The sequence below is a fragment of the Artemia sp. Qi Xiang Cuo genome, chromosome 20 (genome assembly GCF_049724085.1).
Source record: "Artemia sp. Qi Xiang Cuo chromosome 20, ASM4972408v1, whole genome shotgun sequence".
NCBI classification, from domain to species: Eukaryota; Metazoa; Arthropoda; class Branchiopoda; order Anostraca; family Artemiidae; genus Artemia; species Artemia sp. Qi Xiang Cuo.
The window spans coordinates 39,398,220-39,470,308 of record NC_142813.1 but is presented as its reverse complement, the minus strand read 5'-3'; the positions used below and the strand labels follow the sequence as shown (position 1 = coordinate 39,470,308).

At 35.0% G+C, this 72,089-nt stretch overlaps 1 protein-coding gene across 1 annotated transcript; it reads left to right on the top strand.

The window, feature by feature from the left end:
* Positions 1–24,542: 24,542 nt before the first annotated feature.
* Positions 24,543–63,854, top strand: LOC148940181 (bifunctional coenzyme A synthase-like). The gene is made up of 6 exons (XM_089105894.1): positions 24,543–25,269; positions 29,001–29,149; positions 35,055–35,252; positions 47,998–48,252; positions 53,006–53,188; positions 63,588–63,854. Exons 1-6 carry the CDS (start codon positions 24,990–24,992, stop codon positions 63,786–63,788), a joined length of 1,266 nt encoding a protein of 421 aa, XP_088962020.1. The 5' UTR covers positions 24,543–24,989; the 3' UTR covers positions 63,789–63,854.
* The last annotated feature ends 8,235 nt before the right edge of the window (positions 63,855–72,089 follow it).

The window sequence follows — 72,089 nt, the reverse complement described above, 5'->3', positions numbered from 1 at the left end:
CAACATTAAAATTTAAAACGAACAAAAATTATCGCTTACATGAGGGGGGTTGCTCCTGTCTCAATACCTCGTTCTCTACGCTAAATTTTGACTTTTCCATAATATTTTAAAAGGGTTTATTATTCTAATTAAATGAACCTTGTGTTTTTTGATTAGTTTTGGAGCACTAAAACAAGAAGCCAAAATACATCGTAAACAGCATGTTTCTGTGAAGAGAGGCATCCCCCCTCCCTCATGTACGTAATGATTTCTGTTCGTTTCAAGTTTCGATGTCTCTTCTAACTTTCAGCTGAAAAAAAAATGTTTTTTTATTTGATTTCCGATTGTTAAGAAATAATAGCGAGAAATTTGGCTCCCCCTCCATGGAATGTTCTTCTCATGTACAATAGTCCCCCCTTCCGCAAAGAAAAATTCTTGCGGTCAGTTTCAGATGAATTTTATTTTTGGAGCGCACTTTCATATGAAAGAATTTCTGTTTGTTTTTAAATCACGCGGAAAATCTCCTTCTATATGGAAAAGTTTTCCCACAAATACTTCATTCCTAGTATAAAGTTGATCCCGGAGAAAATTTTCCCGAGAGAATTTCTCCCTTGGACCCCCTCCCCCCAACGGAAAGATACTCTAGACAATTCCAACCTGGTGAAAATTCCCCTTAAAATCTCTACATCTAAGATAATATCAGTAAGAAGCATCTCATTAAAATAACATACGTGTGGAAGTACAAATTCAGCTTTTCTCCATGTCTTTTCTTGCCACATGAAATAACAATTCTCGAAATCTCAAGTGAATTAATTTTCAAAATTACCACGTGTACTTGAGGCGAAAAAGAAAAAGCGAAAGTAACTCGCGAGATTACAAAATCTCTTGCAATCTGCTGTCTATTTTATAAGTTGTCTATGTGACCCAACACTGAATGAAATATTTTGAATATTTGTAACATCCAAAGTTGATCTTTCTTGTAACATGATACGTCTCTGTGAAAGTCTTTTGCGGACAGAAGTCAAATACCAATTACCATAACTTGAAATGGTCTATGTGTGTGAGTGTTCGCTGTCTCTGTGAAACATGTTTTATTAAATAAAAAAGTCAAAAAGTTCTTAAAAAATGGATTATCTATTACAGTATGTGTCCCGCACTTTGGAACAATTTTTATTACTTGGTAAAAATATCCTATATGGTATAATTAGCCCGAGCGAGGTCAAGCGAGGCTAAAATCCGCCTGTATGTATTAAAAGCATTTTAATTTGTCAGGAGCCAATAATGAATGACATATCTCGAATGTATATAACACGGAACTTGTCTTTTTGCAAAATTTGTTTGCAGACAGAAGTCAAATCTACCCTCCTGTAAATTGATAATGATCTTTCTTTGTCATATTCACATTGCGCATGCTGACATAAATTGAATATATCTTTGTGACTAGTAGAATTCTTTTGTGTATGCCCGCACCATCTGTGATTTGCTAACTTTAGATATGATACTTTTTTAAATCGCTATTTAAAGAAGAAATGAACTGTAAATTTGCTGTACTAAAGGTAATGGTACTCAGCGTTGCCACCGTCCGGGATTAATCCAGGTATTCCGGGATTTTTTTTTGCGATCCGGGATTTTGTTTGTGTCCGGGACTGTCGGGATTTCTTTAATAAAAACCGGGATTTTTTGCTAAAAACCGGGATTTTTGCTAAAAACCGGGATTTTTTATTAAAAAGAGATTTTGAACGATTTTGGCTGATAGTCTACTGTTTTTTTCTGTACAGTATCACGAATATTCTCTGTTTTTGCTAGTTCCCTCTGGATTTGCGCTATTACACTGTAGAAACAATTTTTTCGTTCCGGATTTAACTTTTGAAAATTGGAGTCGAGCGGCGAATTCGAATTTTAAACGTGCTTTAACCTTGCAGGAAGTATTGAAAGTAGTCTCAACTGACGCCACCGTCAAGAGGAGACTTAAATCTCTCAGGTCAGTGCCCCGTGCAATGCCTCGGGCAAAGTTAAACTCAGAAAAGGTAAGTAAAAAGCGTACGGCATTCTACTTATTCTGTATATATATAAGTGGAATAAGTTTAAATAGTTTAAACAGGGATCTGAATCTCAAAGTAGAGTTTTTCCCCTCGCTGATGGTGCTATTCCCAAGAAGCTTAACTTTATTTTGTTAACTACTGAACTATTGTATTATACCACCTATAAAATTGATCTTTGTTAGGTTACCATGCATAGGCCTAACTTATTATGTTTCTCCTAATTTTCTTGAACAAGTAGGCTAGCCTAGGCTATTTGATTAGGCTGATTATTTTAGCCATATGGATTGCTGAATGTTTTGAATGCATTGATAGTTAATAGTAGAGTCTAATGGCAAATACACAATTTAGTTTAAGCATAGCTTAGGCAAATTCAAGAAAATACTGCCCAATCTTAAACACATGATCCTATAGGCCTTGTAGGATACAAAGCCACTCAAACATAAATAGATTCAATCCCAGACATGTGCTGTAAAGAAAAATAGGCTACTAGGGTTTGCTAACTTTTCTTTAAGCTTAATTTTCAGTATAAAAAAGTTTCTGAGATCACATTGAGCTAATCCCAACAAGGTAATCTAAATCTATACATATGCAAGACTAAGAGCTTGCTTGGAAATGTAGGCTCTATTTTAATCAAATTATGCTTGTTTGTTTGTCCAAAGTTAGTGATTATCCAAACACCAGGGGTGCTTGGATAATATACCCAGTTCTTCATCAGCAGCTGATGTGTATTACCAAATAAAGCTAGTTTAAAGAAAAATCAAACTGTTTTGTTAAGCCTAAAGGTGTATCTGGCTTTGTGGGGGAATAGACAAGGAAATAGAAAATCTAATGGTATATTTCCTTTTTTTCTTTATCTGATTTCTCCCCTTTAATAAATATTAGAGCTAAAAATATGTTTTGCTATTACTAGGCCTAGACTAGTCTATCTTTACAAAGCCTATCTTTAGTCTACTTAAAATTTCCTTTTCCTGACCTAGCCCCATTTTCCATTTCCTGACTTGAAGTAAAATCAAGTAATTGGAAGCATTGCATCAAGCCACAATGTCCAGTGGGCTTGTATACATAATGGGCTGGGGCTTGATGGCAGAATTTGCTTCAACCAACTCATTTTTTTTTTTTTTTTTTTTTTTTTTTTTTTTAAATTACCGACTGGCAGGATCAATACAAGATACTAGGGTATATAGGAGTGCTGTTATTGATGTGAAAAGTAAAGACCACCATCTAGTAGTGTCTAGGGTTAATCTAAAGCTGAAGTCTCGGAAGGGTAACTACCTCCCAGGAAGTTATGATGTTGGTAGACTCCAGGATGAGAATTTGAAACAAGCTTTCCAGGAACAGTTGAATACCAAACTTGAGAGTTTAAAAGTTGACAATGTGGAAGATGGTTGGAATAATTTTAGAAAAGCATTCTGGTAACATGAATTTGTGTGGGCTTTTCTACCTCCCACCACCCATTTCCAGACATATTGTAAGATGACCTCTTTTTTTAATTTCAAGGATAAGTTTTTTAGGTAGAGAGGAGGTAACAAGAAAAATCTTTAGTCAGAACTTTTGAGAATCTTTTAAATTTCTTTCTATAAAATGTCCATATAAATAGACTAGCATTAGATTTTATGATTTAGGGGGTCTGCAGTATATTATACTTCTAATCATGAATTATGATGCATATGCAGGGCTCTTTCTTTCTGGAGAAGTTTCTGTTCTCCAATACAGAAAATCCCTATTAGGTTGCGATTCTGCGAACTCGAAATCACGATAGCTCAAACGTCAAAATCGCTGGATGCAAAATTTGACTTTACACAAAAGCAGCAAAAATCGAGGTTTCAGGGAAATGCAAGGATCCCTACAGATCCAAAAGTAGTAGAAAAGCCGAAAGTACTGCGATATGTCCTTTAATTTGAGTCAGAAAAGTTTAAATTGGCCACACAAAGTTTCTGGAAAGTGATTTTGTGCTTGATAGGCTTAGAGAAGTAAAAATTAAGTAGAGGAGAATGTTAGCCCATCAACTTTTTTTGGTGGCAGCAGATAGATAGGAATTTCTTGGCCACTCGAGGACCTAGTCTTTAGCATTCTGACTATGTTTCTCTAGCCTGACTATATTTGTGATCATGCATTGAAGGAATAAGACTTTGCAGCCAAAAATCTTATAAGGCTTTATTTCTACATTTAACCTTGGCCTAGGTGGGTCTGAATGAAACAGAAATTCCAGTATCTAGAAAGTATTTGTTAGAAAGAAAAAAGATCATATAATATTCCTCTGAATTATACAGTATGACCGGTGGAAGATTTTGTACAAGAGACAGCTAGTGAATCAGCTAAGCATTGACAATAATTGGTAGATCTGTAAATACTTAAGTCCATGGGCGGAGGCAGGGGGGGGGGTTAGAATAGTCAGAATGCTAAAGACTAGGTACTCGAGTGGCCAAGAAATTTATAAATATTTAAAAATAATTAATATATATAAAATATATATTAAAATATAATATATATTAGTATAAATATTTAAAAATATTAAGAAAAAATATTTATTTTCAATTTAAAGGACAGAGGAACGCAAAAATAATGATAATACCTTCATTCATGGTTAAAAATCTCAATTCATATCCACCAAGCCTTTTTTTTAACACGTTTAGGGATTTTCAAGATTTTGAGGCCAGACGTCATAATTCCTACACAGTGCTATCCGAGACCCCGGCCGCAAAAAATTTGAAAATCGTTGATGTGACTTCTTACCCTGGTTGATTTAAAATGAAGGAAGAAAACAGAAAATGCAGTCTCTCTGCCTGCATTCCCTTATAGCTTTTCGTTAGCTTCTTCTGTAGCCTTTCATCGGCAACTGAGGAAAAATCAGCCAAAGATTATTTCGTCGCAACACCAGAGGGACGCTGCAAGCCCACGGACCAAATAGTAAATTCGTAAATAACAAACTTTTGAAAAACGATACTAATTTCGGGTTTTGATGGTAAATAGTTTTTTCTCGGGTCCCATAGAGCTTTATATGTATCTTTTTTACGTTTCTTTGTCCTTTAACTAAAACCGAAACGACGGGCATGCTTTGAAGACGAATTTTCAGAGATTTCGTTCTGGTTTTGCCCCCCCCCCCCTTCCAAAATTCTGCCTACGCCCATGCTTAAGTCTGCTCTTTTACAGATGAAGGACATTCGTCTCTTGTTTGCGAAAAAGCGGAAGAGTCCTGAGACTACCCATGGAGAGTCAGGATTAGCTGCCACCACAGGTTCGTCAGATCTTGAAAAGGAAATCTTACTTACGACACATCCACATCAAGAGCCCGACGCTGGCTGTTCTGCCGACGCGGATTCGTCACATTTTGAAAACGCAGTGTTTACTACCGTACGCCCACATCGACAGTCCGACTTCGATAATGAATACTCCTCCTCTGAAGATTCAGAGGACGAACATTCTTCTGAAGATCTAACCGAAGACCTTAGCAATAGTGACGAAGGGTCAGAATTTGATCCAAATCCTGTGTCGCCGTCGGAGTCTGATAATGCTGAAAATGGGCGGCATTCTTTGAATGAGAAGAACAGAAATCTTAGAAAGGATTCAGTGAAAACCAAAAATGCGTCATCTTCCAAAGAGATTGGGAAGAGAAGAGAAAAACGTGCAGTCCAGAAAAGCAAAGGCAAGAAAAATTATGTAGATAAGTTCACCAGCAAGTGGCTCCATTTGCCAGAATTTAAGGGCTGGCTTAAGGCGGATGAAAAAGAGCCATCAAAGGCTTACTGTAGCTATTGCTCAAAACCACTCAAAGGGAATAAGTCTGCTATGAGACGGCATGCGTCCAGACCATTTCATGTTAACGCTGTCAAAGCTAAAATGAATCAAGTATCGGCTTTATCATGTGCTTCCAAAGAGCTCCAGGAGCAAACAAAACTAAGAGACAGTATTTTAGGCCTTGAACTGGGCTTGTGTGCGTTTATTGTGAAAGAGAACCTTCCGGTTTCTAAAATGGATCAGTTGCCTGACGTTTTAAAAAACTACATAAAAGACTCGCCGACTGTTAGTGGTCTTGCTTGCGCCCGGACTAAATCTTCAGAAATGATCAAACACGTGATTGCGAAAGAAGGGGAAGAGGAACTTGCTACTGATCTGAAAGGATGCAAATTTTCGATAATCGTTGATGAATCTACCGATGTTTCGTGTACGAAGTTTTTAGTGATTCTAGTGCGTTATGCCAAGAAGGTCGAAAATGATCTTAAAGTTGTCGAAGAATTTTTAGCAATGCCAAAAGTAAAAGATGCATCTGCGGCTGGGCTAAAAGCATTAATCGTTAATGAGTGTGTCACTAGGGGCATCCCTGTAGCAAATATTATTGGTTTTGCTTCTGACAATGCTAGTGTTATGTTAGGCAAAAACAATGGATTGGCTACCCTCTTGAAACAAGAGCTACCATGGCTAGTGGTACATGGCTGCATCTGTCATTCTTTTGCCCTGTGCTCTGCTGCTGCTTGTGAGGCACTGGATTCGTCAGTAATCCAATTTAGTCATGACATATACAACTTTGTCGCCTTTTCACCAAAACGCAAAGAACAGTTTAAGGAATGCCAGGCCTTTTTGAATATTGCCGAACATGCCGTACTTTATCCAAGTAAAACAAGATGGTTGGCCATGGAGCAGGTGGTGCAGAGATTATTGGAACAGTGGCCTGCATTAACCTTGTACTTTCAGTCGATGATGCTGACAGAAATACCAGCAGCCAACGCAATATTGAAGGGGCTACAAAGCCATGAGTTGCAGCTCTATTATATGTTTCTCAGGTACATTTTGCCTGTGGTGAATAGGCTGAATTTACAGTACCAGAGTGAAGATGTTAGGATTCACCTGATTTTGAAATCTGTGAGAGATACTCTGGGAGAAATTCTGAGAAACTTCATGAAAGAAAATTCTCTGCGAAATAAAGATCCCTTTGAAGTTGACGTCTTCAACCCTCATAACCTGAGACCTTTTAATGAGATTTACTTCGGTGCCAAATTTGATGTTCTAGTCAAGTCGGAAAACTTGCGTTTATCCTCTCATCAGGTGAATGACATTCAAGTCAAGTGTGTCAAGTTCTACCAGATTCTTGTGAAGCAGATTCAAAAAGGATTAACCATAGGGATCCTCTTTTGAAACAGTTAGAATGTATTGACCCTTCAATCGCTCTTTCGGGCCAGATCTCCTCTATAGCACCGCTGTACAGTAGGTTTTGTGCAACATACTCTGTTGACGTCGAGGAGCTTAACTCAAAGTGGAGAAGACTGCCATTTGTGGATGAGATCTTTGAAGTGAAAGGTAAAGAAGGTCCTGTAGCGTTTTGGTCCTTTGTGGACAGTTGTAAAGATGCAGGTAAAAATAAGATGTTCAAAGTCTTACCTTCATTTATGTTTACCATGATGAGCCTGCCACACAGTAGTGCCGGCGCTGAAAGGCAGTTTTCCCTTCTCAAGCTTATTAAGAGCCCGCTCCGGAACAGATTAGACAGCGAGATGCTGAGTGCACTCATGCACGTCCACCGGTTCATACCTGATGCAAAGAAATGGACAGTTCGGGTTTCTCTTCTGGCGAAGGCCATAAATTTGAAAAATTCCGCAAAAAATTTGTCAATTTGTGTGCATCTGGTTTGAACCGCTGTTTGTGCATTTTTTTTTTTTTTTTTTTTTTTTTTTAATCCCACCTCCTCTCCGCACAGTGGATTAACATTTTTTATAAAAAATATTTTAAAATATAAAAATTTAAGCGAAACCTAAAGTCTTTTTTATAAATAACCACCCCAAGGTGGTATTCCAAAAGGCTTACTCCTACAACTTTAAAATTTTTTAACACAAAAAAAAAAACTATTTGCTCTCCCGTAGTCTGGGCGTCCTCCGTCCGAGCTTAGTTTGATTTACTGAAGCTCATTTGTCCAGTTTCTTAGGGTTGTCATTTGAGCTGTGCGAAAATTGAAGCGAAATGATTACTGAAACGTACCAATAAATATCTGAGAAACTAGTTATTTTTTTATTTGGTTGCTTTACTTAGCGCTTTTTACTAATAACTCGGTAGTAACAGTTTTTCTGACTGTTGCTTTACAGTTTTCTCTTCAAATATCCACAGGCCTGGGTTTAATACCAAGAAAGTTGAATTCTGTACCCAGATTCGGGAAAAAGGGATCTGTTTTTCTTCCGGATTCTTTCGTGTGAAAGCAGCAGATTCCTTTTTTTAGTACAATTAAGAATCCTTGGACTGAATGTTTGAATGATGTCGTTTGAATTTTCTCAGATTTTAGTACGTTAGGAATCCAGGCTTTATGGGTAGTGAAGTCGGGCCTTGAGATTTCAAAAGGATGCTTTTGCAAGACGAATGATAGTTCCGCTGTTCACTTCTTGATTGACGAGACTTTCGACGAGATCCAAGGGTGCCTCTTGACACAGCCACTAAACAGAAAAGCAGGTCTGATAAAAGGGAAAGGGACGTGTGAAGACGTGATAAAAGACAACTTCTACCGCTGGCCAAGCCATATTGAATAGGGCTGCGAAGTGTGACGTCAATTCTTGGGCGGGAAATTCAAATAACGATGAAACGTGGATGCGTAGACACGTTTTCTCGGAACTTTGGCGAATTGTTTTGGCCTAAAAAAATTGTCGTAGATCCTACTAATCCACCAGAACTTTTTCACGTCGAAATAATACTAGGAATATTGACAATCAATTGTTAGTTAAAACTAGAAACCACTTTTCACCGTACTTCGAATTTCGCGTCTTGATTTTTACGTCATCACCTTGCAGCCTTATGTTGTATAACCTAAAAACCGTGTTCCGGGATTTTTTTTGAAATTTCGGGATTTTTTTGAAGAAAAATCGGGATTTTATTTTTGAGCTGGTGGCAACACTGATGGTAGTATTTATTTTTCAAGTTGGGAGCTGTGGGTTCTGGGCGCTGGGCGCTAAAGTATTAATGAATTTGGGTTCTTTTGGCGCTGGGCTTTAAAGTATCGTTGGTTATAGACCTGTGATTTAGGCAAATTTCAGGATCCTCTAGAGAGAGGAGATAAGTACTTCAAAATATCTTCTCAGGACATATTTTAGCCTGTAGACCCATCCCTGAAAGTTTCATTTTTCCGAACCTCACCCCTTTCCAAGATAGGTAAAAGTAACTAAAGTAGAATTTTACCGAAAATGTTTATTTACGGTGTTTGTGTAAAAATTGAAGAATACCAAATTTGCTCCCTCCCCTAAATGCTGAAAAGCACATTTCCCCCCCTAAATTTCAATTAATTGTCACTACTTCTAATAGCATAGATAGAAAGAAGTAGGCTAAACTAGGCTATATATATATATATATATATATATATATATATATATATATATATATATATATATATATATATATAGCCTATATAAATTACATCTTATAATATAAGTTATTCTATATTGTATATAAATTACATCATTTCCCCCACCAGGAGTGAGTGTTTTGTTTTTAGTATCTATGATTTATACAAGATTACAAAAGAAATGTAGCTAAATATAAAATACCTGGTGTATAGAATTGTATTTACAAAAGGGATTTTAAGCAGTTTCATAATACTTAGAGGACAAAACTGTAAATTAACAATTGCTCAAAATGAACAAAACTAAACCATCAAATGAGACAAGATCAAGAGGATACTCTGAAAGTTTAAATTTGTAATGGATGAAAATGAGCAACCTAGACCATCTAACATGACAAGACCAATCCAATATTCAAGGCAAAGGGCATTGAAAATATGTCTGAAGTAATAATAAACAAAAATTTAGAACAATGAAATATGTGGTTAGAATACTTGTGACAAAGAGAACTGCAATTATTCAAAATAAAACTGAAGAACAAAGACAATGTGGTTAGAAGATCAGCAACAAGAGTTAAAATGATTCATAAACAAAAGTGGAGAACAAAGAAATATGTTGTTAGAAGATGTGTGACAGCAAGAATCATAACAAGTAAGAAAGAAATATGAAGAACAAAGATATATGCAGCTAGAAGATAAGTGGCAGCAAGAATTACAATAAGTTAAAACCAATGAAAAACAATAAAAATATGCATTTACAAAACATGCAACAACAAGAATCAGAACAAATGAAAACCAAAAGTTAAGAGCAAAGAAATATTTGGTTAGAATATATGCCATAGCAAGAATCACTGCAAATAAAAAACAGAAGTGACCCATCTTGACTTAAAATTTGAGAATAATATGATGGCTAAGCCAATGTGTAATTAGAGAATCCAATATTTACAAGCCTGATGCCAAAAATGAAGAGCAAAGAAATTTGTGGTGACAAAACCAGAAGAATTAAATTTCTTTTACAGCATCTTTATATACTTATCTAGATATACTTCCAGTTTCTGAACAATTTAGTTTTGGAGCAATTCTTTTCAAATTTAATTATGACATTAAGAAATTACTGCTATATTACCTCAATCAAAGTTTGTTTTCCCTATCACAAGATTTACATAATTATAACACTCTGCAAAAAAAGTGTATCTTCATTGACAAATATAGTACCAAGAGATTTAAATTCACTCAGTTTGTGTCAATAGCCTGGCACTGGGATGCCAACAAGGATCTGGTTGATGAAATTTCAGGGTGAATGTGGCCTCTTGGCTATTATCTTTAATTTAGTGTCTATTTAATAAGATAATGTTATTTGTATGGTTTGTTGCCCTGGGTGAATCTGGCCTCTTGGCTATCAGAACAAATCAAAAACAGAAGTGAAGAACAAAGAAGTATGCAACTGCAAGAGTCACAACAAGTCATAATTATTACATTATTCTTTAGTTCTTAAGTCATGAGGTATAACTTTTGTTTTTTATTTGTTGTGATGTTGTTGTCACATATCTTCTAACCTCACATTTCACTGTTCTTCACTTTTGTTTTTGACTGGTTGTGATTCTGGCTTCACAAGCTACACCTATCATAGGTATACCATAAAGATGCCTTTCATTGTTATAATCAATTTCTGGAAGTAAAAAAAAGTCAAATTGCAAGCTTTATTCAAGTCATAAGTGTAAGAAGTTGAAACCATTATGATTCTGGATTTGCTTTCCCAGTCTAGCCAATTTTTGTCTTTATGGAAACAATTGTCTGGCTACTTTCTGCTAGTTGTGAATAATGGAAATTGATAATGTAAAACTAAGCCAGCTTTGCTTTCCAATTAGCAAAAAAGGCTTTATATGATGGTCATTTTACTATGTCAGAAAGTAGTTTAGCTAGATAAAGGAAAAAATTGCAATTTAAGCTAAAATTCTAGATTAAGGGATTTTATTGATCTTCAAGAGTAGTTGAGTTTGGCAAATGCAATTCCCAGGAATAAATCAAGAGACTTCATCTCAAGACCTCCAAGTCCCTACCTCCACATCATCCCCCTCTAAAGAGGAACTGACCTTTTATTATCTCTGTGCTATAATAGTGCAACCTTGAGAAATAAATCTACTGCCCAATTGATAGACAAGGAAATGTTTTTAGCCTCATTCATTTGCTCAATCCTAGTATGCATGGTTTTAAGGATTTGTAGATCAGTTTTTCAATTTTAAAATAAGGCTTAAAATCCCACTGGAACACTAGGAACTGTATTTTAAAAACCAGAGCCAACAGAAACGAGATTGAAAACCTATATTTAAGGTAAAACACTTTTGCAATATCCATGCAATAAGGAAAGGGTAGAGATAGCAGCTTAGAAATATCTTCCAAGTATATATTCCCAACCCTAGATTCATTCTGAAACTTTCATGTAGCCTAGTGCATTCCAGGATAGCAAGAAATATCTCAGCTAGAACTTCACCAAAAATAGAATTCCCGGTGTTTCAATAGAAGTTTAAGCCATATCAAGGTCCCCCCTAAATTTAAGAAGTAGATTCAGGATACAAATCTTTAAATCGTTATCAACCAGAATTGAGCAAAGATATGATGTTCAAGACACTTTTCTTGTGTCTCATTTGACCAGTTATTCAGTTTCTCAGCGTTTCATTTCTATAATAGGCAACTAAGACTGTCAAAGGACATTGAAGGTCAATGCCCTTTGAAAGAATAATTAACAGAGGTGGATACTAAAAAAATCCTTCCCAAGGGATCTGTAAGCCTCTCAATTCATTCCTGGAAGTTTCATCTACCTGGCTCAACTTTCCAGGATCAACAAAAGTATCAAAACTTGAATTTTATCAAAATTAATTTTATTGCAGGTTAGCATAGATAAATGATGGAACTAAATTTAGACAGTTTGTAGAACCAAATTGAAACTAAATATGGGCATTAGTGCTGAATTCACACTCTCCAGAAGGACCTCTAAAAAATAAAATGAAAACTAAAGTACAACATTTTAAAGTACTTATTCCTATTATTCCTTAAGATATACCAATAAATTTACCCCCCCTTGCTAATGGTCAAATATATATCCCAATGTGTATAAAATGCACAATGCAATTTTCATATATGGAATTTTCTGTTGTACAGCTTCTTTGACATTAAATTGACTTGAAGAAAAGGATCATATATGGAAAATTCATTGCATATACATAATTTGGGTATGTATTTAACCATTACAGGCAAGGGAGAGGTTTATTAGCAGGCCTTGAGGCTTGATATTAGTAAATATTTTGGATATCTTAAAATAGTTTTCAGAATTTTATAGTGTTTCCTCCTTGCAAGTGGGACTGCAACACTAATTCCCAAATCTGACTTTATTACTGCTATTGCTCTTATTTTTTTAGATGGGCACTATCAATAATCTCCCCTCCATTCTTGATGAATTATGGGAAATAGGCTCTTATAGGAAGTATGCTATTCCTATTGTTCTTGCAATAGAGTGTTTGTTCTTGAAGGAGTGAGAAAGTAAGTCAAACTTTAACATAAAGAAAAAGAGGTTGAGAAAGAAGAGGGGGACTGTCCAGATACTTAGATGCTAATGCACAGAAACTAATTATAACAATGGAAGAATACCCAGTATTTAAATAGCTTGCTTTTTTTTGGTATTAATTTAAAAACCTTTTCCACAAAATAAGTTTTTCAAAGAAAAGTAAAGAAGTCCATTAAACAAAAAATTAGCAAAAATAAAATCAAATAATCTACCAAGCGTGAAACAACCACAAATCAGCATCAATAAATAAATGAAACCCAAAAGGAACAGAAATTAAAATAAATAACCAAGTCAAACTCAAAACAAGCAAAAATTGACATAAGTTGTTTACTTTTATATGTTTCACTTTTATGTTTACTTTTGTGTAAAATATAAATGTTTTTACTTTTATAACTTTAATAAATCAAATAATATAAACATTTTGATTACTAAATGTCAGTTTATGCATATTAAACTAATAATGCACATTCATTTGTATTTTTTCAGTAAAGTGCAAATTTTGTTCTGGCCTTGGGAAGGCATAGGAGTTTTGCGCCCAAGTTTTGTTAATTTCTGCTCGTTTTGAGTTTGACTTGGTTAATTATTGTAATTTCTGTTCGTTTAGGGTTTCATTTATTTATCAATGCTGATTTGTGGTACTTTCACGCTTGTTAGATTATTTGATTTTATTTTTGCTAATTTTTTGTTTAATGGAATTCTTTACTTTTCTTTGAAAAACTTATTTTGTGGAAAACAATTTTTAAATTAATTTCTGTTTGTTTTATATTGACATAGTCTTTTCAGGGAAAAAGAAAATAATACTTTAAATCTTTTCGTTTTTAAGACTATAGTTTGGCCTGCAAAATTTTGATTGGATGTGTTTTGGAAAATGGTGGGCATGAGAGGGGTGGTAGTTACTATCCAATCACTTTCAACTATTAAAAAGGCACTAGCCCTTTCAATTTCGAATTGAATGAGCCCTTTTGAAGTTTCTATGACAATGCTTTCAATAAAAACTATATGCCCCAGGACATAGCTTACAACCCTTGCCCTGAGGGCTGTGGGGGAGGGGTTGTCATCCTTAAAGACCTAATTTCCATAACTTTCAACTACGTTGAGTAAAACGGCTATCCAAAAATTTGGATTGGGTGTCTTAGGGGAAAAGGTGGGTATGAGAGGGGAGTTAGTTGCCCTCAAATCACTTTCTACTATTAAAAAGGGTACTATCCCTTTAAAGTCAAATCAAATGAGCCCTTTTTCAAGTTTCTACAACAAAGATTTCAATAAAAACCTTATATGCCTCCAGGGCATAACTTATAATCTTTGCCGTTAGGGTTTTGGGGGAGTGTCCTCCTCAAAAATAAATTTTTTATCTGGAAATCAACTATGCTCAACAAAATGGCTATCTCAAAATTTCTATTGGATGTGTTTGGGGAAAAGGTGGGCGTGAGAGGGGGGTTAGTTGCCCTCCAGTCACTTTCGACTATTAAAAAGGTTAGTATCCCTTTGAATTTCAAATGGAATGAGCCCTTTTTCAAGTTTCTATGACAAAGATTTCTATAAAAACCTTATATGCCTCCAGGGCATAAGTTATAATCCTTGCCCTGAGGGTTGTGGGGGAGTGTCCTCCTCAAAATTATATTTTCTATCTGGAAATCAACTGTGCTGAACAAAATGGCTATCTCAAAATTTTTATGGGATGTGTTTGGGGGAATGATGGGCGTGGGGGGGGGGGGCTAGTTGCCCTTCAATCACTTTCGACTATTGAAAAGGGCACTAGCCCTTTGAATTTCCAATTGAATGAGCTTTTTTAGAAGTTTCTTCAACAATGCGTTCTATAAAAACCTTATTTGCCCCAGGGCATAGCTTAAAACCCTTGCCCTGAGGGTAGTGGGGGAGTGTCCTCCTCAAAAACATATTTTATATCTGGAAATTAACTACGCTGAACAAAATGGCTATCTCAAAATTTTGATTACATGTGTTTGGGGGAATAGCGGGCGGGGGGGGGCTAGTTGCCCTCCAATCACTTTCAACTGTTAAAAAGAGGACTAGCCCTTCGAATTTCCAATTGAATGAGCCTGTTTTGAAGTTTCTACAACAACGCCTTCTATAAAAACCTTATATGCCCCAGGTCATAACTTAAAACCCTTGTCCTGAGGGTTGTGGGTGAGTGTCCTTCTCAAAAACATATCTTCTATCTGGAAATCAACTACACTGAACAAAATGACTATCTCAAAATCTTGATTGAATGTGTTTGGAGGAATGATGGGCATGGGGGGCTAGTTGCCCTCCAATCACTTTTGACTATTAAAAAGGGTACTAGAACTCTCAATTTCTAATTGAATGCCCCTTTTGAAGTTTCTACGACGATCCCTTCCATATGAAGTGCCCGTCTCAAAAGGAAAAAAATAATACATCGCACATTGTGCCAACATTGTTCTTATATGCCCTCAGGGCATAACTTAACACCCTTGCCATGAGGGTTGTTGGGGAGTATCCTCCTCGAAAACATATTTTCTATTTGGAAATCAACTATGCTGAACAAAATGGCTATCTCAAAATTTTGATTGGATGTGTTTGGGGAATGATGGGCGGGGGGGGGGGGGCTAGTTGCTTTCCAATCACTTTTGACTCTTAGAAATAGCACTAGCCACTCCAATTTCCAATCAAATGAGCCCTTTTCGAAGTTTATACGACAACACCTTCTATAAAAAACCTTATATGCCCCCAGGGCATAACTCAAAACCCTTGCTCTGAGGGTTGTGGGGGAGTGTCCTCCTCAAAAACATATTTTCTATGTGGAAATCAACTACGCTGAAGAAAATGGCTATCTCTAAATTTTGATTGGATGTGATTGGGGGAGTGATGGGGGTGAGGGGGGGGGGCTAGTTGCCCTCCAATCACTTTTGACTATTAAAAAGAGTACTAGCCCTTCGAATTTCCTATTGAATGAGCCTTTTTCGAAGTTTCTACAACAACACCTTCTATAAAACCGTATATGGCCCCAGGGCATAACTTAAAACCCTTGTCCCGAGGGTTGTGGGGGAGTGTCCTCCTCAAAAAGATATTTTCTATCTGGAAATCAACTGTGCTGAACAAAATGGCTATCTCAAAATTTTGATTGGATGTGTTTGGGGGAATGACGGGCGGGGGGGGGGGGCTAGTTGTCCTCCAATCACTTTTGACTTTTAAAAAAGTTTCTAGCCACCTTAATTTCCAATCGAATGAGCCCTTTTTGAAGTTTCTACGACAACTCCTTTGATACGAAGTGCCTGTCAAAGAAAGAAAAAAAAAAAACACACATTGTGGCCACATGGTTCTTTCCTTTTATATATATATATATATATATATATATATATATATATATATATATATATATATATATATATATATATATATATATATATATATATATATATATATATATATATATATATATATATATATATATATATATATATATATATATATATATATATATATATATATATATATATATATATACTAAAATTATTAGAAGTTTGCTACACCAAGGAGTTTAACACGTTTCACTAGCATTTTGGGTGGGATAGGGTCTAAGAAAACGGAAGTGGATTCAAAGAAGTTTCATGTCATTATATTTGACTTAGGGGAATTTACTTTCATATGTAAATTCTTAGCTTTATCCAAAACATGGGTAGGATTTTGATGGGGTCATTTTCGATATTTCTATGACATACTTCAAGGATCAGCAGGTCATCCACATATTAACACCTTTGAGGGAATCTTACCAAATCAATACTATGTAAAAGAGTGGTCCTAACAGGGTTCCTTGAGGAATTCCACGCTAATTAGGGATGGGTTCAGAGAGAATATTTTGTGTTTTACAACTTGGGATCTATTTGAAATATAAAATTTACTAAGAGAGAGTTTACTTTATTTTATTCAGTGATAATTGAATTAGGATTTGTGATCATCCAACTCAAATGCTTAAAAATATGAATATAGGACGAGGTCAAACAGTGGTTCCTAAGATTATGGAAAGATCTAGCATCAAATCAGTAAAACTACAATAAAAAAAAAAAAAAACTTTCAAAATGTTTTTTTTTCATGTGAAATATTATTTCAAATAATAATCATCAAAATCTCTTGTTGTTGAGAAAGTACCTGTAAATTCGTTAACTCTGTTTTCGTTAGAGGACCTTGAATTTTGACTCCAATTCTTTCTCATCTGTTTTACATGTTCAGTGAAGTTTCAACTGCTTAACCTATATTTCGACAGGGTCTGTTGCTGTCTGTCGAAATTTTCGATTATATCAGACAAGAATTTTCAACACTTGGAACATAGTTTTGTCAATATAATATTAGCTGCCTTTCTAACTTAATTTTATCAAGAAAAAGTCAATGTGGCTACATTTTAGAGAAAATCAGATGTATCTTGATGCATGGGTTCTGATGCCAACCTTTTTTTTTGCAAAAAAAAAAAAAACAAGTAATGACAGTTTGAATATTACATAGCTAAAAAATTGTCGTGAGGTCGTATTGTGTCGAAAACAGGATGCTGATTGAATTGAATATTCTTTTCTTATATGGGTGTATCGGACATAGTGTCCACGTTTCGAATGATCAAAATATATTGAAGGCTTCAAGAGATGGTGTGCCAAGTTACAACTAAGCAGAGTTATCCTGTTTTGAAGGAAAATTTCGACAGTGGTTCCAAAATTATACTGTCGATTCACTGGTGCCTTTACTCTATGCAACTAGCAAGTTCTTGTTGTTTGGAACTAGGGTAGCTGGCATAATTTTCACTTCGTGTTTTATACGTCATCTTTGCTTTCAATTGGTTTTTTGCAACTAGCACTTATATATATTTTCTAAAACTTTGATATTCTAAAACTTGGTCAACCTGCCTGAGACTCTAGGTGGGTGTGCCTTTCCAAAAACTAATGCACAAGTATTTGTCCAATAAGAGAGTCACATTTACTCCCGCCGTTTAACCAAACACTTGGAAAACTATAGGTCTCCCCATTTGCATGCGGATCTATGGGACTTGTTGGCCATGTGTTTATCCTATAACACGTATTCCACCTGAGACTACAAGCGGCCAAACCTATTAGACCTAGGTCACTTGTTTGCCTCTGAGTCCAAGCAAATTCAGTCCCCCATTTTGCATACAAGTCCAGTGGACATTGTCCATCATGACTCAACCCTAAATCAATCCAATTATTCATCCCTTAGTTCTATCACTATTTATCTTAGTTCTGCCCTAGGATGGAATGGATGGATGGATGGTAGATTTATTTATCAATAAGTGAAATGACATATTTATACAATTCTTAAAAAGGCTTATGCCAGATTTGCCTCTCACTCAGACAATCTATCTTGGCTTTTTCTCCATTTAGCCATAGCTTCATGCCAGTAACTTGATATTAATTAAAAACTTAGATAGGTAGTAGATTGTATGTTTCATGTATGTTTTAGGATCACTTCTTGTTCTTGTCTAATTACCTTCATTCACTAAAGCTATTATTGTTTTATTGTTTCTCTTCTCTTTTTTACCCTTAAGTGCTCAACTGCGCCTAAAAAAAAGAAAAAAAAGAAGTTTCAATTGTCCAATGTATAGACATAAAATTTACCCTAAAATAAGGTAAAACAAGTAGGCTACACCTAAATCACATTTTTTATGTTCAAGCTGAGCAACAGCAAAAATTAGACTATAGACATCTTTCATGGCAAAACTAGTCCTTGTTAACTGTTTATTGTCCTTTCAATTTGGTTTCATGAACATGATAATAAGAAGAAAGAGTAGAGGGTTTAAGGGGGGCAGCATCCCTCCTCAAATTTTACAGACAACTAGGAATGAGAAATAAAAAATGAACTGAAAGTAAATAAAAAACAACATTTGTTTTCAAATATATTGGAGCCCTATGAATCCTTTTTTAAAAGAAAAGTTTAGTTTGTTAGATAGTAGGCTAGACAGTTTGGTTTTCACACGAATAGAAAGACTGAGGATGTATTGGTGATTTTAACTAGTGCTATTAACTTAGCTTTAGATTTTTTTAAGGTTGGTGCTATTTTTCTAGATTTAGTGAAGGATTTTGACACAGATGACCATGGCCCACTCTTGAACAAATGAGTATGTATAGATACATGGTAAGACAGTTCGTTTTGTAAAGAGCTTCGTCAATAAATGGTACCAGCTTGCTTAGATGAATTCCATTCTGGAATTTCCATATAATCCAGACCATATAATCCCACAGCAATTTATTAAAGGTTCAGCTCTTTTCCTGTTGTTTTTTCATGATATTCCTAATAGGATTCCAGACTGCGGTTTAGGGATTAATGAAACTACTACTACTGCTAACAACTCGCCGCAGTACCAGGCCACCTGAGGCCATCACAGCTACAGATGCTCCTCCTTCATCCCAATCTATTCAAAGCCTCCCTCTTTACACCCTCCCAAGAAGTTCCCATTTCCCTTAAATCTTTCTTTATGACATCCTCCCACACCAGACGAGGAGGACCTACTTTCCGTTTAGCCTGTCTTTCTTCATCCACAGAACTTGCCCTAGCCATTTCAACCTTCTTTTCATTATAGCCCTAGAGAGCGGAATTGAACCACACTTTTTGTACAGCCTACTGTTTGAAATACGGTCAGTCAGCCAGGTACCCAGAACAATCTGTAGGCAATTTCTCTGGAAAACATCTAGCAAATCCACTTTTTGGAGCGCCCATGCTTCAGAGCCATATCTGACCACTGTACCTTCCAATATTCAAATCTTGGTTTGCAGACTTATTTTCCTATATTTCCAAACGTTTTATTAACTGTGAAAATACACCTTGAACCTTGGCTATTCTACTTTTAACGTCTTCACTGCTCCGACTGTCTTTACTAATAATACCACCAAGGTAAGTGGAGCTACCCACCTAATCAATATTTTGTTGCCCAGTGTCACCTTTTCATCTTCACTTATTCCTATCCTTAGGGACTTAGTCTTGTTATAACATAAATTGTCAAACCTACTCTAGCACCTTGAACTCGCAAAACCTCTAAATGTTCATTATTTTGTTCACACTTTCATCCAGGACGCTTAAGTTATCAGCATAATCTAATTCTAAGAGAATTTTTCTTCTCCATTTGATTCCGTGGTCTCCCATTGCCTTTCCTGAGCTTCTTAAGACAAATTCCATCAAAATGATCCATATAAAGGAGGATGGAATACAACCGTGCTTAACTCCTGATTTAAAATGAAACTAACAGCTAACCTCATTTCCTATCTTAACCGCCTTAATCTGTTTACATTAAGCTCTAAAGCTCTTCTATCAATACAATCGAACGCTTGCTCATAATATAAAGAACTGAGGACTAATGGTTTTTGATGATTCAGGCACTTCTCAATTATTAACATAAGAGTGAAACTTTGGTCAACACATCCTCTACCCCTCCTGTTCTACCCCTTCCTCCTCCTGAAAACCGCACTGTTCTTCTCTTAAAACTTCGTCTACAGCATCTCTCAGTCTAAAAAGAATCATCATACTAAGTAATTTGCAACCTATAGAGACCAGACTTATGTCTCGATTATTACAACACTCACTCTTATCACCTATCTTATACAGTGGTTTAATTAATGTTTCCTAAAATCGTTAGGTACTTCGCCTTTTTCAAAAATCATATTCATAATCTTCAGCGTCTTATTTCTAACCTCAGATCCACCATATTTAAGAAACTCATTTATCACACTATCAGCACCTGCAGCCTTATTATTTTTTAATGCTTTTAGTACTGTCGCTAATTCCTCCCCACAATCCAAATGTTCCTTCACATCCAAGGCGTCACGAACATTTCATTTTCCATTATGTCTTTTCCTGTAACTCTCTCCTAGTTTAGCACATTCTCAAAATGTTCTGCCCATATCTCTTTAACTCTTTCCTTATCGCTAATTGTGTCTCTGTTCCTATCTTTAACTAGAACAAGTCTGGATTGACTACTCCCTCTTAATTTATTAACATGCCAGTACAATATTTTACTATTATGCCGTCTAGCTGTATCTTCTGAATCCTTAGCAATTTCAGCCACGACCTCCACTTCACACCTCCTTAGTTCATATTTTAATGCTTTCTCTACTTTCGTTACATTCCTTTTGTTTTCATATGGTCTATTGCTAAGATAATTCTTGCACAAACCCCTTCTCCTCTCTATGGAACATAAAGCTTTTTCAGTAATATTTCTAGCTGTAGTCTTAACTTTCTTCCCTAAGACACCCTCAGCAACTTCACAAGTTGTTTTTCTAAAATTATTCCAACCATCTTCTGCATTGTCAAATTTTAAACTCTTGAGTTTAGTATTCAACTACTCCTGGAAAGTTTCTCTCAAATTCTCAACGTGGAGTCTACCAACATCATAACATCCTGGGAGGTAGTTATGCTTCTGAAAGTTCAGCTTTAAATCAACTCTAGACATTACTAGATGGTGATCTTTACTTTCAACATCAATAGCAGCACTCCTATATACCCTACTATCTTGTATTGATCCTGTCAGTCTTTAGTTTACTATAACATAATCACATTAATCAATAATCTTTGCTGTCTTGCCATCAATTGAATACTATGTCAACTTATGGGCTATTTTATGACCCAACACCCTATTGGTTGTAACTATATTGTTATGCCTAAAAAATTGCAATAGTCTCTGGCCATTACTGTTTTCTTTTCCTACACCAAATTTACCTTGGCTAGGATGCCATCTATCCCTGTTTCTACCGACCTGGGCGTTAAAATCTCCTAGTAAAAACACCATATTTCTACCTGGGACACTGTCTATTTGCTCCTGTAACTGTAAGTAAAATTCATCTGAGTCACTAGTATCTCCGTCAGTCGGTTCAACAGGGGCATATATTACTATAACTGATACCCTGAACTTCTTAGTCATGAAATGAGCAATTAATATTCTATTATTAATACTTTACCAGCCTAAACAAGACTTAGCAGCTTCCTTCATCGTGAGCCTTACTCCCTGTCTATGTACCCCATCCTTCCTACCTGAGTTAACAAATTTTATATCACCTAATTTCATGCTTCCTACTCCTGGGATAGGAGTTTCTGTAACTCCTGATAACTCCAGTTTGAATACTCTGAATTCATCAGTCAAAATATCGATACGATAGTCATTTTTTAACGTCGTAACACTCCAAGTTACAATTTTCATGTTCTTTAAATCATTGAAATTATTTTGGCCTGAGGAAAACTAATGATCTTGGACACCAGTGCACGACGGGGATCAATATATTTTCTCAAGTCTACACCAAAGCGCTTAAGCCGGCTTAGAACCGGACAGCAAGAAGTCCCTGGGACCTCTAGTATGAATGGAGGCTTTGTGCAATCCTGGGCCCATCTAGGTTACAACAGGGTTTTCAGTACTTGGCGATGCTCTTCTATCAACAAGAGTCGAAATCTTGCACAGACAGTCCCAAACTTATTACCTCCGACTCATTATATATTCATGTCTAAAAATATTATGCTACTACGGGAAGGCAACCCGTAGTAAATAAATTAGCTAGGAAGAGGTTTTTCAGCCCCAAAATGCCCGTCAAAATAGACCAAGCCCAGAAGAATTATCCATTAATCAGAAATCCGTGCGAATGCTGTGTCGTTTACTGTGCTATAATTTCCTTGAGGGGCGCCATTCTTCAAGTGGAAGTAGAGTTAACCGTAAGGTCCCCAGTCTTGCAGGTACCCCGAAAGGATCGAGGCAGCCCTTTGCATAGGCTGTTGTCTCTGGGATTAATTCACTATGAATTACTGGAATGTGACACTACTACTGTTTGCTGATGACACAGTAATTATCAGTAGGCTACACTAAAACTGCAAAAGATATCTCTGGTATCGAATTAGCTCACAATCTATTGTTTACATCCTTGGCTGAGGGTAAATAGCCTTAGAGTTATTTTGAATAAGTCAAATTTTTTAATTTTTTCGTGATCTCCTAGTTTTTATCCTTGGATTCAAAATATTATGACACAATGTAGAACTTTTTGATGTGTATCTTACTACAAGTACCTGGAAGTTTAAAGCTCCATGTACACTATGTTTGTAAAACAGTGTTGTATAAGCTTGGTATAATGAGGAAAAATAGTTTTTCTTCTCTCTATCAAATGGCTTCTTTATTTCTACCTTTTACACAGATATATAATTTATTGAAGTATGGTTTATCCTTAAATGTTTTTTTCTGTTTTACGAAAACAGATTTACTGTTTACTGTTTTGACTGTTACTTTTTACTGTATTTACTGTTACTTGATTTACTATTTGGTTGTTGTATAATTTACAACCTTAAGATTCATTTAATAAAACATACAGTGTTTAAGGATCCTGCCTGTTTCAAGTCTACAATATGCGCGTTTAATATATTTTTGTTTATATTTAGGCTACAACACAGTATGCTTTAAAATGTAGAGTGGAGCATGTTTTGGTAGCTTAGTGTACAGGAGATACTCTGTTCATGACTATAACACTCGCTCTTCAATAAAAGTTAATACCCTATTGGTTGTTTCAACGCAGTTGACTTTATCCTTCCATCATAGAGGGATAAGAAGCTGAACCCATCTTGGTCAGAATATTAAATATTGCTGAGGGTTATTTTTGTAAGGAAATAATTAAGAAATCCTTTTTAGGAGTATGATTTTTGACTCTGTCTCTTTCTTCTGGGTATTGTTCTTTTTTTTCTTTTTTTGGTTAAACTCTTGGTCAAAAATTATTTATCATAGTGTAGCAATCTGATCGTTTATCTGTAAGGTTTGGGGTGCCAAAGTGGAAATTTTACCTATTTGGTTTATCTTTTTAAATGAAAGTAAAGAATACTGATGAAAAATAAAACAGAAGAAATAATTCTATAAATAAGGGGCTCCTGTCCTGGATTTGTATGCTCTTTATGATATCGATCAAGTTGTAATTTGATTATAATGAATCCAATTGTGCTTATAAATATTAGCATAACTACTGTATGAATTTTGGTGTAATATACCCAATTGTTGCTCTTTTCTTTTGCCCTATTGTTTTTTGGTTTAGAGCTTAAAAATACTTAGAAAAATGTTTATTAAATCTACAAGACCTGATGCATTTCAATTCCACAAGGGGGACATTTTTATTTGAAAACGGGGAGATTTTTCGGGTAATAAAAAAGGATGGAGAGCAAGGGAGCCTTGGGCTATTGATGGGCTGAGTGGGCAAAGGAGTCTTGGGCTGATTGTGGGCTCTGGCCTTTTAGGACTTTTTAGAGGTGACAATATTCTTGTAAGTTTTTAGGGTTTGGCGGCCTGTGTTTGAAATTTAAAAGGCTCCTTTAGACGGGACTGGGAGAAGCGTGAAAAAAGAAGAAACAGGTTAATTCTGCAGAGCGCTGTTTTAGGTTTTTCTATCCTAAAAAGAAGGGTAATTCTTAAGGATCAAGTATTTAGTTAAAGTTAGATTTACAAATGGAACCTGGTCAAAATTGCAGCCTTGCCTGGTGCACGAACTCTCTAGGTGAAATTCAAAAGGTGAACATTAGATGGTGAAGGAGGGGGACACAGTGTTATTGAGGCTTCTTTTTCGCTCTCTTAGTGAATAAACCTAAATTAATTACTTCTTTTTGCGTTTATGTCCCTATAACCGACCATATCGTCTCCATTCTTTTACTCTAATCTTTTTTTCTTTTACAGGTGTATCTTCCAAAGCTAATATTAACAAATTGTTGTAGTTGATCTAATTATCGCCAAGAACCAACAGGAAAAGATGTCTCCCATTTTTCTGGACCGTAGAAAACAAACAAATATATTCCATGTTTTCGTTTCTTGTTCAAATGAAGCAAAAACTGTGTCAAACACAGTGGAGTCATTCAAGAAACTTATCAAAAATGTGGATGCGCAAAATGAAAATTTAGTTATAAATCTAGTTCCCAGAAATAATTATAAAATGGAGAAAGAGAGGGTGGTATCCTGTTTTTCAGATTTATTAAAGAAGTTTTACTCTTTCCTGCCTCAGAGCTATTGTAATTCTAATCTCTATATAGAAAATATGAGAACATTTTTGTCTGGTGACTATAATTACATAGACGATTTATCCATCCCCTTTGACTCTTCTCGGCATATACTATTTCTGGATTGCGAATGGATTTGACTAACAGTGATATTCTTATGAATGCTCTAATAGAAATTTGCTATGAATGTTGGATATTTACAAGACATATAAAATTGGAATATGATGGAGAAGTTGAGGGACTTGTTAGTAACCTTGATGAGTTCCAATATTGCAATAAGGTTAACCATGGTGTTCTTGGCGGAACCTTTGATTCCATTCATGTTGGTCATAAGCTGTTATTGAGTGAAGCAGCATTGAGGTGCTCCGATTCATTGACAATTGGTATTACTGATGGCTCAATGATAGAAGGTATTTTATTTTAGATATTATCTGTATATGGGTGTGGACACATATTCATATAAGGTTATTCATTGTATCCTGATCTTCAAAATACCTTGAACTGGTCGTTCAAAACACGACAATGTTTGCACTGAAATTTCATACATGGCTAGCAATTCTCATATTGATTTTAATATGGTGGTCGAACAGTCGAAGTCGAAGCTCGATAATTTGACACTCGATAATTGGAATCTCTCGATAATTGGAACTTTTTTTGCAGTCGCTTGAAAAACACTAGATAAATTGAAAAAGAAATACTTTGACAATTTGAATTTGTAGTGAGGACATCTTGGTTGACAATGCTCTATAAAAATATATAAATTCTGTTATGTAGCATTAATAAAATTGAGAATGTGAAAATAAACAGTTTTGACCTCTATAATTATGACTGATAAGGTCTGGGAAAATAATGGTCCTACCACCCTACATAGCTGCTTAAAAAGTGGGTTTGTTATGGAAACAGAAAAACCCGCAAGATTGTCAGAGTCACGAGATTCATTTCTCTAGACACAGAGTGGCTACTTCTACCAAACTGTGATGAGTTTACTTTTGGGGATTCTGATCACATGGACAGTGAAATTGCTGTCCATGGTGCTTTAACCAACCGATGCCGAATTTTTGACTTTTCAAATTGAGGAGGAGGATAAAAAAGAAGAAACACTTACTCCAGTCCATCGCCATTGAAAATGAATTATTCGATGTAAAATGGAAGTTGCTTGATAAAAAAAAGGAAATTGATGAAACAAAATCATGAAACATTTCGCTTGTATGATTTTAATATAATATATATAGCGTACGTAAATGATTAAGAAGTTAAATAAAAGTTTATATGTATGTATGTACATATATGTGTTATGTATTTTCAATAAAGCAATTGTTTAGTTGAAATCCTGCCTTGTTCCTTCTTGATGATTTGAACTCATGTTACTGTGAACATCTCGTTAATTTGAATTTTTCCTCTGGTTCCTTGAGTTTCAAATTATCGAGAGGCGACTGTATTTCCAATTTAATGTTGGGTTGTCCCCTTAGAGGAAATTTTTGGGGCCTGTTTAGATCCTTCATACTAATTGGAGCCTGCTGGTATTTCCAAAGAACATTGAAGGTTGATTCCCGGTAAAAAATTATTATCTGACTTTTGTAGAGAAATTGCTCTGTTTCCCAGAAAGTTTTCTCATCTGGCAATTTCTTGGTAAAAAATTCTTATCTGACTTGGTAAAAAATTCTTATCCGACAATTTTTTGTACCAACATATGCTGACATTTCAAGGAATAAGATAGCTTTTGCCTTGAATTTTTTTTGTTTTAAGTGACTGGTGCTTAATATAAAACCTTGTTACATCTGTCTAAAAAACTTCTCGGATAAAATTTCTGTTCAATCTCTTCCATAAGGGCAAATAAATTATTACCCTTCCATCTTTTTATCTGATGATGATTTGGCTTTATTTTCTCCCTTATGTTGCTGTTTGTCATACCAATAATCATCAAAAAAATACATATGAATATGCATTGTCAGTTTATAAATATGCTGATATTTATTCCTTAAAATTTTAATAACTTTGATTTATTAAAGTTAGAAAAATGAAAAAAAAATCAGTAAAGAGCAAATTATGTTCTGGCGTTGAGAAGGTATAGGGGTTATGAGCCCTACTCATGTTAATTTTTGCTCGTTTTGAGTTTGAATCGGTTATTTGTTGTAATTTTTGCTCGTTTTGGGTTTCATTTATCTATTGATAAATATGTGGTAGTTTTAGGATTGGTAAATCATTGATTCTATTTGTGGTCGTTTTTTACTTAATGGAGTTCTTTACTTTTCTTTGAAAAACTTATTTTTTGAAAAAAGTTTTTTAAATTAATTAATATAATAGAATACCCACCTCGCTTTTATCCCGTTGAAATTTTTCAGAAGCAATATCAAAACTTCTAATTCGCGTTTCGTTAGTTAGACGAAGATGTCTCTTAGCTTCTGTTGCGACCCGATCGGACTGCAATCGTGATGAAAACAACACGGTTCTAGCCTAGTAAGGAACTAGTGACGAGTGCAATTCAATGCATAATGTCACAATTCATATGTATAATGTCACAAACATACGAGAATAAATCCAAGCACTCAAAAAAAAAAAAAAAAAAAAAAAAAAAAAAAAAATTCACATTTCTAATTAATGTAAATGGAAAACTCCTGTCTCGGTTGAATAGTGGCGGGCACATACGGATCGCTCCACCGGTGCCATGGTGCTTGCGGGTACAGGGTTGGGAACCCCGACTCTATGGGGTGGGGATCCTAAAATTCATGATATCCAAACATCTATCTGAAGATATTGTTGGTTCTAAAAGAAACTTAACATGAATTTACAGCTTGTTTATTAGGCGTTCCTTTCGGAGCTATGGCACCAATCCAGGAAAAGTTCCTAAATTCAATTCATTAGGATATCTACAAAAGGAGGTTGTCTGGTATCAAACAAACATTGTCAGAAATGACTGGAGCTGTTCAATTTGTGTCTATTTAGGTTCTAGGCCATACTTTACTCGTAAGGTAGAGAAAGACGGCAGATTTCTATATCATTTTTTTGCCGTCCATCAGTAGGAAACCTTGGGTTTCAATGGAATAATGTTGAAGCTATTTACTAGAGCTTTAGTTCCAAATTTAGGGAATTTGAATCTGATTGCTTGAAGGGCATTTGCTGTTAGAATTAAGTATTGTAGGATTTTTTAGTCATTATTTAATTTTTTATTCATAGTGCGTTCTCAGATTTGTAAACTGGGCGCATTAAAGATGGTCAAGAACTAAGGGAAATGATCTAGACCATCAAATAGGTAATTAAAACAGAAACTTTGTTGATTAGGAATCCGTGAAAATTTGTCTTTAGCGTATTGTTTTATCATTAATTTATGCATGAATGAAATACACAAGTTTTTTATGCAAGCCAGAGTAGAATGGGTTGACCTGCAGCTATAATACTTGTGTCAAAGTCTTTGCAATGTTGGGCCTTTACTCTGAGATCTAGTTTTTTCTTATATTTAAAAATAATTAAGTATCTTAAGTATATTTAGCCATATCTACCTACCTAGATGTTTAATCCTTTTGGTTTTTGCGATATTTCAAGCTCAACAAGTTTCAGAGTTGTTTTTTTTTCTTTTTTTAACACCAGGGTCTTACTTTTTCTTAAATCTATGACGCAAATGTACCCAATCTTGTTTCCAGTTATAAAATCTTAATAATATTTTATCAGCTTATATAAAACTATTTAAGATATTTAATCAGATTTATGTATTTAATCAAATAATTATTATAATAAATCAACTTATAAATAATTTGACAGATTGTTTTTATGTCAAAAAACCAACAAAGAGAAAAATCTCTAAAAAAAAACAAACAAACGAGACTGTGGCCAGTGGAGAGAAAAGAAAATAACAAAAACAAAGCAACGTGGATATTTCGCCTGTATACAAACAAGGCGTCTTCAGCACGAAAGAAGAACAAGATAAATAAATACAAAAAAAAAAACAAAAAAAAAAAAACAAGATAAAACTAAAAACCAATAAAACCCCACCCAAAAAAAAAAAAAAATGTACAATCGGCGCAAACTGATCCACGTAGGGAAAAGATGCTAATATAGAGTTACTTCAGTGAGGACACCAGAGTTTTTATGTCAATATGTCTCTTTAATGTCATGGCTCCTAGTTAGAATCAGATTTCTGTTTCAGGCAAAACTCTTTTTGAGCTAATTAGACCAGTGGACGAACGTATCAAGGATGTGAAGAATTTTTTAGAATTCATCGCACCATCACTGTGTACAAAAATTGTTCCAATTTATGATCCATTTGGACCATCCATTTCTGATCCTGACCTAGAAGTAACTATTTTTTTTTTTTACTGTTGTCAATACCATGTCTAGAGTTCACTAGTAGATTACAATTTTAATAATTAAAATTTCAGATATTTTTTAAGGATATAGCAGTTGAGAGGAAAGAAATGAAAAATGTTTTATTCATCATTCTTAGAAGCAGGAAAATACATTTGAAAAATACATTTAAAATCAGGACTTGACCCTAGAATTTGCCCGCGTTTGACGGTTTACGTTAAGTGTCTGGATTAGCCCGTTTTTTGAGTGATCAATTTAAGCTCAATCTGCTTCTCCACTCTTATACCATTCGATTCAGATTTAATTTGGATTTATTTTTCATCTTCTTCATTAAGTTTAAAAACAATTCACCGCCGTCTTATTGGTATAAATTGCATTGCTTGAGATGGAAAACTTTCTAACATTTGAAAATTTTGTTCAAGTAAAGCCATGTTTTTCAAGTTTTTTTTACGTGATTCCGTCGTTTTCAGAATTTTGTTCTAAAGTTTCAATATCTTAAAAGTTTTGAATTTCATGTTTTATAAAGTCTAGTTGCATAAATTTGAAAGTGAAATACTGAATTTTTTGAAATCTGGAATTTTTTTAACATAAAAAATGGTTTGCTAAGGAAATTCGAAAAAAATTGAAAATGTTTAAAATCATGAATTGTGTAGTAGAAAGATCTTACTTGAAGAATGTGAACTTTAAATCCTGAAATTCTTAAAAGCTGGAAGTTTTAGACATGAAAGGAGTTTTTCTATTGTAATCCGAATAAAGTGGAAATTGCTACAAAAAGTGAAAACAAAATAAGTAATAACCGTTTATTTGAAGAAATGTGACATTTAAGACATTAAATTCTTAAGCAGTTTGAATTTCTAACATAAAAGAGGCCTTTTCGTTATCGCAATTCTAAAAAAGTGAGAAATGTTAATTTTTTAAATAAAATATGATTTATAAAGGGTTTAATTGAAAATGTAATATTTAGATTCCGGAATTCTTAAAAAATGGAACTTTTTTACATAAAAAAGGTTTTTTGCTACTGTAATTTAAAAATTTGAAAACTGTTAAAATTATTAATCGAAGGGTGTGTAGCCGTTTCAGCGTTATTGCTAAAATGAGTTGCAATTATTACTTTCTTTATGGGGGATAAAAGGTGCGTTACGTCTTTTACTACTATGACTAAGGTATAATTATTTAACAATTATGAAGCAAATCGAGAAAATCTGAAACATTCAAAGTCAGGAGTGGAATCTGGAAGAAATCAGGTTAAATCACTAAAAGGAAGGGTTTCAAATATTTTTGGAGAAAGGTAAAGGTTAAGGGCTTTACGGAAATCTAGAAAATTCTTTAAGAATCGATGTTCAGACAGTGGAATTAGGAAAAATTCGTGTTAAAATAAATAAAAGCGAATCTTTTAAATATTCTTGTGGGAGAGAGAAAGGTATAGGGGTGAACAAAAATCCAAAAAAATTGAAAACTAATACAAGCCTCAAGAAGAAATAAATTCTGTGACCAGCCCTTCAATTGCGATCCAATTCATACTTCAGTGTGAGGGAAAAAACTGCTTTTCCGCTTGTAATAAGGCTTGCAAAATAATTGACGCATAAGTTTGAGTTTCATAAATTGAAGACAGAACTATTTTGGAGAGGCTCAAATGGTATTGTTATCTCTGCGGGATGATTATCAATGCAATACTTGCACTAGAATATATCAACCTTATTCTATTCTACTACAGTACGTCACTTGGAGTCTTACAGTCTTAGACTTACCTGTGCACGGTTAAATAGAGCTGCAATGCTAAAAGACAATGACAAATGCTCAGAGACTACAAAATCATTAAGCACGGTTACGCTTACTGCACGAATGGTAATACTACTGGAAAAAAAAAACATTTGATTAAGGCTAGACACTGATCTCAAGGGGTGTATATATGAAAAATTTGCAGATTTGGGTAGAGAGCACTTTCATTTGGAATGAGCCTAAGAAGCAGATCCGTACGTGGATTATCACTTTTTAGTAAGTTACAATTAGTCCCCCAATGGAAATATGAGGCTCTAATTTTAATCCCACATTTTCCCAATTTTCTGCATGCTCGCGCAAACTTTGTTTCAAAACTTTTGTTTCTTTTTTTTCGGCAGGTATACATTCACAATGACAATATCGCCCACTTTCACTGCAAGGAAGTGGGCAGCTTTTGCAAATAGTTCCTAGTTTGTATGTTTATTTGTTATTGTATTATGTCCACCTGAGGGGCTCCCTTGTTTCTTAGGCTTTTTCCTAGAAACAAAGTGGAACACATGTGACGGTACTATATCATCAGTAGTTTCATACTGTCAGTAGAGAGAAAATGTTCCTGTGTGCATATAATTCCTTCAGTAAGGCAAAGTTGCTTGACTACGGCGATTTTCATATTGAGGCTACAGTTTAGGATTGTTAGCATTATAGCACGTTTCTTTGGTGCTTTGACAATTCAAACGCCGGATCGGGTTCTGACACGGGATTTCTTTAGTCGCTCTGTTGGAACTTTGAGCGGAATGGCCGCATTTCTTGGTATTTTTGCAGTATATCGACATGTGGCCGGTTTCGTGACCATTGAAGCAACTTTTCGGGAGATAATAACGTCTTGTATTCAAAGTCAATTTTGATCGGCCTTTTTGTGGCAGCATCAAGGGCATCTCTGCTTGGTAAATACAGCTTGAAAGTGCGTCATTTCCCAGATTGTTCACTTTTCTCACAACCAGCTATTAGACTTTGCATATCCCCCGCGATAAGGAACTTGGGAATCCCTCTAACTGAACCGATGTGTTAGGGATTTGTTATTTTTGCACCGGAACCTCGGTTTTTTTGATTGTTAATCGCTATCACCAATTTCTCCACAGTAGCCTTCTGGGCAACATTCACTCGCTATCCATTTTTTCCTGGTCTGATTTCAACCTTAGAAGCATCATAGGATTCACCATACGCAGATTTTATAAACACTTTCCGCTCCGAAGGGGTTTTCAGCGACGGAGGATTTTTTAGCAACTACAGAGTAAGACAGCTTTGTGCGGGCTTTTGGTTGGATACGGAGACTGGTTTAAGTAAAAAACTGTAAGTCACCTTTATTCACTCGTTCCATGAAGCCTTCAAAACGACGATACATATCATTTATTCTAGTTGTTACGCATGTCGTATCGCTTCTCCACGTAGAGGGACCTTGGTAGGCTCAAAAATGATAAGTGTAGGTAGTTGACGCTTTATTTAGCCGATTTGGCAAAGTATTTTACAATAGTCAAGACATTTTCTTCATTCTTAGCTAATTTCCAGTAGGGGTCTGGTTGGCCAGATTTCAGTTGGATCAGTTCTCTTGCACTCAGTATATTATCTCTGGAGAAAAACTCCAGTGTAATGGATGTTTTATTCCGGCTAGCATTGCTCTCGAAACAAAATGTAACACAGCCTTCCAAACCATGTTTTATGTGCCCATCTTTTATATTCATCAAGTTATGATTATAAATTTAGAAATCAGTCCGAAGGGTGAGCCAAGTCCGTAAATAAGTGTTTGTTATCTCACCGATAGAATATCTCATATACCAAAAAGCAAGACAAGCGTAGGTTCATCTATTTGTTCCCCGCGGTTTAAGGGAGACACCACTCCCAGTAGGTACGACGGCACTTGCAATAGGAACACCCCTCCCTCCCCCTCTTCAGCTTGTTTATTAGTAAAATTGACAAAAATAATTAATCAGTCAAAATAATTCATTCATTATTTTCTAGTATTATCTCTCACTATTGTAATGCTGAGTAAAGTTTTTAATATAGGTCAGGAACTATAATCCTTTGCCAAATATTGCAAAATCTAACTAGCTTCTCTGGGATTACAATTCACTAAAAAAGCTTACTAGTTTGCTTACTAAAAAAGCTTACTGGTTTCATACAATGAAGTATCCAATTCAAGACAGATGTGCTCACTTTGAAATCTGAATCCAAGTCATAATTGACGGACCTTTAAACTACGCAGAATAAGATGGCTATCTAAAAATTTTGATTGTATGTATTTGGGGAAATAATAGCCGTTGGGGGGGGGGGGGCTGGTTGCCCTCTTTGAGTTCTTTTTTTAAGTTTAAAGGACATTTCCTCCTATAAGAAGTGCCGTTTTTACTTTTAATTTTTTTTATACTTTCTATATGTTTCTATTACTAATTTAAGCTTTTAAAAGAAATTTATTCTTTTTCTTCGGAGGATATTTGTAGATTATACAGTCTAAAAAACATAAAAAAAAGTTTCTTTTATATTTCTATTACAAGCACATTAGATCTTTTTTTTGCTCTATTAGCAATCAAAATTGTTATACTCCATTTACTCAAGCGGGATTGTTGGTATCAGCAAATGTGTTCTTGATTACAAGAATCCCTTATAAGATTCTTGTTGATTCCCAAATGGTGGATAAATAATTTCCTCATAAATACTTCGTAAAGATCCACAATTCTCGGTGTTGCAACATAATCTGTCATGTATATTTTCTTATAGTATTTTTTTTGTCGTTATTAAACCTAAAGAAAAAGGTATACAAAATGATGGTAACATTTATTGAAGATCGAATCATCAATAGCTTTTCCTTTAGATTCAAATTGGAAAAAAAATGTGAAACCATTAGCGTACCAAAGACATAAAAATAAGGACATTTGCCCCTCTTGAACCCATCTTCGTTCTGTTCATAACTGAAAACTGTAATTTTTTTATATTGTTCCTTGGTTTGTTTCAAGATTAAAAAAATTTAGTGCTTATTACATTTTTGTCGGTGTTGCCACATTGAACCGTGAAAAACAAAATCACATCTAATTTGTTAGAATCGACAACGTTTTTTGGCCAAAAAAGTCAAACATTAATAATCGGTTTACTCCCAAAGATTACTACGCTTTCTAAGGAAAGCTACACCTTCTTCAGTTGTGTGGCTTCACATTTTTTTTTAGTTTTTTCTTGATTGATTTTTCACCCATGTTTCTTTTTATTCAAATTTGCTGCCCGCTACTACCAAAAACTGAATAATCACATATGAAGTCATTTCTAAATAGAAGCAGAATTTCTAATTGTTACTATTTTTAAAACATACATGGTTGTATAAGTTTTCATTTAGCCAGTTGAAACCGTCAGATTGGATTTTTACTATCCCTGGTAATGTCCATCAGGATTTTGCGTGAACATATCTCTTGATTCCAAACGTAGAACTCAACTAATATGGCTTCTTGGTAAGCCCTGCGGACACTATTGTAATATTATAGATATTGTTAGGGCATAGCTTAAAGGTCTTAAGGTAGAAATTAAAGATTCAAGAAGGAGAAGTTTTTTAAGAACGGGGTGACCTTTTCAGGGAAAATTTTACTGTAAGGGAATTTGTCAAATTTCCAATACAAAATTCTTTTTATTTGTCTTTTTATTTTTCTTTGCCGACACAATTTTACGCGTGGAGATGTTAAGGGTAACTGTCCAGGGTAAATTTTCACCGGGATTGAATTTAGAGGATCTTTCCGTGGAGAGGGGGAATTTTTCTCTGGAGGTGGAGCCGGATTTCCAGGCATTATTTAAAAAATCATCAGAAATGAAATTAAAAAAAAATCAACTGAAAGTAGTGAACAACATTACAGAAATTATTACGTATATATCAATACTTCGATCTTAAAGCTAAAGTTTTAATTTTTGTCCTAATTCCTTAATAACGACTCCTGAAACACAAGGGTTGTTTAATTATAGTAATAAGAAGCTTTTTTTAGGTACTAAACACCTTTAGTGTAAAGAGTGAGGTATTGAGGAGGGGACAGCTTTGAACCAGGGTAAGTTGCGACGCTCTGGAACAAACAGTTTTTAACCAGCAGATTTCTTTTCTTTCATATTTTTTGTTGAAAACAGGTTTCTTAGTACTTCAAATTTCATTTTTCAGTTGATTATCGTGAGCCATGAGACACTCAAAGGAGGGCAAAGGGTGAATGAAAAGCGATTAGAAAAGGGTCTTTCACCATTGAAACTCCATCAAATACCCTTAATCGAGGACACAAATAAAGAACCTGGAGATGAAGATAAAATGAGCTCCAGTTCTCTACGTAAGAAGAAACTTGGCACTAGAATTAAACCGTTTCAAGTGAGTTGCTTAATTTTATGATAATTCAAGGCGCACAATTAAAACGGTCTTTAATTCAGCCACCATGTCATAGAATAATGGGGTAGAGCTGAGATAATCCTGCGAATGCTAATAGTCTCTAATAATACTGCGCTCTCTGCTAGAAGGAGACATGGCAACCCTGTCTTTTCTTCGAAGATGTAACAATTATTAAGATTTTTTTTTTCTAGTAACTATTGATAGCAAGCTGCTGATATTATTTTTGATTACGTATTGTTTGTCATATAAGGCCAACGAGGTTCTCTGTCTTACATGTATTCACTAGCTTTTCCTGGATTGAATGCCAACACTAGATTCTTGTCACCCCATCCAGAAGGGGCTCATCCCTCATTAGATGAATTCTTCTCCCTCAGTTGGAGTACCAGCATATTTACTGGATGTTGCTTTATTTAATGTCAAAACAAAAATCTTCTGCAAGAGGGAGTGAGCCACGGGAAGTGAAGTACTCCCTTTTCCAATCAGAGTAGAATGGGGGTAGATGATGAAATTCATTTGCAGAAGACAAAAGTCATTTGTAGATGATGAAAGTCATTTGTAGATGATGAAAGTATCCATGGCACTAGTTGCTTAATAGAAGCTAATCTGAGCAGAATCTTAGCAAGCTGTAAGTTGAATCATAAAAAAAGGTCCTACAACCTCCCTCTACCTGGCTGTCAGCATTCATGAATCTAAGCTTTACCTCCACCTCTAATTATGCCTTTTTTCTTTCTAAGCATCTAGGTAATACCCTTCAGCATTTGAATCGAGGAAATATAACACTGATTGTAAACCAAGGAAATATCAAAGATAAGGACACATGTTTGGAAAACTTGCAATGCAACTTTAATGTAAATATTTTAAAAGATAATGTTTTCATAAATATTTGATAAGATTCAGTGTCAGATACTCTTTTGATGGATAAAAACACCTTCCAAAAATTTTTGAAAGCTAGCAATATCTGGAACTATTCCAACAAGAAAGCCTACGCGTAGCAATTATTGCCAAGATACACAGTTTTGTTCAAAAGGAAAGAATTCTTCCTTCAAGAAGGGGCTCATATTGGGAAGGAAGAACAAGAGCCCCCTCTAGATTTTGAAAAATACCTTTTTTTGTTCAATCTTCAACCCTTGATGGTAAAAAAGGTTTTTTTTTTTAATCTTCATTGAAAAAGACGCGATGCCCATCCCCTTGTATTTTGATGAACAAACAACACTCTCATCTAGGAATTATTTGAAACCCCCTCCTAGGCAAAGGGTGCCTATTAGAAGCCAACATATTTCTCCGAAGTATCTACAATGTCAATAGCGACAAAGACCACACTGGCTCATCATGAATACAAACAAGAAGTAGAAAATAAGGAATTTTTCCGTAAGACCCTGGAATTTTAACAAAATCAATATTCCGACCCTATATCCATGTGCCATCCTCAGTAAAGCTACAAATGAAAATATAAAAGAAACTTACGACCATTTAAACTAAAAAAATTTAGTACAGTCCTAGGATCCTTACTTCAGGGAAGTTGAATCCTGGTTGGAGTTCCATTAAGTAAGGAAGCTAGGACTTCAGAAAATCTTTTGATTTTAATGGACATACCTTAATGTGAGTTTTTTTTTGCATTTGCCCGCAAGGGACAAGCTTTCAACAGTTAATTTTACCCAGAAGTAAATGTTTTGCAATGATAGTAAGGGGAAAAGTGGTTAAATCATAATTGTTCTTAAGGATACCATTGCAGATTTCCCCTTGCCAGTGATTTATGACTTTCAAATTAACCACCAATCCATCTATATTCTGGAAAATAGATCAATATCATCTTTTTCAACATGCCTCACATCGCTAACACTAGCGTACATAAATTTTGTATTGTGAAACTTATTCTGTATGATGATGATGTTGACCATCAACTCTAGTTAACCTAAATCTACACGTGATTATGATGTACAAACAAATAAGATCCTTCAGTGTAATTGCTGGTTCTTAGGCGCTGAAGGCTTATCAACGTTTCAGTTGATAGGTCTTTTTTTTATAGGCAAGCCTATCGTCCAACCTTGCTGCAGTAAGGATCAATCTCTGGGCCTCGTATTGCCAAGCCAAACATCAATGAATCTTAATGAAAATTACATCATTAGATTCAGTATATCAGAGAACCTTGCTGTACAGGTTTCAAGCTCCAATCTGCAAAATTGTGGTATTTTGTATTAGATCGCGGATGCGGGTGTTTTCTCCATTGTTTTTTTTTTTTATATTGAACCAATGGTACTAAAATATTGGTAGAGGGTTTTCCCGTTCATTCAAACGGAAATTAAAAGTTCTAGTGGCCTTTTTAGGTGACCAAAAATATTAACGAGCAGCCCTTTTTTCGAGATTTTTTTTTTTTGGAGGGGGGGGGGTCAGGGGAATTTAACATTGAGGGAACCTTCTAGAAATCCTATTCGATTTTTTTTTTACTTGTCTTAATTTTTTTCGCTGACTCAATTTTATCACAGGCAGCGCGCTAGCGCTGCCTAAGTAAAGAACGATGTGGGCATAATGTGTTGTTTTTTGTTTTTTTCTCCATACCCGGGCACTTCGTATCGAAGGAGTCGTCGTAGAAATTTGGAAAGGGCTCATTCGATTGGAAATTGGAGTGGCTAGTACCCTTTTTAATAGTCGAAAGTTACACCATTATATTCAGTATATCAGAGAACTTTGCTGTACAGGTTTCAAGCTCCAATCTGCAAAATTGTGGTATTTTGTATTAGATCGCGGATGCGGTTTTTTTCTCCATTGTTTTTTTTTTTTTTATATATATTGAACCAATGGTACTAAAATATTGGTAGAGGGTTTTCCCGTTCATTCAAACGGAAATTAAAAGTTCTAGTGGCCTTTTTAAGTGACCAAAAATATTAACGAGCAGCCCTTTTTTCGATTTTTTTTTTGGGGGGGGGGGGGTCTCAGGGGAATTTTACATTGAGGGAACCTTCTAGAAATCCTATTCGATTTTTTTTTACTTGTCTTAATTTTTTTCGCTGACTGAATTTTATCATAGGCAGCGCGCTAGCACTGCCGAAGTAAAGAACGATGTGGGCACAATGTGTTGTTTTTTGTTTTTTTCTCCATACCCTGGCACTTCGTATCGAAGGAGTCGTCGTAGAAATTTGGAAAGGGCTCATTCGATTGGAAATTGGAGTGGCTAGTGCCCTTTTTAATAGTCGAAAGTGATTGGAGGGCAACTAGTCCTCCCCAAAATCTCAAAATTTTGAGATAGCCATTTTGTTCAGCGTAGTTGATTTTCAGATAGAAAATGTGTTTTTGAGAAGGACACTCCCCCACAACCCTCAGGGCAAGTGTTTTAAGTTATGCCCCGGGGGAAACTTCAAGGGGTTTAAGTTATGCCCCGGGGGGACAACTTCCCGGGGGAACTTGTCGTAGAAACTTCAAAACAGGCTTGTTCGATTGGAAATTCAAAGGGTTGGTTCCCTTTTTAGTAGTCGAAAGTGATTGGAGGGCAACTAGCCCCCCCCCCCACGCCCATCGTTCCCCCAAACACATCCAATCGAAATTTTTTGAATAGCCATTTTGTTCAGCGTAGTTGATTTCCAGATAGAAAATGTGTTTCTGAGGAGGACACTCCCCCACAACCCTCAGGGCAATGGTTTTAAGTTATACCCTGGGGGTATATAAGATTTTTATAGAAGGTGTTCAAAACAGGCTCATTCGATCGGAAATTCTAAGGGCTAGTGCCCTTTTTAATAGTCGAAAGTGATTGGAGGGCAACTAGCTCCGCCCCCACGCCCATTATTCCCCCAAACACATCTAATCAAAATTTTGAGATAGCCATTTTGTTCAGCGTAGTTGTTTTTCAGATAGAAAATATATTTTTGAGGAGGACACTCCCTCACAACCCTCAGGGCAAGGGTTTTAAGTTATGCCCTGGGGGCATATAAGGTTTTTATTGAAGGCGTTGTCGTAGAAACTTCAAAACAGGTTCATTCGATTGGAAATCCGAAGGGCTAGTACCCTTTTTAATAGTCGAAAGTGATTGGAGGGCAACTAGCCCCCCTCCCCATGCCCATCGTTCCCCCAAACACATCCAAACAAAATATTTGAAATAGCTATTTTGTTCGGCGTAGTTGATTTCCAGATAGAAAATGTGTTTTTGAGGAGCAAACTCCCCCACAACCCTCAGGGCAACGGTTTTAAGTTATACCCTGGGGACATATAAGATTTTTATAGAAGGTGTTCAAAACAGGCTCATTCGATTGGAAATTCAAAGGGCTAGTGCCCTTTTTAATAGTCGAAAGTGATTGGAGTCAACTAGCCCCCCTCCCCACGTCCATTATTCCAAACACATCTAATCAAAATTTTAAGATAGGCATTTTGTCAGCGTAGCTGATTTCCAGATAAAAAATATCTTTTTGAGGAGGACACTCCCCCACAACCCTCAGGGCAAGGGTTTTAAGTTTTGCCCTGGGGGCATATAATGTTTTTATAGAATGCGTTGTTGTAGAAACTTCAAAAAAAGCTCATTTGATTCGAAATTCAAAGATCTAGTGACCTTTTTAATAGTCAAAAGTGATTTGAGGGCAACTAGCACCCCCCACCCATCATTCCCCTAAACACATCCAATAAACTTTTTGAGATAGCCATTTTGTTCAGCGTAGTTGATTTACAGATAGTAAATATGTTTTTGAGGAGGATACTCCGCCACAGCCCTCAGGGCAAGGGTTTTAAGTTATGCCCTGGGGGCATAAAGAAGGAGCTGTCGTAGAAACTTCAGAAAAGGGCTCATTTGATTTGAAATTCAAAGGGCTAGTGATTTTTTTAATAGTCGAAAGTTATTACTGATATTTTTTGTTGTTGTTGTTGTTTAGACCAGGGCACTGGTCTAAACAACGTTCGTATCGAAGGAGTTGTCGTGGGAACTTCGAAAGGGGCTCATTCGATTGAAAATAGAAAGGGCTGATGTCCTTTTTAATAGTCGAAAGTGATTGGAGGGCAACTAATTTCCCTTCCACGCCCACCCACCCATTTTCCCATTATTTTTAAAAACTAAATGTTGCCTTAAAATTAAATCAAAATTCAGTGTGATAATGCTAATTCCCAATAAGGTATTTCAGCAGTATCCCAAGAACGACTGAGGATATTATGTTCAAACTCTCGAGGCTATTTCTGCTCTTAGAATTTAACCAAATCAAAATAGTGTAAGGGTATCCAACCTATCAAAGAAAGTAAACAGATTTTTTTTAGAATGGTATCAAGTTTTCCATTTCAGGTCAACTAGAGGAGGTATGAAACTAAATTAAACAGTACTATTTGTGTCCAGATTGTTAGAAGGGTGTATGTTGTTAATAATTGCTGGAAATTTTTCTGCAGCATACAAATAGCAGGCCAAACTATAAAGTCTTAAAAAAAGAAAAGATTTAAGGTGTTATTTTCTTTTTCCCTGAAAAGAGTATTAACCCTTTCAGACCTGAACCAAGAAGGAGTTGCGTAAAAATTCTGAAAATAGCAGAGAGTGATCCTGGTGGTTCGACTAGAACATATTTATTTTAAAAAAAATGTATTTCATTCCAAATCCAAACTGTGAATGGTTACCATATGGTCACGTCAGGTATATACAGATACTATTTTAGGTGAAAATTTGTGAAACAGTTGCGATCTGAGTTCAAACACAGTCGAACTTTGCACTTCGAACACATGATTCGACTGGTTCCACCCCTAACGCACATCTCATAGCGACACCTTCCCTTTTCAGTCGTATCCGGAAAATGCGAGGTCTGGTCAAACCTCATTTATTCCGAAGGCATCCCGTCTCGCGAGGTAGACGTATTGCGCTTCGTCACTAATAAGGATGGTCTTCCAACTCGAGGACTTTGAGATACGCCAGTAAGAACCAACCCACGAGCAATATCCATTTTGAAGTACAGTAGAGACATATGCTGAACATTGGTCTGCTTACGCTGTCGGCGGTGTATCAGCCAAGCGTTGTTCACAGCCATGTCATAAAAGTAGTACACAATCCTCACATATTATTTCTTCGAGTAAATGTCTGTCCTGTAAAGCTCTAGGAACATGTCAGCAAGATCTACGCCCCCCAGTGATTTGTTGTAGCCACGGACGATTCGGGGGCGATCAACTTCGACGTATTTCCGTGTTGTGCCATCCCGTCTCTAACACTTATCAATTGGGGTGACTGCACAGTATGACGAAGCCAAATGGACTGGTTTGTTGTCATACCATTTTACTACCGATACTTCTGAATGTCTTTCAAAACGGAAGTCCACTGACCCTCGTCCATTCTTCTTCATGGTGGCGTCGGTATCTAGAACAGCGCTCCTCGTTCTGTTGCTGCGTACCGTACCACATGACTCGATGCCATATTCAACCCGAAGCTTGTGAATGAGATCGATGTCAGTATAGAAGTTATCAAAGAACAGCTTGAAGTTCATGAACCTTGGCAGATTTTCTACAAGCCGAAGGACAACGTCAGTACCTTGGCCAAGTTCAGAAATTTCAACAGATCCTTTTCCTGTATATATCTCTATGTCACACACTATTCCGCTGATGCCGGCTCTCGTGAAAACCTTTACACCCCACGAGTGGGGCTTGTCCTTCAAGTACTGTCAAAATACAATTCTTCCTTTGAACGGGATCATCTGTTCGTCAATACTTTGGATCTCTTCAGGGTTTATTTTTGTCAGATTCTCCCTGAATGCGTCTTATAGTCTTCTGATCTTGAACAGTTTATCATGACCAGCATCCTCTTTCGGTATCATTAAGGTGTCATCGCAAATATGGAAGAAAGATCTCAAGCTGATGAACCTATCTCTGCTCATGGTATCAGCCACCGGGGAATATCGTATTCCATTCTCCCAGTACATTCTCATAGCCGGAAGCTTGAGAATGCTCATAAGCATTTGAACTCCAAGAAATATGTGCATCTCTTCAAGAGAAAGTTTCAGAACAAGATTCTTCTTTCTCATGGCATTCAGGTTCGTTTGGTCCACAATGTTTGAAAGAATGTCTTCAGTGATAAACATTCGGAAGAGATCAAGGGGCGTTTGTACCTCGTCATAGTGTGGCATAGAACCCTTCCAGGTAATATCTCGAAGTTCGGGCTCTGTTTTTATCCACTTGTATTGCTTTGCCTCCTTTGCTACCTTCTTTTTTGCTACTGGTTTTGCCGTAACCTGAGGAGCATCAGTTGGAGTTACTAGACCGGCCACTGCTAGGGAAGGAGCATTTTTCTTAGCTGTTGTAAGGACAAAGGGTTCAGCAGGTGCCATAACTGTTGCTGACTGCATTGCAGAAGAATTTGCCACTGGTGCTGATGATGTGCTTGAAGAACTGTTTGACGCTGCTGTGTCATTCAAGCCCGGGAGAGGCAAATCGAATTGATCCGTGTCATCGCCATTGTCAACTCGAACCTGCCAAGCATTGATAGGGATGTCGTCTGTGTGGTCAATATCCTCTTCATCACTTCTGTCTTCATTGCCATAACAGTTGAGAGAACGTAGAGGTTGAAATTCTTGATCTGGATTGTCTGGTACCCAGTTTGGGTCGTCGTCGTCGGACGAGATATCGAGATCTGAATCACAATCAGGTATGAATAAAAGCCTTGCTGCTTCTTCTGCAGTCATTTTCTTGGTAGCTCTTCTACTTCTTTCCTTGATCAGTCTCTCTTCCAAGGGCTTAGGACCATGACCTCTTATGGAGTCAGAGCTCGTGCTTGGGCCAGCTGAAATAAAATTCAAGGTAAGTGCATCACTTAATAATAATAATATAATGCAATAAAATAGGCCATTGGCCTCTACACTTGCTTGAGGCATCACACAAAATAGCTCTTTTACCCTTGTTACCAGTAAAAATGAGGAATATAAAGAAAATGTGCCTATTCCAGATCATAAAAAAGAATTGCTGCCTCGTTTGCTGTACAAATCTGCCTAGGTTTGGTTTGGCAATGAACGCCTGACGTGACCATTTGGTAACCGATCGTTAGCAACCTTGTTTGGGGCTAAACTACAGCTCAGAATTAGACTAGTGATATCTCATTCGAAAGATCGCATTCTTAGCTACAAAATAATGTCATAATCAGGCTCTGAACTTACCAGAAACGTCCAGGTCATCGAGGTCAAAATCTGCACCTTTCCTCTTTTTCGACATTTTATGTTTTGTCTAAACTTGGACGCTCGCTCGACCGCTCGGGTAAAGCCTTGAGGGATAATAAATTCAAACGCTATAGAGCCAAGCAAGCGCTATCTAGTGAAAAAGAAATCACGGTTCTAACTTTGTCGAGTCGAGAGAAAAAAATAGGGGGTGAGGGGTATCCGTATGGTGACCACAGGCATGAAAGGGTTAAACAGTTCGTGGTAACGAACTGTAAGTAAGCAGCGACCCGGCTCAATGGTAACCGAAACTCTAAAAAACCGAATTTTGATACCAATAGACACATCAAAAGAATCAGATTTTAATGCTGATTTCAAATATATAAATTTCATCAAGTTTAATCATACCTATCAAAAGTTACGTGCCTGAGAAAATTTTTCTGATTTTAGAAAAAAGGGGAAAAGACCTCTTAAAAGTTATGGAACCTGAATGAAAATCACACCATCTCATTCAGCGTATAAGAGAACCGTACTTTAGAGGTTTCAAGCACCTATCTACAAAAATGTGGAATTTTTCATTTTTTGCCAGAAGAAAGATCACGGATACGTTTGTTTTTTTTTTCCAGGGGTGATCGTATCGACCCAGTGGTCATAGAATATCGTGGGAGGGCTCATTGGAACGAAAATTAAAAGTTCTAGTGCCCTTTTTAAATTACCAAAAAAAATGGAGGGCAACTAGGCCCCCTCTCACGCTCATTATTTCCCCAAAGTCACCCGATCAAAATTTTGAGATAGCCATTTAGTTGAGCATGGTCAAAAATATCATAAATATGTCTTTTAGGATGGTTAATCCCTCGAAGTCCCCGGGGGGAGGGCTGAAAGTTATGAACTTTACCCAATGTTACCATATAGTATTGGTTATTGGGAAGTATACAGACGTTTTCAGGGGGTATTTTTCTCGTAGGTGGGGGTTGGGTCGGGGGCTAGCTATATGGGAGTATCTTTCCACGAAGGAAGTTTTCATGGTGGAAGGGACATTGCGATAAAGGGGCACCGGATTTCCCATCATTATTAAAGAAAAAGATAAGGAATTAAATAAAAAAAACAAGTTTTTCAACTGAAAGTAAGGAGCAACATCAAAACTTAAAACGAACAGAAAATATTATGTGTATGTTTGGGTTCGCCCCCTAGTCAATACCTCTCTCTTCAAGCCAAAGATTTTCTAGTAGTTTCATAATAGCTATTTATTCTAATTAACGGCCTTTGTGATTAAGAGGTCATTTTTAAAGAATTTGGACAAAATTCGAACTTTAGCTTAAAGAGCAAGGTATTGACTAGGGGCGAACCCCCTAACATACATATTAAAAATCTATGAATATATAAGTTCGTTACGTAAGGTAATTCGTAAGTTACGTATATTTATTACTAATAAAAACGTTCGTAAATAAAATTAAACAAGTTTCGAGAAAGCCATTTAACCAAATAAAAGAAAGCCAAAGAAAGCCAAATATTTAACTAAATATAAATTAATATGCAATTTTTTTTTATTATTCATGTATGGTGTATGGTAAAGTTTGACTTTCTCACAGCTCTTATTTTTTTAAACAATAAAAAACTTTAGCGTAAAGAGCGAGGCGTTGAGGAGGGGACAGCCCCTTTCACATACGGGATAATTTCTGTTCGTTTTAAGTTTTAACGTTGTTCCTTACTTTCAGTTAAAAAAAACTTGTTTTTTTAAATTTAATCTCGATATAAAACGAACAGAAATGAATTAAAAAAAACCTTCCACAAAATAAGTTTTTCAAAGAAAAGTAAAGAACTCCATTAAACAAAAATGATCAAAAATAAAATCAAATAATCTACCAAGCGTGGAACTACCACGAATCAGCATCGATAAATAAATGAAACCCATAACGAACAGAAATTACAATAAATAACCGAGTCAAACTTAAAACGAGCAGAAATTAACATAAGTTGGGCGCTAAACCCCTATGCCTTCCCAAGACCAGAACAAAATTCGCACTTTACTGAAAAAATATAAATGTTTTTACTTTTATAACCTTAATAAATCAAATAATTTTAACATTTTGATTACTAAATATCAGTATATGTATATTAAACTAACATGAAAAGGTGACGTTGGGTAATGAAAAGATTGATCAGGTGGGCAGCTTCACCTACCTTGGTAGTATTATTAGTAAAGATGGTGGGAGCAGTGAAGATGTCAAAAATAGAATAGCCAAGGCTCAGGGTGTTTTTTCACAGTTAAAAAAAGTTTGGAAGAATAGGAAGATAAGTCTGCAAACCAAGATTAGAGTATTAGAAGCTACAGTGATGACAGTGCTTAAATATTGATCTGAAGCATGGACGCTCCGAAAAGCGGATGAAGATTTGCTAGATGTATTCTAGAGAAATTTCTTAAGGATTGTACTGGGTACCCGGCTGACTGACCGTATTTCAAACAATAGGCTATACGAAAAATGTGGTTCAATACCGCTCTCTAGGGCTATAATGAAAGAAAGGTTGAGGTGGTTAGGGCACGTTGTGTGGATGAAGGATGACAGATTGCCGAAGATTGTTCTTTTCGACCAACAATCTAGGGCTAAACGGAAAGCAGGTCGTCCCCATCTGGGGTGGGAGGACATCATAAAGAAAGATTTAAAGGAAATAGGAACTTCGTGGGCGGGTGTAAAAAGGGAGGCTTTGAATAGATTGGGGAGGTGGAGGAGCGTGCGTGGTTGTGTTGGCCTCAGGCGGCTTGGTGCTGCGGTGAGTTGTTAGTAGTAGTAGTAGTAGTAGTAATGCACATTCATTTGTACTTTTTCCCCCTCATATACGTAAAAATTTCTTTTTGTTTTAAGTTTTAATGTTGCTCCTTGCTTTCAGTTGAAAAAAACCCGCTTCTTCATTAATTTCTAAATTAAATAATTTTGACGAGTCTATAATATTTTTTTTAAGATGATAGATAGTATCCCTTCCGCTCTCCAACCAATATGGTTCAGTGAGGGTCTTAGTTTCCAAGATAATACTGCTTTCCTTGACTTGATGCCCCCAATTCCTTTAAATAAGGCCATATAAAGGTTACCAGTATTTTCTACTGGGCTGTAGCTTATTGGCAGTATGATCCACCATAAATTTCTTGATTGCCAACCATTTGAGCTTTACGGTGTTTATATTGATAATAAATACCTTAAAGAGATAATCAACTATATGGAACAATGCTTAGACAAATTTTTACACATATACTACCCTTTTTATAATTTTCCCAACGCTTAGTACTCCTCGTAAAAAAATGGATGTGTTTTGATTACAATCTACAGTAATTTGTTTTCTTTTTGGTACACACACACAAATAATATTAAAGGTGAAATAAAACTATCCATAATAAAACATAAATAAAAGTTATATTATGAATTAAATTTGTTTAGATCAATGAAAAGGATGAAATTATTCGTACTGGGACGATAGATTGTCATAATTTGGTTCCTTCGTTTAATCTTAACCTGAGCTGCGGTTTCATGTCCAATATCCTGTTCCTTTTGCAGCGCAGGTTCGTATACCCGCCGAAATTTGGTGCAATGTGTACCCCCGCCAACTACTTTTTGTATCCGTGGGAGTACGCGTACCAACCTTTTTTCTTTATAAAAATCCCACTTCTTCTCCTTTCAGTATTGTCAACCTTAAAAATAAATTCAATTATTAAATTTAGACTTCACCTTCACTTTTTTTTTGTTTATTAGCTGCTGAACCGGTCTCATTTCTCAGCACAGTCCATAAACAATATTGTCTTTTCAGTAATAAAACGCTTCCTCCCACCTCAGAAAGCCCCTCTTACGGTGACCTTTCTTACCATATCGTGATTTTTCATTTTGGTGGTCTTTATGTCTCCCACACAAAAATGAGAAATCCTTTTACTCTCAAAAAGGAGAATATTTTAGAATAATAATAATAATAATAAAAAAACAATCAACTCAATTAAAACAAATCACAAGAAACATTTTCTATCATTATAACTTTCTTTTACACAAATAATAGACACAATATATACAAAAAAAAAACGAAGTAAGTTTTAATGATAATACAATCTAAATTTACGATTCAACTTGTCTTAATAAATTCTACTTGGCTGTTATTTAACGGAAAATTAAACAAGAAAAAACGGTTTTAATTTTAATAAAGCAGTGAAACAGTACATAACAACAAATAAACACTGAATCAAAAATACTCCGAATATTTCGGCCCCACGTCCGGGAGCCTTTCTCAACAAAAAAAAAACGAAAAAATATTCTTTTAAAAAATAACACACATAGAAATACAACAACTAAACACACGCAGAGAGAAAAAAAATATAAATAAACTAGTTAATAAATAAATAGCTTATTTAAGTCTGCTATTTAAACAATAAAAAACAAACATCGTGACTTCAGAAAAAAAAACTGGCAGAGTTGTCGGCGCACCACCATTTAAGGAACACTGACTTATGCCGAGTTGTGTCAAGTTTCTATTGGTTTTCACAGTTTTTCCCTTTATTTTATTATGCAATCTAACTTCTCATTTTTGATCCTAGATAATTTTCTGACGACTTATTTAGTTTAAAAGTAATTTTTAACGTAGAAATGTATTTAAATTACTTTTATTTTTAGAAGAATGAACGTGTTCCAGTTTATCCACATGTGATTGGTTTAACCGGTGGGATAGCGAGTGGCAAATCATCGATAGCAAAACGTCTCGAAAACCTAGGTGCTGGCATCGTTGATTGCGATGCCCTTGGTCATCGGGCATATTTACCTGGGACAAAATGTTTTGAAGATGTTATGCAAGCGTTTGGGGATGAAATTAAGGATGTTAACGGCTCGATAAATCGGAAAGCTCTTGGCTCAATCGTTTTTTCTAACAGGGTAAATGAACAAACTAATTATTTATTTGTTTTTATCGAAATATTTGTCTATGTAAATATGTTAGTAGTGTTAGCAATTGACTAATTATCTTATCTGATGTATTTGTGGTTTGGCCATAAAAAAAAGAAAACAACAAGAACTTCTCGGAGACTTTTGACTTTTTTTCCTAAAATCAGGATAGACTCAAGTAATATACGAAATTCTTTGAAAAAGAAAGAAAAGAAAGCAAAAATGAAAGAAAATAAAGAACCAGCTAAGGTAATCAGCAACAAATCATTGTGAGGAACAAAATTAGTTTGGGCTACTTTCAGAGACGTTTGGTCGGACCTAAAGAACGTAAAATTTTTGATCAGTTCTGATTATTTTATTTTAATCTTTATGAAAAATAAATTTATTATATTCATTTGTTAAACTTATTTATTTTTTCAATTAATTAATGTATGCATTTAGCTTATTTATCTATTTCAATTGATTTTTAGTTATTAATTTTTAACCAAATTATTATAATTTGATGAATTAGAACTATGCTTAGCTCAATCGTTTTTCGAGATAATATTTATTTCCAATAGTTTTTCATAAGTTCTAGAACAGCCGTGTTAGCTTCTGTCATATAACGAAAAAAAAAATTAATGAAAAAAAAATCGAAGGATGTCGTACATAAAATCAAAATGTAGAAATTAAAAGAAATTAGTGAAATATAAAATGCACAAGTAGTCTGTCCCGAAAATTATTTAAGTAAAATAAACATATATTTAAACCATGATTTATACCATGATTGGTACCATGATTTATACTATGATTGGTACATATATTTATACCGTGATTGGTAAATGCAAATACTGGTTCAGTTGGGTAGCGCTGTATTGTCTGTGAGACTGATCATTTCCAATCAGTAACGGACTATTATGAACTATCAGCCAAATAGGGTAGAAATATGTTGTGAAAAATTTATTTTCAACGCTAATAAAAAAAAGAACGTTTATTTTAACTAATAATTAATTAATTCTTATTTTGATTAATTTAATAAATCTAAAGTTAATTTCGATTACAGTCAAGTTTTTCGATTAATTTCGATTACAATTACAATTCGATTAATTTTTTTGGAAAAATTTATTTTAACGTAACAGAAATGCATATGAACTCATTTTTGATGCGTTTTTGAAGTTTTTTTTTCGTAAAAGCTTCCCCTCCCCCGACCAAAAGTCCTGGAAACGATCCTGATTACAGTCCTTCACCGTCAACCAAATAAACTGACAGTCATCTACCGTTAATACTGCACTATTATGTGCTATCGGTGAAGTACGGCATACATTTTTCGTGAAAAATTCCTTTTCAACGCCAATAAAAAGAGAAAGTACATATTAATATGTACATAATTAATTAATAATAACAGTTAATTAATTTTAAATTAAATTTAATGAATTTCAAAAGTAATTTTAATTACAGTCATCCACTGTCATTTCACATTAACTAAGAGTCATCCAGTGTCGATCCTGCACTATTATTAAATAAAAAAAAAAACAAGTTTTTTCAAATTAAATTAAGGAGCAGCATTAAAACTTAAAACGAATAGAAGTTATTACGTATATGAGGGGGTTCGCCCCCTAGTCAATACCTCGCTCTTTACGCTAAAGTTCGGATTTTATTCGAATCACAAAAGCCGTTTAATTAGAATAGATAACTCTTTTGAAAGAACTAAAAAAAAACTTGGAGTAAAGAGCAAGGTATTGACTAGGGGGTGAACCCCCTCATTTACGTAATAATTTCTGTTCGTTTTAACTTTTGATGTTGCTCCTTACTTTCAGTTGAAAAAACTTGTTTTTTAATTAAATTTTTGATCGTTTTTTAAATAATGCCTGGAAATCCGGCGCTCCCTTCATAGAAATGTCCCTTCCCCCAAGAAAATATTCTCCACGGAAAGATCCTGTCACGTAACACCCTCCTCCGACCCCTTCCCCCACCCAGAAAAAATCCCTCCTGAAAATGTCTGTATACTTACCCATAACCAATGCTACATGTAAACGATGGGCAAAGTTCATAACTTGCAGCCCTTCCCCCGGGAACTGTGGGGGACTAATCTTCAAAGATGCATTTATTAGATTTTTGACTATGCTGAACAAAATGGTTGTCTCAAATTTTGATTGGGTGACTTTGGGAAATAATGAGCGTGGGAGGGGGCCAAGTTACCCTCCAATTTTTTTGGTCGCTTAAAAAGGGCATTAGAACTTTGAATTTTCGTTCGAATGAGCCCTCTCACGATATTCTAGTGCTACTGGATCGATACGATGACCCCTAAAAAAAAAAAAAAAAAAAAAAAAAACGTATCCGTGATCTTTCTTCTGGCAAAAAATTGTAGATAGGACCTTGAAACATCTACAGTAGGGTTTTCTTTTATGCTGAATCTAATAGTTTGATTTACAATAAGATTCTATCACTTTTAGCGGGTGTTTCCCCATTTTTTCCGAGAATAAGGCAAATTTTTTTATGGCTTTTTTTGAAAACTTTTGATTGGTTAGACTCAATTTCATGAAACTTATATATTTTAAATCAGTATAAAAATCCAATTCTTTTGATGTATCTACTGGTATAAAAATTTCATTTTTTAGAGTTCCGCTTACTATTGAGCCGGGGCGCTCCTTACTTAAGTTCGTTACCACGAACTGTTTGATATGCTGTCAGTAAATTAGGCACAAATTTTCCGGGAAAAATTTCTTTTTAACGCCTATGAAAAAGAGAAGGTACATTTTAACAGTAAATTAATTTTAACTTTCAATTAATTTTAATGAATTTCAAGTTTAATTTTAATTACAATCATCCACTGTCATTCACATTAACTGACAGTCATCCAGTGTCAATACTGCACTAGTATATACTTTCTGTGAAAAATTAATTTTCAACAAAAAAAGGGATGGTTCATTTTAATTATGACTTAGTTAATTTTAAATAATTCTGATCAATTTTATTGAAAAGTTAATTACCAGTTAACTAACAGTTATCATACAATTACAGAAAAAAAAACTCTAAACTAGTTGTTACATATAAACAAAAAACAATATGTGGCTAAAAGTGGCAAAAATCAGGATGAAATGGTGTTCTAGGTAGAATGATTCTCATTTACGTAGACCCTCCTTTTTTACTATACTTATTTTCTTTTTAGCTATTCTGTTTCAACATAGTAATTAAAAGTGTTCAGTATTTGGATTTTTATTCGTTTATTAGTTAATGCTTGCAGCTAAATATGTGTAAGCGCAGTAAGAGGGGTTTCCCGCCGCCCAACTGTTAGCTAACAATGTTAGCAATCAGGTATTTGTTTGGATGGTGGAAACACAATTGTTAGCTAGCAGAAATAAATTCTTCAACAAGCATTCGATTCGTTAAAGATATTCTCCAACAATGTTAGCTAATAGTTTTTAATTGGACGGCGGAAACACTATTGTCTGGAAAATTGTTAGCTAACAGTTTTTTGTTTGGACGGCGAAAAAAAACCCTAAAATTAACTAATTTGGAAAATTGAGTTTCGGCTCAAAAAGATATAACTATTGCGATTCATATTTGAGCTTTTATTAATCTATAATCAGTACAAGATCACAAGTGCTGGAGCCACCTATGATCGGTTTTAGCGACAAAATTGTTACGGAAGCAAAATTTTTAAAGTCATTTACCCCTTGAAGGATTTATTCTTTAAAACAAGACAATAATTTCTTTAGTTCTTAAAATACAGTTTAATGCTTAAAGCCATTTTCCGTATTTCCTGACGCGTAATCAATGCAGTTACTTTTAAAACGCAGCATATATACAAGCTAACCCTTTGTTACTTTGCCCCATAAAATAAAATTATTATTTGTTTCCAATAGTAAGCACAATTTTGTTCTGTATGTCATTAGATGTCTTTCCTATGCACTTTATTAATAATTGCATAACTGTGTCACTGCGTTCCTTTGTTATTTATATTCGTTGCGTAACCATTTGTATGAAGACAAACTTCACTACTTTAATTGGATACGAATAAAAGACATGGTAATTAGCAAAAGTATGTAAATCCTCTCCTGTGAAGATAAATATCCTTAAAGATTATGGCTTACAAGTTCCTCTCCGTATAGAGGACAAATCCCTAAACAATGAAACTTTGAAACCTGCTCCCGTCTGGGGTATGCAGTTCAACCATCTAAGTTGGCTGTGAAGAACTGCCTGTCGAATGTCAAGTGAATACAGACGCTTTAGCATTGAAGGTGGATTTGACTGACAAGGGGCCTTTACCTTTGAAAATTTATCCCTTAGGCCCAGATTATTTTCATGTAAATTCCAAAACGATCAAAAAAACAGCCGATGAAAATTTGATAGGAAAGGGGGATTGGAGGACTTGGAGGGTGCATTCAATCATGCGTCGATAATGCCTGTATGATCCGCTTCAAACAAGATGCAATAAGTCTACATAGGCTAAGTGGGACAGGGAGGTATTGGAGAGCTATAGGCCATTTTTATCCTTAAATCATAAAAATTGGAAGATTTTCGTATGTATCAAGTTTCAGCAAGATATTACATGCCTAACTTTCTACTAGAAATGTGGGGTTAATTTGGGCACTAAGTTTTTGAATCCCTAATTTCCCATCTATAATTTTTTTTTTCCTATAGATGGCTGCATTGAATTAATTTGAGTATGGTGAAAGTTTCTGTCTCGCACCTATCCCTCCCTCCACGTTCAGTTAAATTTTGTGCTTAACGGTGCATGACTGAAAATTTTCATCTACTCTAGGATGCTTTGAATAAGCTCAATAGCATTGTTTGGCCACAAATTGCTGAACTAGCTAAAGCAGAAATTGAAAAATTACACACCGAAGGTAAGGGCATCGTAATCCTCGATGCGGCAGTCCTGCTCGAAGCCAACTGGAACGAATTTTGTCATGAAGTTTGGGTGGCTATTATCCCTCCTGAAGAAGTAAGTTATCCCCCTTTTTTCCTTTAACTGAATTATATTATTGACCTATAGGGAACTGGGTTTGCAGATTCCGTTCCTTCTAACCGGTTTATTGCGGGTTCCATTTTATTCAATATTAGCTATGGTTTAGATTCTTCATCTCCTATGTATTGATTTTAAGTAGATGCTGTTAACCTAAAAGCCAAGATTAAATAACAGGAAAGTGTTAAAACTTGCTTTCCATTGCAAAGAGTCGCGATGACATATTTCCATATCTGGTACAATGAAAATAATTATGCCTGGCAATGAATTGTCTTGAATAGATTTCATTAGAAACAACTTTACATTGACATTACTATTTCGAAATTGAGTATTTTTTATTTCTGAATACATTACTTACATAATTATGTACAAACCTACCAAGCAAAAAAAATTAAAATACTTTCCTATGAATTTGTGTTAAACCATAAAAAAATACACACTTAAAAGTTGGTTTACAAATTTAAGCATGATCTAGAGATAAATAATATACTCAGATTTGATATTCCATCGCATTAAGCTGCCCCCCAAAAAATGATGAGTGTCTCATTATTTATTAAACAAAAAACGAATAATTTATTATTAAAAAAAAGCGAAGTTTTCATGATGGGCGCAAAGATAAAACCCAAACTTGAAACGAACAATAATTATTGCTTCATATTAGAGTTTAAAATCTTACAATGTAGAAAATGGGTGGAATAATTTTTGGAAATTAGTTTATGAAGTGGCTGATGGTGGTGTCTTTGGGAAGAGAATCAGAAACGCAACTAGGAATATTAGTTAGAAAGCTTTATAGAGAGGAGGAGGGGCTTGTACAAGAATTATTTGAGAAGCATGGAAAATAAGAGGAATGTAAATAAAGTGGAGAAAGCATTAAAATATAAATTGAGGAGGTGGGAAGTGGAGGTCATGAACAAAATTGGCTGTGAGGTAAGAGATAAATTACTGAAGATTATGAACATGATTTAAGAAAAAGGAGAAGTACCTAGCGATTTTAGGAAAGCTCTAATTAAACCTGTCCGCAAGAAAGTGATAAGAGTAAGTGTGGTAATTATAGAGGTATTAGCCTGATTTCCATAGGAAAAAAAATTACTTAAGATGCTTAAGACTCATGACCAAAGCTCTGAATAACAAATCAAAGAAAAGCTTGTTGAGTTACAACAAAAATGTATATTGAAACTAGTAGAACGGAGATATTCGTTAACAACGGTATTCTCTGTAAAATATAGTTTATTTACGAACAAGTTTTATTTTATTTTCTTTCATTTACAATTATCAGTGCTGTCATTGCTAGTTTCAACTTAATTTTTTTTAATTTTTATCACGTTTCTCTTTCATTGTAAGTTATGCATCAACTACTACGGATTTTATAGTAAAATTGAGGTTATCTACATAGATTGCTTTGAAAACACTTCCTATCCTATTCTAATTGCCGCCTCTATTTTTTTAGAAGTCGTTCTTAAGGTGTTAGGGCAAAAAGTCAAACTAGCGTAAAGAGCAGGGAATTGAGGAGGGACAGACTCCCTCATATGCAGAATAATTTCTGTTCCTTTGAAGTTTTAACGTCGCTCCGTACTTTCATTACAAAAACACTAACTATTTAATTTTTTATCAAAGTCAATACCCTCGTATCTCCACCTGATTCTGTACCGTGTGAACAGTACTCTCTACAGGTTCTTATAACTAACCGTAGACGGGACAAATACTTCTGGAAGATTAGTTTAGATTAGCCTACCCATTTCATCACCATCATCAGCAATTTTTAGATGACTTCACTTGTTTACACAAAAAAACTCAAGAACGCATAAAAAATGTGTTTATATCCATTTTGTTACGTTTTTAAGAGTCAGACAAACATTTTTTTGGGGAGGGGGGCGGGGGAAATACCTACCCCCCCCCCCCTGGATACGGTCATGATAGCACCTTTTCTTATGCTACAGCTGGGAGCTTGTAGGACTTTATCATTAAACAGCTGAAAAATGGCATTTTATATGATTCTTACACTCACAAGATAAATTTCTCTCATTATCAAGCTATTATACCGTTTTTATATGTATTAAAAAGAAATTTGTATCTTGAAAAATTCCATCTTTAAATTTAAGTTTTATCATAAAGATAATTTTTCCTCATTATCATCAATCTATAACACCACTCTCAACATATTATGACATAATAGCAATCTGTTTTATTAATATCAGTGTTATGTATCAACACGTTTTATCCTCAGAGCTCAGACTGATTTTGTTTGTATCATTTCCAAGTATGATGAGGCTTTTTAGACTTAGAGATACTTTAGACAAAGTTTTAGAAGAAGAACAGCATAGTTTTAGGAAAAGTAGAGGATGTGTCAGGTTAATAATTGAGGAGAACTTGAGTCATCAAACCAATTTAGTCCTTAGATTTTTAGATTATGAGCAAGTATTTGATACAGCTGATAGAAGAGCTTTAGCGAAGGTCGTATCCTTGTATGGTATACCTGATAAACACATTAAAGGATTACTGATATTAAACGGGAATAACATTGATGCGGGTAAGGTACGAAATGAGGTTTGTAGTTGGTTTTGTATGAAATCAGGATTTAAGCAGGGTTGTGTTCTTCGATGGACTTCGTCCTAAGGAGCACAGCAAAGGCAATGGGAGAATACGGAATCAAATGGGGAAGTAAAACTCTCCTTAGATTATGCTGATTATTTAAGCATCCTAGATGAAAATGTTAGCATATTGAATGAACTTTTAGAGATTTTGCGAGTTCAGGGTGCAAGAATAGGTTGGAAAATTAATGTTAATAAAGCGAAGTCGTTAAGACTAGGAATAAGTGAAGGTGGAGAGGTGATGTTTGGCAACGAGAATATCGATCAAGTGTACAGTTTCAGTAACTATATTATATTTTATTTTATTTAAGATAGTTTATTTTAGTTTATGTAGTCAGTTTATTTGAGCTAGTTTTGTAGATACATGTTGCATAAACTGAGAAATAATGGTTCAATTTTAACTTTGCTTTCCGCTTTCATAAAAAAAAACTTATTTTTCTTTAAATTGAATTTTGTTCGTTTTTAGGTTTCTTAAATATTGCTTTCCGCTTTCATAAAAAAAAACTTATTTTTCTTTAAATTGAATTTTGTTCGTTTTTAGGTTTCTTAAATATTGCTTTCCGCTTTCATAAAAAAAAATTTATTTTTCTTTAAATTGAATTTTGTTCGTTTTTAGGTTTCTTAAATATTGCTTTCCGCTTTCATAAAAAAAACTTATTTTTCTTTAAATTGAATTTTGTTCGTTTTTAGGTTTCTTAAATATTGCTTTCCGATTTCATAAAAAAACTTATTTTTCTTTAAATTGAATTTTGTTCGTTTTTAGGTATCTTAAATATTGCTTTCCGATTTCATAAAAAAAAACTTATTTTTCTTTAAATTGAATTTTTTTCTTTTTTAGGCTTGTTAAATATTGCTTTCCGCTTTAATAAAAAAAACTTATTTTTCTTTAAATTGAATTTTGTTCGTTTTTAGGTTTATTAAATATTTCTTTACGATTTCATAAAAAAAACTTATTTTTCTTTAAATTGAATTTTGTTCGTTTTTAGGTTTCTTAAATATTGCTTTCCGATTTCATAAAAAAACTTATTTTTCTTTAAATTGAATTTTGTTCGTTTTTAGGTATCTTAAATATTCCTTTCCGCTTTCATAAAAAAACTTATTTTTCTTAAAATTGAATTTTGTTCGTTTTTAGGTTTATTTTTAAGATAAGGTAAGATATTTATTTCAAAAAGATCACTATCACAAGCCCACAAAGGGCCGAATTCGGACTTCGGAGTCGACAATATACACGATAAACCAGTATAAGGAGTTGGTTTTACAACAAAGAGATTTCAGGATGACAAGACATAGGAAGAACCATAAAAGAGCTCAACATTTGGTGGGCGGGAAGGGCCACACAGGATGACAAGACATAGGAAGAACCATAAAAGAGCTCAACATTTGATTGGCGGGAATTTAGAAGAGGAGTGGATTTTATATAAAACTTTTAAATAGTTTTCATTTGACTGGCTATTTCAGAATTTTCAATTACTAGCATTGGGACTCAATTTGGCAAAAAAAAAAAAAAATCGTTTTTGAGGCCGAAAATGGTGAGCTGTAAACCTTCATTTAACGGTTTAGATCATTCTGAATCGCTTGGCTCCGAATCTTTCTGAACTATTCCGAAGCTTTTGGCCCTTTTAGGGCAAAAACCGATATTTTGTTGCGCAGACCGGCAAAAATGGCATGTAATTGTGACGCTATCTGTTTTATTAATTAAATTGGACTCTAGATATTATGTTTTCTGTTCAAACTATCCCTACCCCGATATTCTATGATTTCTGGTTCGATACGGTCACCTCTGAAAAACCAAACAGAAAAAGGAGACACATCTGTGCTACTTATACATAAATATGATTTAGCTTGATGTTCAGTTTGGGGGGACTGCGAGTTTCCAGTTCGGGGGTTTTGGTAATAGCGATTTCAGTGATGTACTTTTTTAAAAGTAAAAAAAAATTAGTGTAAAGAGCGAGGTATTGAGAAGGGGGCAACCCTCTGATATACGTAATAATTTCTGTTCGTTTTAAGTTTTAAAGTTGCTCTTTACTTTCAATTGGAAAAAAAACTTTTGTGTATTTAATTTCTGATCGTTTTTTAAATAATGCACGGAAATCTGACTCCCCCTCCATGGAAAATTCCCTTCCCCCATGAAAAATTCCTCCGTGGAAAGATTTTACCCCTCAACCCTCCCCCCCCCCTCCCTTCTGGAAAATGTATGTATACTTCCCAATAACCGAAACTATATGTTACAATGGGAAAAGTTCATAACTTGCAGCCCTTTCCCCCTGTGACTTTGGGGGCGTCAAGTCATCCTCAAAGACATATGATTAGGTATTTTGACTATGCTGAACAAAATAGCTATCTCAAAAATTTGGTCGGGCGACTTTGGGGGGAAAAGGGCATGGGAGGGGACCAGCCTCCCTTGAATATTTTGGCCACTTAGAAAAGGGGACTAGAACTTCGTATTTCCGATCAAATGTGCCCTCCCCTGATCCTCTTGGATCACTGGTTTAATACGGTCTCTCCTGGGGAAAAATAAATGAACACGCATTCGTGATCTTTCTTCTGGCCAAAAAAAAAATGCAAAATTCCACATTTTTGTATATAGGAGCTTGAAAACTCTACAGTATGGATCTCTGATATTCTGAATTTGATGGTGTGATTTTCGTTAGAGTTTTCTTAGAGTTTATTTTCATTAGAGGTTTCTTAGAGTTTTGGCTACTATTGAGCCGCATCGCTCCTTACTACAGTTCGTTACCACGAACTGTTTGATATGCTGTTGAGATTTTGCTTGTTTTATCTTTACTAGGTTGCAGCTACTGTTGTAGCCATGATAAAAAGGAACAAAACTATCCTGCTTGTTTTCAAGAATGGGAATATCCCATTAATGTGTGTATGTAAGGAGGATACGAGCTATGCCCCCTTCTCCGTGAAATATCACGAGTTTTTTCATAATTACTCTGTTTTTTTTGTGTGTTTTTTGTTTTTGTTTTGTTTTTCAATTTCTTATTTTTCCATGTTCTATTGTTAATAATTTTTTTTGCGGACACCTTGTATGATTCCTAGGAAAGTCTTTAATTTGGAAATGCAACTAGTTTTTCATCATCAAGGTTTTTGCGTAGTTATTTCAAAGTTCTTCTCTGCGGAACAGTTCGCTTTTGGCCTGCAAATTTGATAGTTCAAAGAAGAACTTTATGTTTCCATTTTTCAAGCATTTATATTTGTGCAGTTCTTTGGTTGAAGTTTTGGCGTTTTACTTACACTTTTTTTTAAGTTCACTGTAAAAGGTGTGTAAAGATAACTGTTATAACTTCATATTATATTATCGACAAAATCAAAAGGCCTGCTATCCCAGTAAAAATAAAATAGCAAAGAAAAAACTGTGGATGTTGGAAATTTATATTATCAAATTCAGCATAGAAAAGTTGCACTGCGCTAGAGTCTTACTGTAGAACGAATAAAAAAAAAAAAAATTAAAAAATAGAGAAACAAATGACAAAACCAACGAAGATGTTTTTCAGTCTGTGACTATGTAGTAGCATTAGTTTAGTTTATTATTAATAAAAAAAATAGAACTTGACAAAATGCGTACATATATATATATATATATATATATATATATATATATATATATATATATATATATATATATATATATATATATATATATATATATATATATATATATATAATACATGAAAAAAAAAACAAGTCTTTCAACTAAATCTTCTAGCCTGCCCATGAACTTGCAAATGCAAGTTGTCCTAGGGGCGTGCCAGGAATAGAAAAAAAGAGAAAATTTTAGTACTAATTTATAGCACAAATTAAGTATACCAGAAATACTGATAATATATAAAAAAATAAAAAAAATATATGTATATGTGTATAAATAAAATACATAATTCCTTGCTGAGTTACTACTGGAGTCACCTTGACGACCAAAAAAAACAACGAAAAAAAAAACTATCCAAATAATCCACTATACTCCTTCACACACCTCAACAACAACAAAAAAAAAAAAAAACGCTTAGGACTCATTAATAGAATACATTTTTTTTCTTGACTTTATTTCTAAATTTTTACAAACCATTTTACATCATTAATAATCATATTATTACTAATCCATAAATTTATAAATAAAATACAAATAATAATTTAAAACTCATAATTAGAATACATTTTTTCCTTAACTTTAGTTCTAAATTCTTCAAAGCTTGTTGTGTTTTGTCATTAATTGTCTTATCATTACTACTCCTTAATTTTATTCCCCGATAAATAAAGGAAAACTTAGACCTTGTAGTGATGTCAATTGGAGCAGACAGTGCCTTGCTTGTTCGAGTATTATAATTGTGGCAATCAGACATAACCTTAAACATTCCTGAGAAGCATAAAGGTAGATTATTATTATTATACTTGAACATAAATAACTGGTGATAAAAATCCCGTAAGCCAGCAGCTGGTAAAATTTTTTGTCTTCTATACTCCAATCTCACAGAATCACTATAAGATTTATTACAAAGTAAACGGATCGCATTATTTTGGAGAATTCGAATTGGATTAACTATCGACGGAAATGTCCCTAGAACATATGGATGTATTATTGAGAAATACAACAACCTTAAAATACGATGCGGGACAAAGTGTGCAAGTTTTCTAAGGATTCCGATGTTCCGTGATAAAAATCGCTGACGTGTTCCCAACATGTTTACTAAACGACAAAGTTCGATCAAGTGTAATACCTAAATACTTGACACAAGACGTCCTTTCAATCTCGCCATAACTGTATTTTAATCGAGAAATCCATGGATAATATGTAGCTGTTCTTGAGAATATGATAAAACTACTCTTAGCCGGGTGAACTTGTAGTTTATTTACGCGCATCCACGTTGAAACTCTGTCTAGCGATTGTTTACTTAATTCAAGTAATCCCTTCTCAGTTCTTGCGAGACAAACGTGTCATCAGCAAACATGGGTACTGTCACTTCTTGTGGATCAATAATTCACTGAAATTATTTTTTATATTAGACATGGTTTGAGTCTTGTGGATTGAATAATTCACTGAAATTATTTTTTATATTGGACATGGTTAGAGTTAGGTCATTTACAAAAATTAAGAATAATAGCGGTCCAAGAACAGAGCCCTGTGGAACTCCACTCGTAATAGGAAAGCTTGATGAGTGATTTGAGTCAACCTGAAAATACTGCATCCAGCCTGCATAAAATACACATAGAAAATTAACCCCAGGCCCTCTTATGCCATAAAACTCACATTTTAGAAGTAGGAGATGATGATCTACTGTTTCGAAAGCTTTAATTATATCTAAAAGTATTACTAAAACCCTGTAACCTCCATCCAACGCTTGATTGACTACACTGCTTACATAAACAACCGATTGCTCTGTTATATAACCATGCCAAAATCCGAATTGGGTAGGATTTAACACATTACGACCGTCTAAATATGCATAAAGACGGGCAGCAAACCACTTCTCTAAAACACGTGATAGTACAGGAAGAACAGAAATCGGCCTATACTTTCCTAAATTATTTGTCTCACCACCCTTATGAATAGGAGTAACACGAGCTGCTTTAAAACAAGACGGGAAGAAACCCTCTTTTAAGGCAGAATTAATTAGGGACAAAAGTGGCTTCTGGATTAGTGGCAGAATAATATTAACCACTCTTAATGATATGACATCACTACCAGAAGCATTACTTTTCATTTTGTAGATGATCTGTTTCATCTCACTTAATGATCCAGGTGCTAAATACATTGAAACCTCAGATTCATAATGACCAAGGTAGTCAAAAATGCTTGGATCATCTAACATTGGACAGATTCCTTCAGCAACAACCTTTCCTACCGCTGAGAAGTAATTTCCGAATACATCCGAGACATCATCTGGGCATTTCACCTTCTTGGTTAACTATTTCAAGTGGGATCGTTTTCGTTGACTGCTGAAGTACTTCTTTAATCATGCGCCATGTTTTTGCCGGACATCCCGATATTTCCTCGAGTAAAATTCTCTTTTTGCTTTTCTTAATAATCAATTCAGAGCATGTAAAACGTATGTATAACGAAATAGAGGATATATTTTGTCTATTACTTCTCATCTAGCAAATTTGTTTTCTTACAATGTGTGTTGTAAATTGCTTCACTTTCGCCCATTGCTTCTCATCTAACAAATTTGTTTTCTTACAATTTTTTTTTCAAATTTCTTCACCTTTGCCCATTGCTTCTTATCTAATAAATGTGTTTTCTTACAATTTGTTTGTCAAATTACTTGACCTTTGTCCATTGCTTCTCATCTAACAAATTTGTTTTCTTACAATTAGTTTGTCAAATTGCTTCGCCTTCGCCTATTGCTTCTCATCTACCAAATTTGTTTTCTTACAATGTTTTTCAAATTGCTTCACCTTCGCCCATTGCTTCTCATCTAACAAATTTGTTTTTCAAATTGCTCCACCTTTGCCCAGGGGCGTCCTAAATGTCATTTTACTGGGGGGCGATCTTCATAAATTTTACCGAATCGCTACCTGATTTATGCCGAATTTTCTGCAGAAATCAAGAATTTTGCTAAATTTCAGACGATCGTACAAAATTTCTGCCAAAATTTTTGCCTTCGGCGAAAATTTTACCCCCCCCCCCCCTCGGGACGCCCCTGCCTTTGCCCATTGCTTCTTATCTAACTAATTTGTTTTCCTACATTTTTTTTTCAAATTTCTTCATTTTTGCCCATTGCTTCTCGTCTAATAAATTTGTTTTCTTACAATTTGTTTATCAAATTGCTTCACTTTTGCCCATTGCTTCTCATGTAACAAATATATTTTCTTACAATTTGTTTGTCCAATTGCTTCATCTTCGCCTATCGCTTCTCATCTAACAAATATGTTTTCTTACGACGTGTTTTTCAAATTTTTTCACCTTCGCCAATTGTTTCTCATCTAACACGTTTGTTTTCTTACAATCAGTTATTTAAATTGCTTCACCTTTGCCCATTGCTTCTCATCTAAAAAATTTGTTTTCCTAAACATTGTTTTTCAAATTACTTCAAATTCGCCCATTGCTTCTCATCTAACAAATTTGTTTTCTTACAATGTGTTTTTCAATTTGTTTCACCTTTGCCCATTGCTTCTTTTGCAAATTTGTTTTCTTACAATTAACTTTTTCAAATTGCTCCGTCCTTGTCCATTGCTTCTCATCAAACGAATTTGTTTCCCTACAATTTGTTTTTCAAATGGCTTCACCTTCACCCATTCCTTCTCATCTAACAATTTATTTGTTTGTTGTCTTATAGTTTGTTTCTCAAATTGCTTCACTTTCACCCATTGCTTCTCATCTAACAGATTTTTGTCTTACAGTTCGTTTTTCAAGTTAGTTCACTTTCACTCTTTGCTTCTCATCCAACAAATTTGTTGTCTTACAGTTTGTTTTTCAAATTGCTTCACCTTCACCAATTGCTTCTCTTCTTACAATTTTTTTTTCTTATAATTTTTTTTTTTTTAAGTTCGCTTTTATTTGTTAAGCACTTGGAAAGCTTAGTTTTTCTTTGCGAAGGTCCTTACCAAAATATCTGTTTTGCTTCCTTTTTCCCAAACACTGGCTGAATATCATCTTCTTTTATTTGTTCTATTGTTTCTTCATATTTTTTTTCTGTTTTCCATTTGTTATATGATACGCGATATGCTCGTTCAGTGTTTTGTAGCAAATTGTTTGATACATCCATATAATCCTAAAACTATAAGCCCAATAAAAGTTTTTTGAGCTAAGAATTATGTTTATCATTATAATTCCGAGCATATTTTTGTAGGCGGTAAAGCGATTGATGGATAGAAATGGACTAGACCCAGATGCTGCTTGGAAAAGAGTAAAAGCGCAGTTTTCAACCCAAGAAAGAGTAAAGGTTGCAGATATTGTGTTTTCAACCTTATGGGAGCCTGAATTCACACAGAAGCAAGTTATGAAAGCCTGGGATGAAGTTGAAAAGGTTTTAAAAAGTTCTAGTCTCTGAAAATGGTTCCGATGGAAATTAATATGTTATAAGATCTGTGTTGATTATAAAAGCAGTTCGTAACAATTATTGCGTAATCTGTGGGGTGTTAGAGACGCCATTTTGTGAGTGGTGTGTCCTTTGAGTTTTTTTATATTGATAAAATATCAGTCGAAATTTCAGATTGTGTATGGAAGCTAGGCGGGTCTAAATGTCTTAAATCAATCAGACTTTGATGTTTTTCTGAAAATTTACTGGATTATTGGTCACAGAATCCAAAGAGGTTTTCTACGGGTTTGTATGATCCGAGAAAATGCAAGAAGGTAAAAAAAAATGAGGTAATTCACAGTTAGTGAAAAAGAAAAATACAAGGATTTTAGTCGAAACCTCTACTCAGCCGTCCTCAGCGCAAGGAGAATAAAAAAGGTAGAGGAAGACACACGAAACAGTACAAAATAGATGAGCCTCAAAGCAACGTAAAAGAGGAAGCATCATTCTTAGGTAAACTGCTAAACATTCCTAAATACTAAACGCCGAAGTTATCTAACTATCGCATTGTCGTGTTTAGTCGGTGCCGTCTCAGAACTTATTTAGGGGATTTCTCCAGAGAAATGTGACAAAATCTGGGAAGATTCTAGTAAAATTTTGGGTTTGATCCCACTCCACCTCCTTAGAAAGCTATTGAAACGCCCTGTCTGCAGCGACTCGAGAAAGACTGATTGTTGGTCATAGGAACGTTTGGAGGAAAATGTATGTTCTATCAGATCTAAAGTATATCTGAAGCCACCTTTTTCCTGATTTTCTGTATGACTGGTTATAAGTGTAATTAACCTTTAATCGCCTTTTTTTTGGGGGGGGGGGGTAGGCTCCTTAACTGTTGGAACATAGAGTTTGATAACTTTGGGCTTCAGAGATGACTAGACCGATTAGATATGTAAACCCTGCGTAACTGAACATTGTAACAGATTTGGTTATAATATGGATACATTTATTTAACTTGAAGGTGTTAGTTGAAATTTAAACTCTAACAGATAAACTTTAATGTAACTTTAATTTGTAGACTATAATTTAGTCGTATAAACCTCAAAATTTAATTTTTTATAATCTGAAGTAAAATAAACAGAAAAGAAAGTTATTCAGAACTTGGCGAATTAAGTATTATAAGAAACAAATCGAAACCAGAACAAAATGTATGTTATTTTGGGTAGTTGATAATAGACCGTAGCTGATATTTTACGCAGTTGCTCTTTGTAAAAATGGATTAAGTCTATTTTAAAATTTGGAAAAGTACTTGGTACCTTAACATTGCCAAATATCAGTAAGTTTTACTGCACTCGTAAATTCAGCTGTAATTCGTGACTTATCTGGTTCAGTTGGACTATTCTTTTCTTCTCACATATATATATGACCTAAGAGCCTATTTACTATATCCTTGGGGGTCTTGCTTCATGCTATCATAATTCGGTGGAGCAGAGGCGCCAATTTACGAAAATAAAGGGGGGGATTCCTTTTTTGAATGGAGAGACGAAAATATGTTTTTCATATGGCTAGGGTAGAGCGTTTTCTTTTTTCATTCTTGTCAATGAAAATATCAAATAGGGGTATTTTCAGATATAGTGGAGGTTGTTTGCAATTGGTACCCCTGTGGTGGAGGTCAAGGCTTTTCGGAACACCATAAATGAGTTAGAAGATCTGTTTATGTTCTTCTGGGTCTTGTATAGGTTTTAGTGATGTTGTCAAAGTTGAATGCTTCTTCTTGGGGAAGGCGTCATAACATCTAACCATAAGGAGCACTAACGTCAGGACATTGACAAAATCCGTCATAACATCGACAAAAAAAAAATTTGTCAGAACCACTAACCGTCCTAACATGTAAAATTTTAAAACTTAAGTTTTTTGGGGTTTAAGGGGGAAAAGGTACCTAGTTTAGGTTAGGCTACGTATCAAATATATGCTATGCTTTACCCCCACCCCCCTGATGTGCAAATATATAGCCGAAATTTGTTTCTAAACTATTATATAAACTTATAAATTTTTTGTCGATGTTATGACGGTTAGTGGTTCTGACGGATTTTCCTGTTAGATGCTATGACGTTTAGTGCTTGTGACGGTTAGTCGAAATGATAGCACCCCTTCTTGAAAAAAGCTGAGATTACTTTTGAATACTGATTATGAGCACAGTGGGATTTGTGCATGTAAACACTACACTGGGTCTCGTCACTCATCCGGTGAAATTTACGGCGTGGTTTTGACGTTTTCTGTACACATTTTTTTTTTTTCTAATTTGGCCAGAAGACGAACATAGTTCTGTGACTTTGTTCTAGCCAACCTACGGGAAAAATATTTCTAGGGATAAGGTGGTAATGCCTCAAAATGTAAGTATTAGTTCAGCTTCTGCGGCTTGATCTTTCTTTTAGTGACCGCTTATTCCCATATGGCTGGGTATTCATAAGATGTTATTTTTATGCCTGGTATTCATTAAAACTTTTGGTTAAAATTTATCCATGTCTTCACTTTAATTTGAAAGAGGCTAAGAGCATGTAGGGTTGATTTAGGGTTGGGGAAAGTTAGGAACTTTTAATGGAATCTTGTGATTTTACATAGTTTTCTGTGCTACATTGACGGTACACATTCTTTGCGTATGTAATAAACACTGTGAGCCTAAAATGACAAAAATAGTCTTTGGTATTAGGTTCTGTTAAAAAAAAGAAAAGAAGATAATTAAGCAAAATTGAAACTTTACTACTTTTTTATTTTAGCTAAACACCTTTATCTTAATAAAAATTGCTGGTAAAGTCCCCTAAAAAGAAAAAAATAAGCCTGAAACGGGCTACTATATATTTGTGGGAATAATAATGAGGTGACATTATGTTTATGTGCTGGCTTTTATTCCTAATGCACGGAATTTTTCGGGTGCTAGATTCGTGACACGGATGCTGAAACGTGAGATTGATTTTAGAACAGGCTTAAAGGAACGAAGTAGCGTCTCCGAATAAGTTCATGTTACAACTTTTCTCCTCTGTTTTTTCTTCTTAGCCATATGAAAAAAAAGAAAAAAAGGTAAAGAATACGGCATTACCACATACGTCTTAACCATATAGAAGCATAATGTCTCGTAAAACTGCTGAAAAAGATGCCCAGAATGGATAAATTTGATTCTCGAAGATTTTCAGAACCAATAATTCGATGAAGCTCGTTTAAGAAAAAAAAATTTCTAAGAATATATTCTAGAAGCCAGACAAATATTTTCTAACAAAAAGTTTAATCAGAAATTTCCTAATTCTTATTTTCTAAATACTAAAAAGTTAGTTAATCTGGGAAGACATTCCAATAGAATATCCAAAATGTAGAAAAGTTGTCTCTAACAAAAAATCACATATAGCAGAATCCATATCTTGAAGGTAGCTAAGCCGTGGCATCAAATAGCACTTTTTCCTTATAAAAAAATTGCCTATGGAAAAGAAGAGGTACGTGTGTCGATTTTGTGTATCTTTGGTGCCATGTTTTAGTCATAAATGTTTTTAGACAAATAAAGCATTTTCAAAGAAATAAAATGTCTGAATTATTATGGCAAAAAAAATCTAAAAAACCAATTGTATTCTGGTGTCTGCCCCCCCACCTCCCTCCCCTGGAAAATTTTCTGACGGCACCTTTGATTGTATCTTTATTGAAAGATAAATCTTCCTTCACCACCTCTCCCCTCCTGTCAGCATGCATAAGTAGGGGCGGATCCAGGAATTTTTTAGAGGGGGGCACAAAATAGGTTCATCCGATAAACTTGCGTTAGGAACAAGTTTATTTAGCGCAAACTTGCGTTAATTAAGTAAATTAAACTACTTTAGACTACGTTAGGGAGGAACGCGCCCTCTCTCCCCTGGATCCGCCACTGTGCATAAGAATGGTGCTTAAACTACTGAAATTAACAAAAAAATGGTTCTCTGAGTGAGCTAAGATTTAATTCTAAAGTATTACCTTCTTCCGAATGTAGACAAAAGAATATTCAGGCCGTTTTACGTAATTAATATTATCTTTTATTAATAAAACAAAATAATCAATTGTATATCTCAATGAGTTTTAATTTGCCAGGCTATAAGCAGCCAAGGTTGAAAAAACGCGAGAAGAATCTCCACATTATACAAATCATTATACAAGACCAGGAAAACAGGAAAACTCTTAGTTTTGTGGGAATTTGCCGTTCGCCCCCCCCCTTCCTGTCTAGCTTTGGTAACCTAGAATTGCTTCCTCTCTAGGGAGAAAATTGTGTTAACCAATATCTCCGTCAAGGAGGGAAAAGCTTACCTCGTGGCAATCGACACGAACTTCGTCAGTTCCTGGTCCTGGTCAGTGAAATAGAGAAGCAGAACTTCCATTTCACAATTGGGATGATTGACATTCGCTTTTCAAACATCTTTTTAAGAGGGTCAAACATCTTTAAAAACATCTTTTAAGTCCTCTCTAGAGGGAGAGGCTACTGGCAGAAGCGCAGATATTCATAGCGAAGGTGCAAGAACCCTAGACCATTGCTGGAAAGATCCTGGGGAGAGTAAGATGGGCCGAACTCCTTGTCAATGATGAGGTAAGCACTGCTCTCAGAGCATGTATTTACCATTTAAAAAATGTGGATAGTTGGAAATTATCCAAGTATTGTTCTATAGATTTAGTAGCTGTAATGGTGAAAAATCCTATTGGTCATGGACGTGTAGTTTTTAGTGCAGTATCTATGCCACACTATGGCACCCTTTGATGCCACACTTTTGATCTAAGGCACCACATGCCACATGATCAAAAAGACTGCCAGAGAAGGTAATGGAACTAGTGGAATACCTTAAAGATGAAAGAATTGCTGTAATTCTTATCATGTGATGCAAATACGCACTATACTTTATACGCAAACACAGTAGGGAGTACTGTTGTGGTTCTGGAATTTATGGGTGGGGAGATCCTTGCCTGTTGCATCCGGGACTCGACACTCACTTTTATAACAAGAAGAAGAATAGAATTGTTGGAATAAACATTAATCGCTTCACAACATGAAAACATGGTTAAAGAATGGCCCGTGAGCAATCTTCCTCCATTCTCAAACCATTGTCTAATAAGATTTAAAGTTGATGTTTCTCAACGGTGGAGAAAGCTCATTTGCCTATCAAATTATGAAAAGACTGAGGAAAACCTGGATAGGGTGACAAATGGACTTATAGTTACAAACAACAAAAGTACGAAGAACAAAAGGGAAATCTTTTTGTAAGACAGTGGAGATAATTTGAATGAATATTTCGGCCCTATGTCCAAGGGCCGTCCTCAGCAAGACAAAAATATATAAAAGAAAAAAGACTCACAACAACATGCGACCAATAAAACCAAAAAAGTAAAAAAAAATTTTTAAAGCAGTCCTAGCATCCTTACTTCAGCGAACTTCAACCAGGACTGATAAAAAGTAAGGTAAAATAAGGCGATTCAATGAGATGAAAGAAAAATAAATTAAAAACACGTTCTTATTGCTAATCCAGCCTTTTTGGCAGCTAACCTCAAAGGTCTTTTTGTGACCGGTTCTGTGTTGATGTCTATCGGTTTTTTAAAATATTTTCTAAGATCATTTTTAATTAAATTTGTGCATAGAGCATTTAGTGTATATTCCCCCATGTCTCTATTTAAGGAAATATTATTATTAATCTTAAGTTTGATTTCAATTGATTCTCGGACTACCTGCTTTATGCGTAGGTAACTGCTAATAAGGGAGGATTCATCAAAAGGTATATTGTGGTTAGGATTTTCAAAAATATGGCTGCCTAATGCAGAATCAGATGAAACAGTGGAAACATTAGAATTTAGAGCTTTGACAATATCATCTTTATGCTGTTGTATTCACTTTTCTAAATTCTGGTGTGTTCTATCTACATAATATTTGTCAAAATTGCATGGTATTTGATAGACCCCTCTTTAGAGAGTAGCTGGGGTTTTATCTTTACCAGTATTTAGAAAATTTATGAATCTAAGATTATTTCCGAAAACTATATGAAGATTATTTTTTGTGAAAGCCTTTTTAAGATTTGTAGTGATGTTTGTAGTGATGTAGTGAGAGGTGAGATAAATTATGTCTCAGGGCTTGTCAGACACCTCACTTCGTAAACTATCATTAGTTTTACAGGAATGTCTTTTCAGTCTACAGTTAATTACACTATTAATAAATAACATAGGGTAACCTTTTCCAAACAGTATGTCCTTTATAAAGTTTAATTCTGCTGTAATGTTGGACTCAGAACAAATATTTAGGGCTCGATCAACGAGGGATATTACGACTGCTATTTTAACTTGGGGGGGGGGGGTTTGATGTAAAATTCACATATCTATTATTTTGTGTTAGTTTTCTATAAATAGTAAAATTGAGTTTATCGAAGCTACGAATAACTAACACATCTGGAATGGGATTTTATTTGCGAGTTCGATTTCTAGAGTAAACTATAAATTTCTATCGTATGTACTAAGGTGATCTAAAAAACCCTTAAGCACATTTTCCCCATAGTTCCAGAGTGAAATTACGTCATCCATGTACCGTCCCCTAAAGATATGTTTCAAAAAATACGAATCTAATGCCCAATTTTCAATATGTTCCACATAAATATTCGCCAGTAACCAGGAGAGGGGGGCGCCCATCGCTAATCCCTTGATTTGCTGGTAAAAAGAATTACGGAATTGGAAATACATTGAGTATTTGTTACAGAGTTTAACCAAGGTCATTAAAACATCACAATCTATTCCTGCTGCTGAAGCTTCTATTAAGTGATAATTTTCTTTGATTTTATCTTCTAATAACTGTTCAGATACTGTGACATCAATATTTGTATGCATTGAATCACTGTCAGAGCTACTTATAATTGTTTTTTCGGAGATATTTATACTTGTGAGGTTTTGAACTAAATCTACCGAATTATATTTATATGATCTGTGAGAGCAAACCAAAGGCTTGAAGGATGTACATAGCTATTTCCCAATATTGGATGTGGGGACTTTCGTACAAGCTACTATGGGCCTTAAAGGAATGCCCTGCTTGTGTAATTTTGGTAGACCATAAAACTTTGGGCAAGACCTACCACGGGAGAAAAATTTTTTGCGTAGCTGTGAAGTAGTTTTTCTATTTTGTTTTTATCTTTTTAATTCATTTATAATTTTGTTTGCAAATTGATCAATATCGTCGTTGGTTGTATTTCTATAAATTGTATCGTCATTTAGATGAGAATAAATTTTTGTATCGTAATCTGTCGTATCCATGACAACCAGAGAATTGCTTTTATCTACTTTAGTTATAATAATGGATGAATATTTACGGAGATTAGATAGTATTTTTAGGTCGTACAAATTATCTGGTTTTTTATTGGTGGGAAAATTAATCTTTTTTTGATTGTTGTAAAGGGTATCTATAAGACTAGCCCTAACTTCATCTGGGTTGGGTATAGATGTATAAAATTTGTGCTCAGAGGATTCTAGAGAGGAAATTAAATCTTCCGCAGGGACATGTCTTGGAAGAAAAGAGAATTTTGGACCTTTTTCGAGAATTTGAATTTCCTTTGGTTCAAGCGTTCTAGAGGATAGAACAACAGCCGGTCCAGGAGTGAATCTTGGAGTGTAAGTAGGGCTATTCCTCGAAAATTCATGTCTGAGGTTTTCCAATTTCTTAATAAGTCGTTCCCTTGTTAAGTAGAAACCGTGACTAAACAAATGTTTTTCCTACCTAGCCGCATGGCTAAACTCAACAGCGGAAACATTTTCAAATTAAAAGTTTTCCAAGGATTTCCGTTAAAAGAAAATAGAATATCTTTTTTGTTTTTTGTCTTTAATGGTATATTTTAATGTTTTAAAGTGTAGCGTGCAAGCACGTCGCTCTTCTTTCCGGGTATTTAAGTGTAATCTGAATATTATAGACTTGGGAATAAGATTTTTAATTTTGCGAGATTCCAGGAATTTCTGCTGGTTAATGATAATAGCATATTTTTTGCCTAAAAGAATAAAATAGAAGATATCATTGATAAGTTGCTACCCATAAGCAAGACAAAATAGCAAAGAATACCATACTGCCTTTCCATAACAAACAACAAAAGTACGAAGAATGAAAAGGGAAATCTTTTTGTAAGACAGTGGAGATAATTTGAATGAATATTGGTGGACTTTGGAATTAAGTCAAAAACAAAAGCTTAGACGGAGACTACTAAGAATAGATATATAACAAAGATGTTCCAGAATATTGGGATTTATACTTGGAAGTGCTAAAACTCCTTACAAAAGAAGTTGGGAGGGCAATTAGGACCTCATGGAGGAAATTCTGCAAAA

Coding starts and splice junctions, on each gene's coding strand:
- LOC148940181 (XM_089105894.1), top strand. CDS start 24,990: ATGGATTTGACTAACAGTGATATTCTTATGAATGCTCTAATAGAAATT. Junction 29,150..35,054: donor TTTCTGATCCTGACCTAGAA/GTAACTATTTTT, acceptor TTCATTTTTCAG/TTGATTATCGTGAGCCATGA. Junction 48,253..53,005: donor CAATCGTTTTTTCTAACAGG/GTAAATGAACAA, acceptor CATCTACTCTAG/GATGCTTTGAATAAGCTCAA.